Consider the following 70,934-nt stretch of genomic DNA (forward strand, 5'->3'; position numbering starts at 1 on the left):
AAGCCCTGGGATTACAGGCGTGAGCGACTGCACCAAACCATTTTTGTACATTTTAATTCCCATTCCCTCCAGCTACCATGAAGCCCTGCTGTCCTTCCCCACCCAACTCTGACTTCAGCCACACGGAATCTGCCCCTCCAGAAAACCTCTCTGAGAACTGTAATCATGTGCTCCACCTGCACTGGGCTTTTCTTTTCCAAATTATTGTCAGATTTCCATTCCTCAGGCCACCCATCCCTTTCCCCTATCACACTGGCTCCTGTACTTTCAGCTACAGTAAGAGTTCAGCTTCCCCACTGCTACTTCTATGGGATCCCAGTGGTCTTCGAAGGCTTCCTTCTGTTTTCATATGGCTGCATTTGAACTATTCGCCAACAGAGGTACAAGGTCTACCTGAGCACCCCTGCCAGCATCCATACATTCACTTGTGGAAACCTATGTATTCTACTCTGTGCTGTGCACTGGGGACCCAGGATCTAGCCAACATATCCCTCACCAAGTTTACAGCCTGAATTGCCAGGGGAATTACTGGAGGCAAGACTAGGATTTAAAAACAAAAAACAGGCCAGGCATGGTGACTCATGTCTGTAATCTTAGAACTTTGAGAGGCAGACAGGGGCGGATCACTTGAGGTCAGGAGTTCGAAATCACCCTGGCCAACATGGCAAAACCAGATCGCTACTAAAAATACAAAAATTAGCCAAGCGTGGTGGCATGCGCCTGTAATCCCAGCTACCCAGAAGGCTGAGGTCCAAGAATGGCTTGAACCCGGGAGGCAGAGTTTGCACTGAGCCGAGATCGTGCCACTGCACTCCAGCCTGGGCGACAGAGCCAGACTCTGTCTCAAAGAAATAAAAAAAATAAAAATAAAAACAAAAAACAAAAAGAAAGTCTACATTCCCTCTGGGCATCATCCCTCATCTGTCTGTAACCTCTAAACAGTTTTCCCAACTGGGTAAGATGTCCCTTTTCTGCCCACAAACCTGAGAGTAAATTCAAAAGCTGGGACATCCAGAGAAGGAAGCCCTAGGAACATCCAGAGGAGATTAAAAAGAAATGTTAACCCAGAAAGAAAGGAAAATTTGAAAGTATAAATGGAAAAGATTCTGAATTAGAGCATTATTTTTCAAATACTTGACTGTGATCTAAAGTAAAATAATATTGTATATCATAACCAAGCACACAGACGAAAGTATTCACAAAACAGTATTTACTTTTATTATGTACAAGATACTCTGATGTTTTCTAATTTTTTATTTTGTTCTATTCCCTTTTTTTTTTTTTTTTTTTTTTTTTTTTTCTTTTCCCTTTTTTTTTTTTTTTTTTCTTTTGAGATGGAGTCTTGCTGCGACACCCAGGCTGGAGTGCAATGGCACAATCTCAGCTCACTGCAACCTCCGCCTCCCAAGTTCAAGCAATTCTCCTTCCTCAGCCTCCCAAGTAGCTGGGATTACAGGCAAGCGCCACCATACCTGGCTAATTTTTTTGTATTTTTAGTAGAGGTGGGTGTCAGGCCTCTGAGCCCAAGCCTGTATGTATTCATCCAGATGGCCTGAAGTAACATAAGAATCACAAAAGAAGTGAAAGTGACCTGTTCCTGCCTTAACTGATGGTATTACCTTGTGAAATTCCTTCTCCTGGCTCATCCTGGTTCAAAAGCTCCCCCACTGAGCACCTTGTGACCCCCATCCCTGCCAGCCAGAGAACAACCCCCTTTGACTGTAATTTTCCACTACCCACCCAAATCCTATAAAACGGCCCCACACCTATCTTCCTTCCCTGACTCTCTTTTCGGACTTAACCCGCCTGCACCCAGGTGATTAAAAAGCTTTATTGCTCACACAAAGCTTTTTGGTGGTCTCCTCACAAGGACATGCGTGAAAGCGGGGTTTCACCATATTGGCCAGGCTGGTCTCGAACTCCTGACCTCAAGAGATTCACTTACCTTGGCCTCCCAAAGTGCTGGGATTACAGAAGTGAGTCACCATGCCCAGCTGTTCTATTCTGTTTCATTCCATATTTTTTTCATTGAAAAAAAAAGGTCACAACCCACTAAATTGATTTCATAAATCAATAATGGGTCAAGGCCAGCAGATTGAAAAATATGAGACTATAGGCATTTGAATTGTTTATCCAAGCTGATCTGCACTCTCCACATACAATACAAACTGCGGTGGACCCTGCTGCCAATGAAGTATGCGATGCTAAGGGGGAGACATAGCTGGCTGTCCTCCCACATCCATTCTCCCCTCCTTCCTATGTGGTGGCTCAACTAGAGTTTCCCAGCTTCCTTTGTGGCGAGATGGGACCATGTGACTAAGTTTCACCAATAAAATGTAAGTGGAAAAGACTGTGTGACTCTGCACTACTTGGTTAAAAAAAAATAAGAAAATCCCTTGCTCCAGACTTCTTCCCTTTCTCCTTCCTGTCCAGAACCTAATATGACAACAACCTGACTTTGACCACGCAGAGGAGGAGAATGGCCTACAGCAGAGGCCAGAAAACTACTGTCCGTGAAACAAATATGGGCCGGGCGCAGTGGCTCATGCCTGTAATCCCAGCACGTTGGGAGGCAGAGGCGAGTGGATCACCTGAGATCAGGAGCACAAAATCAGCCTGGCCAACACGGTGAAACCCCATCTCTACTAAAAACACAAAAATTAGCCAGGCATGGTGTTGCATGCCTATAATCCCAGCTACTCAGGAGGCTGAGGCAGGAGGATCACTTGAACCTGGGAGGCAGATGTTGCAGTGCAGTGAGACAAGATCATGCCATTGCACTCCAGCCTGGGTGGCACAGCGAGACCCTGTCTCAAAAAAAAAAAAAAAAAAGAAAGAAAGAAAGAAATGTGGCCCACCACCTGTTTGGGCAAATAAAGTTTTATTGGAACAAAGCCAAGTACATTTTTTTATATATCATCTATGGCTGTTTGGGGGCTACAGTGGTATATTTGAGCAGTTGCAACAGAAACAGTAGGTTCTACAAAGCCAAAATTATTTGCTGTCTGGTTCTTGATCACGAAGGTTTGCCAGTCCCTGCCCTAAAGGGTGCAGAGCCACCTGCCAGCAGCGTTCCTGGGTGAGTCCCTGGAGCAGAGAATCCACTCTTTCATGGACTGTTATGTGAGAGGAAAATCAACTTCTATCTTGCTTAAGCCTCCACATTTTGGAGACTCTTTGTCACAGCAGTTTATCTTTGCCAGATCTAATACACCTTCCAATCCTGTCAACCTCCAGCTGCACAATCGTCCCAAGCTAGAGCTGTCACTGTCCTCTCAACACCCCAGGACAGCACTTAGTCCATTGTACTGAACCGACTTGTTCCTGGATCTGCCTCCACGTAGATGACTATGCTCATCAAAAATAGAGACTCACATAAAAAAAGAAACAACAGATACCAGGGCCTACCTGAGGGTGGTGGGTGGGAGGAGGGAGAGGATCAAAAAACTACCGATCAGATACTACGCTCATTACCCTGGTGACAAAAAAATCTCCACACCAACACCCCCGTGACACTCGGCTTACTCATACTCACATAACAAACCTGCACACACACCCCCTGAAGCCAAAACAAAAGTTGGAAAGAAAAATAAAATAGAAACTCTGCATACTCACTTCTGTATCCCGGGACTTAGCAAAATGCCTGTCACACAGCAGTCCCCCAAAGAGCTGGGTCCCTGAGACGGGCGTGAAGGAAGTTTCCCATCTAGGCCTCCAAGGCTTCAGATCACTGCCCCATATTTCTGTGGCCCCCTTATCTTTACGTCAACCTTATTTTGTCTTTTGATCCATTGCTGAGAAATTTAGTATGACTTAAGAATTTCCACTAACTCGCAGATGAGGCTATTCCAAATCTTGAGTAAGTTCCAGCTTTCTTGGCACAGGTTCTAAAATGGCACGAGAACTTGATCTTTCTGGCTGGTCCCACTGTGTAAACTGTAGCTTCCCTATATACTGTCTTTTCCTTTGGCCATTCAGAATTGATTTTCTCATCACATTTCAAAGTGTGGCATTCTTTCTACTGCCCTCCAAGTTCTATTCCGAGGAATAGATTCAGGTCTCAATATGTCTGTGGAGTAGAACCCATAAACCTGTCATGAATGTCATGTCTATCCAGTCTACTATAGACTCAATATACCAGTGGAGACAACTTGCCTTGGGTTTTCTTTGATTCCTTCCCATTTTAGTGGCACATAGGTGAGTGAATTATCCAAATCACACAACTAACAACCAGCAAGAACTCTATGCCAGACAACTAAAGGATAGGGCTCCTCTAAGGCCTGTCGATTCAATTAAAAATTAGGCTTAAAAGAATTTTTGCCTGGGGACCCATATGTACATTCACACAATCTTCCAAGGCGGATAAATTAATGTTTTGACTTACAGCGTTTGAGACTGACAGGTATCGATCATAGCTGATGAGGACAATGTTGTATACAGATGCTGTACATAAAAGATAGTCAGTAGTGAGCCAAAATACACAGATTTCCTTTCCAAAATCCCATTCGAACAGCATGTGAGGGATGTACAGAGGAATGGAGATCACACCTGCACAAGGAAAACATAAGTGTAAAAAAATAGCACACATCAATGAACACAAATGGGCATGTTTTAATGGCTACACAACACCATGACATATCTGAATTCACTACAAATGCTTTGGTTGTAATTTAAAAATTCATGGTACTTCATCAAGCAGCTCAGGACTGATTTTCTACACACTCCTTAAATGCCATTTTTATAAGAGGGGTCATGAACGTTGCACAGCGGGCCCTCCTTATCCGTGAATTCTACATCTGTGGATTCAACCAACCACGGACAGAAAATATTAGGAAAAAAAGTGCATCTGTACCGGACACATATAGACTTTGACTAATAGTAATGACTTCTGGTCATTATTCTCTAAACAATACGGTATAACAACTATTTACATAGCATTCACATTGTCTTTGGTATTATACATAATCTACTGATGATTTAAAGTATACGGGAAGGGCCAGGAGGGGTAGCTCATGCCTGTAATCCCAGCACTTTGAGAGACCAAGGTGGGCAGATCACTTGAGGGCGGGAGTTCGAAACTGGCCTGGGCAACATGGTGAAACCCCATCTCTATTATTAAAAATAATAATAAATAATAAAGCATATGGGGGGATGTGCATATGTTATATGGAAATACTACAGCATTTTATATCAGGGACTTCGGCTTTCTTGGATTCTGCTATCTAAGGGGAGTCCTGGAACAAACCCCCACAGATACCAAGGGGTGACTGTACTTTCAATGGCTCCTTTCCACTTTCCAAATTAAGTACAGGTCTTGTATTTCTAGCCATAGGCAGCACAAATCATCTTTACTTTTTTCATGCTCTAACCCAAACAGGATGGACCACCCTTCTCCCAAACATGTGGCACATTTTCACATCTCTTTTTTCTCTGCCAACATCATTCTTTCTTCCTAAAATGTCCACCTGTCTTCTACTAAAAAGTCAATTCAAGCCAGGCATGGTGGCCCACACCTGTAGTCCCAGCCCTTTGGGAGGCTGAGGTGGGTGGATCACCTGAGGTCAGGAGTTCAAGACCAGCCTGCCCAACATGGTGAAATCTCATCTCTACTAAAAATACAAAAATTAGCTGGGCGTGGGGGCACACGCCTGTAATCCCAGCCATTCTGGAGGCTGAGGCAGTAGAATCACTTGAACCCGGGAGGTGGAGGTTGCAGTCAACTGAGATTGTGCCACTGCACTCCATCCTGGGTGACAGAGAAAGACCCTGTCTCAAAAAAGTAAAAATAAAAAATAAGTAAAAAGTCAATTCACTTCCTTCTTATTTTTCACTGAGGCCAAAAAGTGACCTCCTCCATGTCGTCTTTCTTGGAGCTTCCTCAGTAGAAGTGACCCCTCTGTCCTCTGCACTTTCCTGGTTCTTTGCTCATCTTTCCCTCTCTCATGCATTAACCACATTCTACTTTTATATCATAGTCATCTTTTTTGTCTGTCTCTCCTGAGGATGAGGGCCGCATCACAAATCAATGTTCGTATTTCCTGCAACCTCTAGAGTTGGCCAATGACTTGTACATTTCACTTAAATTAATAACAGCTAATATGTTTTATACAATTACCATGTGGTAGACCCTGTGCTGTGTGCATTGCAAATGTTACCTCATTTCATCTTCATAGAAAGTTTGTGAGGAAGGGACCATGCTGAGTTAACAGTTAAAGAACCTGAAGCTCAGAAAAGAGAAAATTAGACCAAGGTCCACTCAACTAGCAAGTGGAGAAGATTGCTTGTGAAACCAGGGATTGTGATATCAGGACCTCTGACTTTACCTACAACTCTTCGCTGTGTGAACAAATAGATAAGCTCTATCACAGTGATTCAGCCCAGCACAGAAACTGCTTAACGGAAAAGTGACGAAATGAGGTTCCCTTTCCTTTAGCTTTTAGGGGTTTTTAATTGCATTCGCATTTCAGACAAGTGTGATTAGTTGCTAAGAATATGATCTATTAAGTGGAAGCTCAGATGAAATCTTACTTTGTTGAGTCACTTCAAATGTATCAGATACTTCCAGGAATTCCCATTTTTTTATGAGAACTAAATTAGTCTATTATTAAGAATAGTAAAGATAAAGGAAAAGGGAAGGAAGAAGGAAAGCCTGCATTCTCCAAAAACAAGACCACATGAGGCTATAACGGCATGGTTTCAGAACCAGTGGAAGGTAGTGCTAAACCCTAGTATTCTGTCCCTAGGTTACATACAAAAATGAAAGACGAGACACCGTAGAGATGAAGAGTTGCGTGGTCAGTTCTTATATGTAGTTCAAATAACCTGTTTGTTTCATGTTTCAATTATATTTTTAAAGATAAGCAAACTTCCTTAGGGTGTCTTTCATCTCCAGGGGGTGTGTGTGTATGTCTATGGTATAAAATAGGTCACTGGCTGAGAGTGGTGGCTCATGCCTATAATCCCAGCACCTTGGAAGGCTGAGGCAGGTAGATCACTTGAGCCCAGGAGTTGGAGACCAGCCTGGGCAACATGGCAAAATCCTATTTCTAAAAAAAAAAAAAAAAAAATACAAAAATTAGCTGGACATGGTGGCACATGCCTGTAGTTCCAGCTAACCAGGAGGTTGAGGCAGGAGGATCACTTGAGCCAGGGAGGTCAAGGCTGGAGTGAGCCATGATCATACCACTGCACTCCAGTCTGGGTGACAGAGTGAGACCCTGCCTCAAAATAAATAAATAAATAAAATAATGTAGGTCACCAGGTCCACTTGAGGTAAATCAAAGTATCCCCCAAACAGACATTTATTGTATTTCAGCCCACGGTTGTGGCTTCCAATGTTCCCAACATGAGTATTTTCAACACTGGAACTCATTTCTTCCACAGAATGAGAAAGAAGAAAGATACTAGTAACGCATTCTAGTCACCACTGACTAAGAGTTCAGGGCAGGGGGTGGGAGGTAAATACTCTTTGTCACACACTTTCTCATTTACACAAAAGAGGAAGAGTGTGTTCGAAAGCCTAGGAGCTGCTGGAAACAGTGGTTAGCTGAAGACAGGCTCCAGGATATTTCTTTGGTTTTCGTAACCCCCGCTGTGCTGTCACCCGGCATTCTAGGTAACGCTTCCGTACTTGTGTCATGCTCAGTTCCTCTGTCTTGTTGAGCAACAGAGATGTCTGTGGCTCATTCCGAACGAGATGCAAAGAAACTGAATCTGAACTATTTCTCTCATATACCTACTCCGAAGTGTCTCTACACCTTCGATTCGGGAATTGTGTTTTTGGGTGAAATGGAGCTGATAAGTAAACAAGAGCCAGTTTCTTGAAAAGATTAAGATAAAAGTAAAAGAAAACAAATATATGCCCCACCTCCCAGTCCCACTCCTACTTCTCACCCCTCAGTCACTCCACCCCAGCCCCTCTGGCCTCCAGTGCACCACTCACCCTTCTGCCTCAGATCCTGCGCACCTGCTGTTCCTTGGCGTGAAATGCTTTTCCCCAAGGGCGCCTTCTGTTTGCTCAAATGTCTTTCTTTTTTGTTTTGTTTGTTTGTTGACACAGTCTGGCTTTGTTATCAAAGCCAGAGTGCAATAGCATGATCTCGACTCACTGTAACCTCCACCTCCTGGGTTCAAGTGATTCTCCTGCCTCAGCCTCCTGAGTAACTGGGATTACAGGCATGTGCCACCATACCCGGCTAATTTTTGTGTTTTTAGTAGAGATGGAGTTTCACCATATTGACCAGGCTGGTCTCGAACTCCTGTCCTCAACTGATCTGCCTGCCTCAGCCTCCCAAAGTGCTGGGATTACAGGTGTGAGCCACTGCGCCCAGCCTTCAAATGTGTCTTTCTAAGTAAATTCTAGCTCCAGGGTTTAAAATTGCAGCCCCACTCCCAGCACACTCCCTTTCCCTCCTCTCTGCGTTTTGTTTTTTTTTTTTTCCAGTAGCAATTATCAGCCTCTAAAATACTATATAATTTGACTCAGTTATTTTTCTTGCTTATTGTCTGTCTCCATGCCCCTGCATCCATTAGAAATAGAATCATCATGAGGGCAGGGATTTTCACCTGTATTTTTACTGCTTTATCCCCAGCACCTCGAAAGTGCCTGCTTCAAAAGAAATAATTGGTGGATGAACAAATAGATGAGGATGAAGAAGCCCAGTTTGCTTTAAAATTGCCACCCATTTGACATCATCCCTTCTTTCTAAACCAGCTAAGAAGCTACATCGTCCATGAGAAAAGGCAATCAAAAGATGGGAGGAGCTAAAATCCCCAAGTAAATCCTCTGGGACACCAGAGGAATGTGTGGATGATGGTGAGTGCACAGAGGGTGTTATGGCCTGAATGTGTATGTGCCCTCCCCAAACTCACATGTTGGAGCTCTAACCCCCAATGTGGCTTTATTGGAACTAAGACCTTTAAGAACAAAATTAAGGGTAAAAGAGTTCATAAGAGTGAGGCCCTGATCCAATAGTGTCCTTATAAGAAGAGACAACAGAGAGTTCACTCTCTCTCTCTGTGCACACTCAGAGAAAGGCCTCGTGAGGACGCAGGTAGATGGCAGCCGTCTGCAAGCCAGAAAGAGAGCCCTCATCAGAAACCAAAATTGGCCAGAATCTTGATCTGGAATGTCCCCGGCTCCAGAAGGATGAGAAAATAAATGTCAGTTTTTTAAGCCACCCAGTCTAGGGTATTTTGTTACAGCAGCCTGAGCAGATGAATACAGAAGGCCAGGAAAGCGTCCTGAACTCGGGCATACAGGTATCAAGATAAACTTTGCCATCCTGAACACTTGGTTCAGGCTCTGATAGCAGCAACCACGCTTATCTGCTGAAGATCCTGTCCAGCCATCTGACACATGGTCATGCAGGCCACAAATGCCAGCGCAACATGGGGATGAGAAGAAAGTACCCACAAATGGAAAGACTGGTCACATGGCAAAACTTTTATAGATATTGATGTAGATATAGATAGTATGTGTTTCCCAGACTAGTGTACAGATGATGTATATTTATATAACATCCGGTATAGCTAGTACTAGAAGTTTTCCTCAGTAAATCTTTGCTTTCAACAGTAAATTCAGCCTGAGACGCTAGCAACTCAGGTGCCACAAATTTAGATTATCCGCAGAGGGCCAATTCTGAAACCTGGGGGAAGAGGGCATTCAGCCAGCAAAACCACAGTTCTAAGCACATGTGAGGGTCTAATCTGCCCTGCCATTGTCACACGGCTCTGGAGCTCTGGATCTCATGACCCCAAATGTTAAGAATCAATGGCTTACAGCTGCAGAAAACCTCTCACGCGTTCTACCCTGCACGCTCACCGCCTCCACGCCTTCTTCCCGGCTCAGAGACAAAAGGTTTTCTTCCCAGCATGGCAAAGGAGAAAGAACAGCATTGGCAGCAAACTTGAATCCTATTACAGAATGCTCCCGGGGCTGTGTCATGGTGAGCCCTGCGTTAAATATGCAGACCTCAGCATGAAGCTGGCAGGGAGCAGGGGAGATGTGAGGGATGAGGCCGGCAGGCAGATGAATGGAGACTCTGACCTGCACCCAACTCCTTTAATCAGGAGCAAAAGAAATGATCAGAATTATTTCTTCACCCACCAGCTGATGGAGGAGACCACCAGGACTGCTGAATAACTACATCTGCAGAGCTATTTTCCAAAGACGAGCTCAAGCCCTTGAGGGTGGGACTGCCATGATGCCGGCCTTGGGCCAGACATGGAGACACTTTTACCTAGAACCATCTTTATTCAAAAGCTTCAGGCCCCAGGTTCTCTCAGCTGTCTCACCCATCCCACCCTAAAACTGGGGCAGTTGGGACCTCACTCCCTTTGGGTTAGTAAAAACACTTCATCTATTTTAAGTGCTGACTGTCATCTAAAAGTCAGGATCCTGTGAAGAAGGAAGAAGTGAAGGATACATGTATTTACAGTGGAACCTTCTCTATGTTCACATAAATAAACTCGTATATTTGTACATGTTTATGGGAGCACAGAGAATGATGTGGAAGGATCTACATCAAGCAGCAAATGTTGGTTACCTGAAGGGACAGAATTGAGGAAACAAATGGGGAGATAGTGCATTTTTTCAATACTTCTTTATGGGTTAGCTGCCTTTATCTGTCATTTCTATGCCATGACTCCTAAATCAATCTCCCAAACTAGAATTTTTCTCCAGAACTTTCAATGCAACATCAGAACCAGAGCCGCCCTGCCCACATACTTCCTGTGTCTTTGAAGAGCTCCATACTGTTCTTAGTCTCAGAAACCCCATCTCTAACTCAGCTTTCCCTTTTCCTGTCCGATGCCTCCCTCCCCTGCTTCCACCCTGCCTTAGCCGCTCTGCCTGCTGTCCCCAGCCATCCTAGCTCGGGTCCTAACTACATGATTTCTGCCTAGATTGTTGCAGGATGGTCTCTGAAACCATGCCACCCCACACTCCAGTTTCCCCACTTCCTTTAACTTTTAACTTTTTTTTTTTTTTTTTTGAGACGGAGTTTCGCTCTGTCGCCCAGGCTGGAGTGCAGTGGCCGGATCTCAGCTCACTGCAAGCTCCGCCTCCCAGGTTCACGCCATTCTCCTGCCTCAGCCTCCCGAGTAGCTGGGACCACAGGCGCCCGTCACCGCACCCGGCTAGTTTTTTGTATTTTTAGTAGAGACGGGGTTTCACCGTGTTAGCCAGGATGGTCTCGATCTCCTGACCTCGTGATCCGCCCACCTCGGCCTCCCAAAGTGCTGGGATTACAGGCTTGAGCCACCGCGCCCGGCCGAGTTTCCCCACTTCCTATGGCTCTTCCAATGCCTCTAAAGTAAAGCTTTGATCTGTTCAACCACTCACCTGTTTTAAAATCCTTAAATCTCCACAAGGCCTGCCAAATAAACTCCACTCCACACTCACGCTGGTATTTAAAGGCCCTCACTTTATAGATTTCAGCTTCATCTCTACGGCTCCCCTGCACCCATCTGCACACCAGCCAGCTCAAGCTCACCCTTAGGAAGATAAGCGCAATGATTTTCTACCAGCATGCCTTTGCTCATTCTTGGAGCAAAGAATCCTTCGCCCTATCTCTGACTACGGAAATTCTATCCATCCTTCAAAGTTCATGTTAAATGCCTTTATTCGCTAACTAAACGTGCTTTATGCCTCCTCCAAGTGACCATAGCACTTGTTAGGTCTTGGTGGGGTCTCGGGTTACTCTATACTGCTATAGTCATTTCTGAACGTCTCTTGTCCACTCTTCTCATCAAAACCTTACTGGAAGAGACTAACCTAATCTTCTATAGATCCCTTGATTACCTAATAGTGCTTGCATGCCTAGCAGTATTATACAGGCTAGATACTATACTAACATTTGTGACCTAGGTCGGCGTTGACCCATAGCTGCAGAAAAATTAAAATAAAAAAAAGGAACTAACATTTCTTGAGTGACCACTGTATTCCAGGGAATGAACTAAGTATTTTATGTGTTTATTTCATTTTAACTAAATGTAAGCTTTATGCAGTTATAAACAAAAATAATCTGAATATGCCAGATTAAATTATACTAGAAACTCTTATAAAACATAATCATCAGCTGACATTTCTGTACATCTACTTATCATGATAAGCATTGTTTAAAAATAATCATCAGGCAGTGAAAAATTATAAAGTGCATGTTTTCAAAGAAAGTTGGTTTGATTTCTATGGTCTCTTAACGATGATATAATGCTGTAATATCATATTACATGCAAGGTACTTTACGGTTGGGTATATTTTACAAAATTCTATGCCACATCATTAAATTAATACTATTAAACATATTATTAAATCTGAAATGCTATTTTCTGATTGTACTGGTTACTAGCATATACATAATTTCTTATTACTCCAACATTGTGATACCGAGAAAACCATATTTACTTGAAGAGGAATACTTATAAGTCTAAACATACGAGGAAAATAGCACCAGAAACAAGTAACTCTTACATTAAAATTTTGGAGCTGTTCTGGACTTATCTTTATTCTATAAAAAGAAAATAAACTGTTTTCAGCTGAAAATTCCCCTGCCACACGGATTTACATATGTATAACATTCCCTTACAGTGCCATATAGCCCCCTTCCAAACTTTAATACTTAAACTTTTTGGGTTTATTTTTCCCCCACCATATACAGTCCCCTGAAATAACAAAAGTTTATTTTAAGGTTTTAGAGATAAATTAAAATCAGAAAAGATTATCTTAAATAAAGACATATAACTTACCCACAAAGAAGTCAGAGATGGCCAAGTTAAGAAAAAAATAACTACTTCGATGTCTAAGGTTTTTGTCCACTACAAAAGCTAAAATGACCACAGCATTTCCTAGCATTATGGCAAAAGCTAGTAAGGACATAAAAAACGCTAAAGTAATACGAGTGCTTAGTGATAAGTTAATTGTGCTGTTAGTATCTGGCATCACATCAAATGATGAAGAAGGTCAAATTAGCAAATTAATCCAGCCAGACAATTCTGACAAGTATGTTTCTAATCGGATACCTAAAATATGTAGTCTTCTACTCAAAACGACAGTTTTAATCTAATACTGATCTCATAGAACTTCCTGATTCTTGATAAAGTAAGCTTGTGGTAACAGTTTCCCTTTAACTGACACTGAAAAACTATTTCCAAAAACCAGTGAAATGTTTTACCTTAAACATTTTACTGTGATTCATCCATCTCCCATTATTAGAATAAAATTATATAATCTATAAAATGTAATCATCATATAGGTAATAAATTGGGCCCACACAAGGTTCATTTTTGTCATTGTTGTTGTTGTTTGGAGATGGAGTCTTGCTCTGTTGTCCAGGCTGGAGGCCACTGGTGTGATCTCGGCTCATTGCAACCTCCGTCTCCCAGGTTCAGGCAATTCTCCTGCCTCAGCCTCCCAAGTAGCTGGGATTACAGGCACTCATCACCATGCCCAGCTAATTTTTATATTTCTTGTAGAGACGGGGTTTCACCATGTTGACCAGGCTGGTCTTGAACCCATGACCTAAAGTGATCCACCCACCTCGGCCTCCCAAAGTGCTGGGATTATAGGCATGAGCCACCACACCCAGCCATTTTTAAAACTCATGTAGATTCAGTTAAATATTCTCATCTGGCCATGATGGAGTAATTGGGGCTGAATTTCATGGTCCCATCTGAAACAGCCAAAAAATTAGACGATGGTTTTCAAGGCAGTTGTCATTAACAAGGAAGGACAGTGATCCCTGAGGGAAGGCATGAGGCCTGCAGTTGCCCCAGCTTACTGCCTTGAGAGTTCCCAGGGCATGAGCAGAGGGGAAATCCAGGCAGAGCCCAGGAGACTCCCTGGAATGAGGAAATGGAGCTGAGAGTACAGGAGTACCAGAGAGGGTCTGAACTGCAAAGCCGCACTGAGCAGAACTCCAGAGATCTGCAGAGGACCCCCTTCAAGTATTCACCAGAGTGCTGATTAGCACAATGTGGAGGAACCGCTTTTAGGCAAGAAAAAGAACCACTCGAAAATATTACAGGCAATAGTACCCAATGCTCACAGAGGACTGGTTATAGTGCCTGCTCTTATTAGCCAAATGGAAAAAGTTCCTAATTCATGGGACGTTGGGTAGTATACTCAGAAGGGTCTTGCCTCAGCAGTTAGGAATAATTAGCCCTATACTAAATATTTCTTGGGTTCTTCCTAGCAAATCTGAAAAGCAAAACCTGAAAGTTTGAAACTATTTCCAAGTAGCTTATTTGCAACCCTGAACACAGCTCAAGAATATTTATATAACATAAAAATATCCAGTACCCAACAATGTAAAACTTACAATGTCTTAAATCCAATTAAAAATTATCTGACATGCCAAGAAGAAGGAAAATGTGATCCATAATAAGGTGAAAAACATCAATCAATTGAAGTCAACTCAGAAATGACACAGATATTAGAATTAACAGACAAGAACATTAAAATAGTCAGATGGAATATGGAAAAAGGAAAATGGAATATAGCTGTATTCCATGTTTTCAAAAAGATATGTAAAGATATAGAAGATTTTTAAATCAAACATCTAGAAATAGAAACTAGAATGTCTGGACTAAACATACATTGGAAAGGATTCATGGCAGAATTGCAGAAGATAAGATTAGTGAACTTAAACATGTAATGATATAATCCATCTACAATGAAACACAGAGATAAAAGAGATTTTTTTTAAATTAACAGTGTATCACTAAGCTAGAAGACAACTTAGGTGACCTAATATATGTCTAATAGGAGTCCCAGAAGGAAAGGAGAAAGGAAACGACAGAAAAAAATTTGAAGCATCAGTGGTTAAAACCTTTCAAAATGGGATGAGAACTGTAAACCAAGAAGCTCAATGAATCCCAAACACAAGAAACAGAAAGAAAACTACAGAAAGCACATCAAATAAAATTGATCAAAACCAGTGTGAAAAAGAAAAGTTTAAGAACAGCAGGGGTTGAGGGAGGACACATAACATAAAATAAGAAAGGTATGGGTGTCAGCATGTTTCTTATCAGAAGCAACAGAAGCAGAAAAACAGTGGCTGCAATATCTCTCTAGTGTTGAAAGAAAAAAAAACTCAACCTAGAATTCAATATTTAGCAAAAAAAAAAAAAAGTTTCAAAAACAAAGACAAAATAAAGGGTTTTTAGATATATGAGAGCCGAAATAATTCACCATCAGCAAACTTGCTCTACAAGAAATGTTAAAGGAAGTTCTTCAAGCAGAAGGAAAATGATGCCAAATGCAAAAATGACTCTATGAAAAGGAAGGAAGAGTAACAGAAATGGAGATTTTCTTGCTGGCCCTCCTAATAGAACCTAAGTTGCTACAGGGCAGAGAATGCACTTTGTTTCATTTTGTTTTGTTTCTTTTTTGTTTAAGTATGTGCATAAATCATAAATTGATAACTGATTAATGTTTACAAGTTGAGCATAACCATGTAACTACCACCCATACCCTTTTCCAATTACTTAGCCCTCATGGATAAGCATTATCTGGACATTTAAAAACATAAGTTAATTTTGCACACTTTTATTTTATAAATGTAATTGTACATTCAAAAATTATATAAAATATTTCTTCATGTATATTCATTCTACATGATCCACAATTGATTAAATTATTTAAAAATCTTTACATTCTGCTCTATTATAATTTATTAATGCCATTTGCTTGTAAATTGATTAAAATGAAGATAAAAAGTAATTAATTGTTGTATTAGTCTGTTTTTATACTGCTATAAAGACATATCCAAGACTGGATAATTTATAAAGAAAAGAGGTTTAATTGACCCCCAGTTTCGCATGGCAGGGAGGCCTCAGGAAACTACAATCATGGTGGAAGGGGAAGCAGGCATGTCTTACATGGCAGCAGACAAGAGAGAGCATGTGAGCACACAGTATGGGTATGGGGGAGCTGCCCCCATAATCCAATTACTTCCCTCCCTCGACACATGAGGATTACAATTCAAGATGAGATTTGGGTGGGGACATAGCCAAACCATATTAATTACATTTTCCCTTTCTTAATAATTTCACTGGGGGAAAAAAAACTATTCTTTCTCATGCGCCAATCATAACCTGAGCCAGAAGCTCCTTTACTGGATAATTCCAACTAATATGTATTCATTAGATATCCACTTCAAAAGCAAGACCAGAACCAGATTTTTTTAAAAGGCAAATACCTGAGTTCAGAACCTACATCTTTTTCTGTTTAAAATTCACTGCCAGAAAGATGCAGTTTCCCACAGGAGAAAGACTCTGAGGAAGCAAGGGGCAAACTGAGATTCTCCCAACCCCTCCCATTCCCCTACCTCAGACATGAGAGAAACAGAATTTTGGAAAACTTCTTTTTTTTTTCTTTTTTGAGACACAGGCTCATTCTGTCACCCAGACTGGGGTGTGCAGTGGCACAATCTCAGCTCACTGCAACCTCCACCTCCCGGGTTCAAGCGATTCTCCTGCCTCAGCCTCCTGAGTAGCTGGGATTACAGGTGTGTGTCACCACGCCCGGATAATTTTTGTATTTTTTGGTAGAGACAGGGTTTCACCGTGTTGGCCAGGCTGGTCTCAAATTCCTGGCCTCAATTGATCTGCCTGCCTCAGCCTCTCAAAGTGTTGTGCTGGGATTACAGGTGTGAGCCACAATGCCCAGCCAATTTCTACCTTTTTAACTGATCTAAACTGAAGATTAGTTAGATCTTAGTAAAGTGAACTGATGGCACTCAGTTCACTGCTCACATAGGCAATGACATGCAAAATAACATTGTATTCAATGGACTTATATTTATCACTTTCAAAGTCATGGGTTAATAGGACATTGAAATGGATAACTAAAATACCTGTTTAAGAAGGTGGGCATAACAAAGAATCAAATGGCTAGTCTATAAGCCTGCAGCTTTGTGTTTTGCAACTGAAGGTGAGGGGAACTAAAGGTGAAGTTCCATTAGGTAAATAATTATATCTGTTGGTAGAATTAGGGAGAAAGAGATAAAGAATGAAACAGTATTTGCATATGATCTTCCCTACTTCACCTCTATTTTCCTTTTCAACAATGGATCTGGTAGTCCTTGCAACCGGGGCTACCATTAAGAATCCCAAAATCCACATCAGGCATGGTGGCTCACGCCTGTAATCCCAGCACGTTGTGAGGCCAAAGCAGGCGGATCACGAGGTCAGGAGATTGAGACCATCCTGGCTAACATGGTGAAACTCCGTCTCTACTAAAAATACAAAATTAGCCAGGCATGGTGGCATGCACCTGTAATCCCAGCTACTTGGGAGGCTGAGGCAGGAGAACCGCTTGAACCCGGGAGGCGGAGGTTGCAGTGAGTTGAGATTGCACTACTGCACTCCAGCCTGGGTGACATAGCGAGACTCCATTTCAAAAAAAAAAAAAAGAATCCCAAAATCGTATAATATTCCAAAACAAGGTCATATATACATATGTGTGTGTGTATGTGTATATATATATGTGTGTGTATATATATAAATTTGAACCTAAATGCAAAAATTCCAAAGAGGTCGATGGCATGGATTATCTGTTCCCTGCACTTTGCCAGGGTGGGGCTGACTATGCAAATGTTTTGTTTCTTTGTGGAAGGACAGTATCCTTTCTTCGTATGTATCCAGTGTGATCCCCTACTCTTGGGAATGACCCCAAAAGGAAACCCTGGAATATCTCATTTTGCTACCAAAAATATGGGCTAGTCCAGTGACAACAAGTGGGACCTGCTTTAGGGGGAAAGGTTTGGATTTAAATTAATGATACAAGGAAGAAAGGTGAAATTGTTGCTGAGGGAAGGGTAGTTAATAAGTGGATATTACAAAAGGGAAAATCTAATATAATTTTGGTGCCTTGAGAGACTCTCAGAGCAAAAGAATAATATTCTCTTTTAACTTCTACCCAGTGCCCCTTGCAGTATTCAGTTTTCCAAAACCTCTTTCTGAAGAGTCAAGAAGTAAGCAGTACAGTAGCCAACTCAATGAATGTAACACACACTTCTGAGAGTGGTCTTCGTCCGCAAAATGGATGAGCAGATAGCAGCTCTGACTATAACTATCTGGAACAATACAAATATGGCTATGTCCTTTCGTTTCCATTTCACAGGATAGAGCTATGGTCGAAAACCTGAATTGGGAAGCAAACTATGGAATACGCATCCAGTTGAATCTGGAAAACACCGATTACCACTAGTCTAAATGAACATTGTGCAACCATTGATTGAGAAAGTTTAAAGAAGGTACTGGGATATGATGGAAGACGTTCATCTTCAGCATGTCCCATCTGTCAAAACATTATGTACAAAAATAGCTCTTGTTCCTGTTATTGGGGGTGGAAAGCCATAAAGAGATGGAGGAACAATTGAGATACTTGGATCGCTGAGAAAGGAAAATAATTCAATCTAATTTGCAGGCTCAAGTACTAAGAACGAAAAGTCAGGAATTCTATGTGGATGGGTATGGGAAGCATTATGGTATAGCCAAATCAAAGTCCATTTGGAGGCCGGGCACGGTGACTCACGCCTGTAATCCCGGCACTTTGGGAGGCTGAGTCGGGTGGATCACTTGAGGTCTGGGGTTCGAGGCCAGCCTGGCCAACATAGTGAAAGCCAATCTCTACTGAAAATACAAAAATTAGCCAGGCTTGGTGACACATGCCTGTAATCTCAACTACTCATGTGGCTGAGGCATGAGAATCACTTGAACCCGGGAGGTGGAGGTTGCAGTGAGCCAAGATCATGCCACTGCACTCTAGCCTGGGTGGCAGAGTGAGACTCCCTCTCAAAAACAAAACATCCATTTAGCAGTGAGTACCACTCATATGGCTTTAGTTTGAGGGAGCCAACATTGTAGGATCCAAGTTTATTTCCTAATTATAAGAAAGAAGTTAGTACTCAACATCAACAGTGGGTCTGGTGGATCAAACTGCACTGACCTGCTTAATATAAGGGAGACTTCTGAGAATTCAGAGCTAGGCTGAGAGGAATTCATGAAGAGGAATTCCCTTTCAATGAGGAAAGATATTTTGAAGAGAAAAAAAAAAAAAGACTTCTTGTATAAACAGAAAAACTGCAAGACATCCTCCTCCAGGAGGAAAGACAAGGATGGCAACTGAAATGACGACACAACGCTGATGGTACGGGTCTTGCATTAGAGTGCACAGTAAGACCATATGCCCAGACCAAGTGATGGGAATGGGCTTGCATGTCACACAGCTGGGTTACAAGGTATCTGCATTCAAATGGAGTCTGAGCTATCCCAGACCCGGAGGCCTGGGATTCTCACAGCAGAAGCACAGGATACACACTTAGAGGAGGCTGATGTGTTTCCCAGTCTAAGACATTGGTAATTGGAGAATACAACATACTGAGGTGCTCCTTAACAACTTTAGTGCCGCAAGTGATAGTGTAACTTGTGGGTATTGGACACATTTTAAACAGGACTAGACGACTTCCAATAGGGAATAAATAGGCCCTGTTGGGGACATGTCTCCTCCTGGGAAACCGCTATCCACCAAACCATATGGCCAGAGAAATGGAATTTATAAGAGGTTTGGAATCCTAAAACAACAGAGACATGGCCTCTAAGCTCCACTCCCATGAGAAAAGGCAGATTTGTTGGGAGAGACAAAATAATACATCATTATGTCTGATTTATATTATGCCATGTATTAGAGTACTACAATATAGAAATCACAGGTAAATTTAATATTGTAGAGGCTAATAAAACTTACACTAATACTGAGGTGGTTGATCAAATGTATTGTGAGATTGAATTAAAACCCCCTCACAACACTATCGCTATGGAATAAAATTGGCCTGAAGAAGATTTAGACTTGATGAATTATTTTTAGGACTCTCAATCACTCATAGACGCATACCTGAGAGAACAGACAGCTACAAATCAGAGAGGCAAAAGAATTATAAAGTTAGTCCAAAATATGAGCAAGTTTGTTCCATTTTGTGCTAGTAAGTTATTGAACTGTTCAGTTGTCTAAATCCATACCAGATCTTTACTAGGTATCATAGATGTTTGGAATTAGGTAAATTTGATTATCCACGTGATTATGTGATGCTGTAATGCAAGTAATTGCTCTCAATCCAAGACTTATCACTTCGTCTTAAAAAGGCCTTGAAGATTGATGGTGGCGGCAGTGAAACATGCTGCAAAGGCTCATTCCAGAAGGCTGAGTTGTTTTGCTAAAGTACCTGCAGACACTGACCCCTGGCCAAGACATGAAATGTACCGATTAATAACATTGGTTTGTAACATGGGTCTGAGGAGTTTTGGGCCAGTTTGTTCTAGCTTTTAGCATTGCTGACTGGTACCAGTGAGACTGATGATTTGCACCTGGTCTTCATGAGCCCCAAGAGGCTCTGTCATTAGGGCTGATGATATAGGAAGAATATGCCTATGTGACCAGCAAGGTATAAGAAACCCCAACTGAGGCTCCATTTTATGCTCCCTGGATTCAGGGTGTTTCACGCACATGTCAGTGGTTTCCGGACCAACAGAGGACATACATATGTGTGGCCCTTACAAGAAGAGGATACTGGAGGTCAGGCCTCGGTTCTTCAGACCCCTCTGCTGGTAAAGCAGCCTTTGACTGAGACAAATTTCCTAACTTTAATGCTGGTGCTAATCTAATGGCCAACACCATTTAGTAAGTCTCTAGGGAGTTCCAAATTTTCCCACATTTTTCTGTCTTCTTCTGAGCCTTCCAAAGTGTTCCAACCTCTGACTGTTACCCAGTTCCAAAGTCGCTTCCACATTTTCAGTTATCTTTTCAGCAATGCCCCACTCTACTGGTACCAATTTACTGTATTAGTCCATTTTCACATTGCTAATAAAGACATACCCGAGACTGGGCAATTTACTAAAGAAAGATTTAACTGGATTTACAGTTCCACATGGCTGGGGAAGCTTCAGAATGATGGTGGAAGGTAAGGAGGAGCAAGTCATGTCTTACATGGATGGCAGGAGGCAAAGAGAGAGAGAGCTTGTGCAGAGGAGCTCATCTTTTTAAAGCAGATGTCATGAGATCATCAGATCTCATTAGACTTATTCACATCATGAGAACAGCACAGGAAAGACTTCCCTCCATGATTGGATTACTCCCACCATGTTCCTCCCACAACACATGGGAATTCAAGATGAGATTTGGGTGGGGACACAGCCAAACCGTATCAGCCTCTCTTTAATAGTCTTGATTAAAAGGGCTTAATCATGACCTTTTGAACATTAAAGTCCATGATTATGTCGTATGATGAACTCCCCTAAGAAGATTACTGATAATAGACAGTTGATGGGGTTTCATTATATGTATTTACTTTTATTTACAGAATTTGAGGGCCAAGCATGATGACTCATGCCTATAATCCCGGTACTTTGGGAGTCTGAGTCGAGAGGACTGCTTGAGCCCAGGAGTTCAAGACCAGCCTGGGAAACAAAAGGAGATCCCCATCTCTACAAAAATTTTAAAAATTAGCCAGGCTAATGGTAGTGCATACCTGTGGTCCCAGCTACTCAGGAGGCTGAGGTAGGAAGATTACTCACTGAACTCCAGACTAGGCAATAGACAGAGACCCGCTCTCTCAAATAATTATAATAATAATAATAATAATAATACCATAAGTATTTTAAAATAATAGTTAGAAACATTAGGTGTGACAGAGAAGGAAGGTGGTGGGGGGCGCTGCCACACAAGTTAGAAAAATAGAAAAAGATTTGACACTTAGGCATAAGATTCAATACAGGTCAGTAAATTCAAACAGAGATCTAGAATGCTCTGCAGCTACACCAGTTCTATTTTCACACAAAGTAAGAGATAATGAAATCTGACCCAAAATGATTTCTCATTATTCTTTTTCCTGAATGCTATCTACCTGGCAGCCAACTTCCATCAAGAAAATTCCCCATAACCTAAGGCCACAAGGCAAGATCCCCATGGCTCTCTGGTTGCTTTCTTTTCCCACATGAAATGACAAAAAGTAGTGATTACCACACACAGTACAGAGAACCAATCCCTGATCACTTTCTGGGCTGAGTCACTCAGTACCCCTTCATAATCTTACCCACAATGGTTGCAGTCATCATGTTTACTTTTGCACCTTATCTGACACTACAGACAAAGTCAGCAATGTATTTATCAGCCTTTCTTTCCTTCCCTCTTCACAGCAAATGCTCTCTAGAGCCTCTGGATTTAGATGCTGAAATTATAAAATTACATAAAACAACTGCTGTGCTGCTTTTGTAACAGCAAAAGCAACCTTGAAAGTTGACCAGGCCCGGCATGGTGGCTCACGCCTGTCATCCCAGCACTTTGGGAGGCCGAGGCAGGCGAATCACAAAGTCAGGAGTTCCAGACCAGCCTGGCCAACATGGTAATTTTGTAAAAATACAAAAATTAGCTGGGTGTGGTGGCGGGCACCTGTAGTCCCAGTTACTTGGGAGGCTGAGGCAGGAGAATTGCTTGAACCCAGGAGGCAGAGGTTGCAGTGGACTGAGACTGCGCCATTGCATTCCAGCCTGGGCAAGAGAGCAAGGCTCTGTCTCAAAAAAAAAAAGAAAGTTGACTAAGCATAAACACTGGCTATTTTTGAAAAAAACTTTGTAATTGTGGAAGAAGGTTAAAAAAAAAAAATCCTAGTGCCTCTTGTTAGTAAATTATTAATGAGTGAGACAAAGAAGAGTGACGGTTGAGGAGAGTGGCAAATGAGTTCCCCTCATTCAGGTTTCCTTAGAAAGATTAGAAATAATTTTCCTGCTATCAGAAAAAATCGTAAAAACCCAATTTTAAGTCATGGCTGTCTATATATGTGTGTATTTGATAACATAATTTTTTTTGAGACAGAGTCTTGCTCTGTCACCAGGCTGGAATTCAGTGGTGTGATCTTGGCTCACTGCAACCTCCACCTCTGGGTTTCAAGAAATTCTCATGCCTCAGCCTCCCAAGTAGCTGGGATTACAGGCATGCATCACCACACCCAGCTAATTTTTGTACTTTCTTAGTAGAGACAGGATTTCGCCATGTTGGCCAGGCTGGTCTCAAACTCCTGGGCTCCAGTGATCTACCTGCCTTGACCTCCCTATTACGTTTTGGTTTGTTTGGTTGGTTTTTTTTTGAGACAGAATCTTACTCTGTTGCCCAGACTGGAGTGCAGTGGAGCAATCTGGGCCCACTGCAACCTCCACCTCCCGGGTTCAAGGGATTCTCCCACCTCAGTCTCCCAAATAGGTGGGATTACGGGTGCCTGCCACCTCACCTGGTTAATTTTTTTGTATTTTTAGTAGAGACGGGTTTCACCATGTTGGCCAGGCTGGTCTTAAACTCCTGACCTCAAGTGATCTGCCCACCTCAGCCTCCCAAAGTGCTGGGATTACAGGTGTGAGCCACTGTGCCCAGCCCCTAAAACACACATTTTTAAAAACTGCAAGTACTATACTGTACATAAGCCTTCCAGCTGTATAAATGCAGTATATGTATATATGTACATATATTCATGTGTATACTGCATTTATATATATAAAACAGGATGTCCATAAGGATTCTGAAAAAATTGTTAAAACCTATAATGACCAGCAGTTGTGGCTCATACCTGTAGTTCCCAGCACTTTGGGGAGGCAGAGGTATGTGGATAGCTTGAGCCAGGAGTCCAAGACCAACCTGGGCAACATAGCAAAACCCCGTCTCTACAAAAAAAATACAAACAGTAGCCCCCCAGTAACATATGCAACTATAAATGCATGTACTTGTCTCGTTTTCAAAATATTGAAATAAAATGAGTAACTTCCCAACATGATTTTTAAAAATAAATTCTTCATTGGAATGTAAATTTAATCATTTTTTTCTCTTACATGTGAAATTGTAAAACTAAACGCTTATATAAGCTGTTTTAGATGATTTCAACAAGGAAACTTCTCAGAAATTCATGTTTCAAATATCAGATATATAATTTCAGTATGCTTTTCAGTATGTTTTGGGGATTGATTTATAATTTAATTAAAAAGGTATTTTATGGGATGCATGCTGCAAATTATTTTGGAACATATGACACAAGACATTTCACATCTATGTTTTATAAAACCATTGTCCAAGATGGTGACAATCAAATATATCTTTGAGTTTTAACTTTTCACATATAATTCAAATACAATGAAATTCACTCTTTTCAAGTGTACAATTCAGCAGTTTTTAGTATATTCATGTATAAGTTTTTATGTGGTCATGTTTTCTTAACTATATACTGAAAAGTGGAATTGCTGGGTCAAATGGCAATTGTATGTTTAACTTTTTGAGGAATGCCAAACTGTTTTCTGAAGCAGCTGCACTGTTTTATTCTCACATAAAAGGCAGTGTTACAAGGGTTCCAATTTCTTCACATCGCTGCTAACATTGGTTATTTTGTTTATTGTTATGATTATAATACCCATGCTAGTGGGTGTGAAGTGGCATCTCACCATGGTTTTGATTTGGATTTCCCTAATAAATAACTTTTCATGAGTTTGTTGGCTATGAAATAGGAGCACCAAGAAACCCCCATAAATTAAAGCAAGAAAGTTTGACAGATATATTTATAAACGAGTTATTACCACATAGATCTATACCAATGGCTCACCCTGTTATCCTATCTATTGCCAGATTCTAATTTTGCCTCCTAAACATTTTTTAAATCTATCAACATATTTTCAACTCCATTGCCATTATCCTAGTCTAAACTAGGATAATGTTGCTATAACATTCACATACAAGTTTTTATGTGGACATGCTTTCAATTCTCTTGACTATATAAGGAAGAGTGGAATTGCTGTATTTCTGCAATAGCCTCTTATCCACTTTCGTTACTTTTCAATCCATTCTCTACCTAGCAGCCAGAGGTAACTTTCTAAAATACAAATCTGATTGTGTCACTCTTCTGTGAGGTCACAGTGAGCAGACATTGTGCCACTGCACTCCAGCCTGGGTGACAGAGTGAGACTGTCTCAAAAAAATAAAAAGAAATTGAGTAGCTGTGACAAACCATACAGCTCACAAAGCCAAAAATATTTATATCTGGATGTTTACAGAAAACATTTGTCAATCCCTGGTTTATGCTTCTTGACTACATCCAGAGTTCCGTCTTGTTTCTCCCTAAGTAGTCTCTCAGTACCAACCCATGGCCTACTTAGATATGCGTGCTAAGTCTTACATCCTCAATAACTTCCCAGTCCTACGGGATGATTTGTTCTGTCCTGCTGTCTGCCTAGCAGGACAATAGGAAAGACAAATGCAAAGATGACATTTGCAAACAAGGGTCATCAATGAGAGCCACCTAATTCTTCATAAGCTCTGCACAACTTGGTACAGAAGAGAGATAACTTGCCCAAGCTTGCAAGGCTAGTAAAAAGCAGACACAGGATTCAAACCCAAGTCAGATTTCAGAGACCTGGCTCTTAACTATTATACTATATTGTCTCCCTACAGGAGGCTATGAACTTGGTAACCCCAATGTCAACTTAGAATTCTAGGTACTGGCTGGGCGTGATGGCTCACGCTTGTAATCCCAGCACTTTGGGAGGCCGAGGAGGGTAGATCATCTGAGGTCAAGAGTTTGAGACCAGCCTGGCCAGCGTGATGAATCCCCGTCTCTACTAAAAACACAAAAATTAGCCGGGCATGGTGGCATGCCGCTGTAATCCCAGCTACTTGGGAGGTTGAGGTGGGAGAATTTTTGAATCCAGTAGGCAAAGGCTACAGTGAGCCAAGATGGTGCCACTGCACTCCAGCCTGGGTGACAGGGTGAGACCTCGTCTTAAAAAAGAATTCTAGGTACTGTTAAAATCCTCAGAAATAGCTTCTCTCAAATACAAGGTATGACTTTATCAAATCCTTATCATATACTAAGCACCACGTCATATACTTAATCCCCATAACTAACCTAGACAGGGAGGAATTATAACCCACATTTTTACAAATTAGAAAATTAAGGGCAGGCTGGGCACGGTGGCTCACGCCTGTAATCCCAGCACTTTGGGAGGCCAAGGTGGGTAGATCACCTGAGGTCAAGACTTTGAGACCAGCCCAACAAGATGAAACCCCATCTCTACTAAAAACACAAAAATTAGCTGGGTGTGATGGCAGGCGCCTGTAGTCCCAGCTACTCAAGAATTGCTTGAACCTGGGAGGCAGAGGTTGCAGTGAACCGAAATTGTGCTACTGCACTCCAGCCTGGGCAACAGAGAGACAGACTCCATCTCAAAAAAAAAAAAGGAAATTAAGGGCAAAAAGAAAGCTGAAGTTCCCTGATAAATCCACAGACAAGTATACCAGTGGGATGGTGATAAGGTGTTGAAATTTACAGACTAGGTCCTAAGACATGCAAAACTGTAATCTTCTCTGTCTGTATTTGAACCAAACTTGATAACAAACACTCATCTTTCTATTGCTGGGAGAAAAAAATGTTAGTTTCAGATTACTCAGTCACTTCAGGTACAAAATGTAACCAAATATATTCAATTTTATTAGTCATCAGGGAAATACAAATTAAAACCACAAAGTGATGCCATTACACACCACACAGCATGACGAAAATGAAAATGGTAATGCCAAATGTACATGTGTGGCAACTAGAACTCTCATTCATTTACTGGCAGACGTGTAAACTGGTATGATGATTTTGGAAAACTGCTTGGCAGAATGAGGGATGTCCTGGAGCCGGCTTGTACTAGCTCACAGAAGCAACTGTTAAATTTTTAGCTATTTTGTAAGCCAACTGAATTCACTTTGGCAGCTTGAAACTGGAGAGAATGGGGGTATTTACACATGGAAACTTGTCAAACATTACAAATCAGCACCTAGCCTAGCACACACCTGCGCAGAATATACCAAAGCTCCACATACACATATCCTAATGCCCAGCAAATTCATTCCTGGGTATAAACCCTATAGAAATGTGTACATATGTTCACCAACAGCCATGTACAGAAATGTTGATAGCAGCACTAATTGTAATAGCTTCAAACTGGAAACCCAAATATCCATAAATAGAATTGGTAAACAAATTGTCACATTCATTTGATGGAATACCATGCAGTGATGAGAATGAAAGAATTAGGCCAGGCACAGGCTGGTGTCACACTTGTAATCCCAGTGCTCTGGCAGCCTGAGGCAGAAGGATTGCCTGATGATTGGGGCTAAAGTAAGAAGGATTGGGGCTAAAGTAAACTATGATCGTGCCACTGCACGCCAGCGTGGGTGACAGAGTGACTCTCCAACTCTTAAAAAAACAAAAAACGAATGAAAGAACTTTTGCTACACACAACCACCCAGATGAGTTTCACAAACAAAATGTTAGAAAAGGAGTCAAAACAAGGGTACTATATAATTCCACTTACTTAACGGGCAAAACAGACCAAACTCATCTCTGGTATCAGAAATTAGGGAAGTGGTTACTTGGCAGGGAGGAGAGCAGATAATGACCAGTAGAGACACAAGGGGATTGTGAGGTGTTGGTGTTGTCCTTTGTCAATCTACGTGCTGACTATGTAGTTGTGTTTAGTTTGTGAATATTTATCAGTAAAAAATTCAATCTGGCCAGGCATGGTGGTTCACGCCTGTAATCCCAGCACTTTGGAAGGCCAAGACAGGCAAATTACTTGAGCTCAGGAGATAAGAGACCAGCCTGGGCAACACAGTGAAACCCCATCTCTACAAAACATAGAAAAATTCACCTGGTGTGGTAGCGTGCACCTGTAGTTCCAGTTACTCGGGATGTTGAGGTGGGAGGATCACTTGAGCAAGGGACGTCAAGGCTGCAGTGGGCCATGATCAGGCCACCGCACTCTAGCCTGGGCAACAGAGCAAGACCCTGTCTCAAAAAAAAAGTTCAATTTAAAAAAACTAGTCACTTCCATAACTGGACATCCATAAGCAAAAAACAAAACAAAACAAAAAAACTTTGACTTTAATCTCACACCTTATGTAAAAACTAAAATGGAAAATAGATCTAAATGAAAAACATAAAATGATACAACTTTAAAAACAGAAGAAAATCTAGATCTAAGGTTAGGAAAAGCCCTTAGACGTTGGATCAAAAAGAAAGATCCAAAAAAGAGGAAAAAAAAGATAATTAGATCACATCAAAATTAACAACTTTACTCTGCAAAATACACTAAGAGAATGAAAAGACAAGCCACAGACTGGGAGAAAATATTTGGAAATCATTTATCTGACAAAGGAATTGTAATCAAACTATATTTCCTGGTTTTGAAATTTTACTATAGTTATGTTACTGTTAGGGGAGGCTCGGTGATGGGTACACAGGACCTACTATTTTTATAACTTCTTGTGAGGCTACAATTATTTCAAGGCAAAAGGTTATTTTATTTTATTTTATTTTATTTTATTTTATTTTATTTTTGAGATGGAGTTTCGCTCTTGTTGCCAGGCTGGAAATGGCATGATCTTGGCTCACTGCAACCTCCGCCTCCCGGGTTCAAGTGATTCTCCTGCCTTAGCCCCACTGGAGTAACTGGGATTACAGGTGCCCAACACCACATCCAGCTAATTTTTTTTGTATTTTTAGTAGAAACAGGTTTGACCGTGTTGGTCAGGCTGGTCTCGACCTCCTGACCTCAAGTGATCAGCCTGCCTCAGCCACCCAAAGTGCTGGGATTACAGGCGTGAGACACTGCCTGGCCAAAAAGGTTATTTTTTTAGAAAGGATCTTGGGAGTTATCAAGCAAACTGCCTATTTTTTCCCATCTTTGGCTAGTATTAAGTATATTCCAACACAGTATTAATGGAGCAATCACTGATAACACTTTCCTGGAGGACAATCTGACTCAAATAATCAAAAGCTATTAAAATGTACAAACCTTGACCAAGAAATTCCATATCTAGGAGCTTTTCCTAAAGAAATAATAAAATATATATACAAAAATCTGCAAATGATGTAGGTTTTCACAGTTGTTTATAGCAGTGAAAAGTTAAAGAAAACGTAAAAATTGGAAATAAGTGGAGGACTAGTTAGTATAATAGGAAATACTGAGAAGACAGAATACAATGCAGCCATAAGAAATGTAAGCCATAGAAGAATATTTATTGACATGGAAAATGTTAACAATATACTTCTATATGAAATATGTAGGCTACAAAACAGTATATACAGTTTAATACCATTTTTATAGAAAGAAAAATAGCCATATAAAATCATGCATAAGAAAAAAATAATGTAAGGATGTACATATCAAATATTAATAATAATGCCTATCTCTGGATAGTGGAATCAGAGGTGATTATGTAATTTTCCCAAAAAATTTTCCTGTCCTCCAAACAGTATATGCTTCATGCTATTATTTCTTGGTTGTAATTAGTTTGATATAATTCTCTTCAGAAAGGCTCTGTTTCATCATATATACCTCAAAGCATACTTTTGATGCAGCTTCCGCAATTCCCATCTAAAAAGTAGTTAATACTTGCTTTCATATTCTGGCATACGCAAACTATTTGTAATTAATACACTATAAAATATGTCAAAGCAGGCCAGGCATGGTGGCTCACACCTATAATTCCAACACCTTGGCAGGAAGATCGCTTGAGGCCAGGAGTTCAAGACAGCCTGGGCAACACAGTAAGACCCTATCTTTACAAAAAATTTTAAAAATTAGCCAGGTGTGGTAGCACATGCCTGTAATCCCAGCTACTTGGAAGGCTGGAAGGTCAAGGCTGCAGTGAGCCATGATCATGCCACTGCACTCCAGCCTCAGATCTAGACAGAGCAAGATCTCATCTCTAAAAAAAAAATTTTAAATAAAGCAAAATATGCCATAGCATAGATCTGATTGTAGAAAATTATCATACGAAGAACTGAAAAATCTCCTAATCAAGACAAAAATTTTAAATAGAGGAAAAAAAATACTACCTATCATTAGTTCAAGTTTCCATTAAGAGTGGAGTGTGAAATAGCTCTGAGTTCAGAACTGGAGAATTTTGCATCTCTCCCTCTTACCAGTCAATTGACTTTAGGTAAAGAATACTAGAGTTTTTTAGTTAGTAAAATATAGTTCACAATTCTGTATAAAGGAGCAAAAATAACTTTCTCATTGTTTTCTATCTCCCTTCATAGGTCTGACATGTTGAAATTGTGAAATTATTTAATGTTAATAGTTTTTAACTTCTTTAATTACGTAAAACAATTAACTTTTTAAAGTATTTTAACAGTTAAAACACAAAACATACTTTTCATGGAACCTGAGGTTTAAGTGTTCCAAACACAAAAAGGTCATTCTCTGATGACTCTTGATAACATACAACATAAAATATAGTTACAACAAATATAATTTAGAATTTATATTTCAGAATCCATCCTGGTGTAAAGTTATTTAGTATAACCTTACTAAAAATACCAACAGTAAGGATGTTGAATCTTTTAAAGGTAAAACATCAGAGAAAAGAGAAAAAGACCTGTTTGTCCAATTCTCTGTGCTTTCCATGCTCTAGCACCATCCCAAAGTTGCCTCCTAACTTCTGTTCCCTCCCTGGGAAGGGAAGTCCAGGCAAATCTGTGATCAGTTAATAACTTTTAACAACTGTTTGCCATTCCATCTGAAAGCGAGCAGTTAATCACTTATTGTCATATCTCAAAGGTAAATCTCATTGTCTAAATGCCTAGAGGTAACTGGAAGATGAAAGAAACATAAAAGTTTGATGAATAGAGGGAAAAAAATGGGTGGGAGGGTTGTTTCTGTTTTTCCAGTGAAAAGGTTTGCTCCTTCTCTCTGCAAAATCTTGGAACTGAGAAAGCTGTCTGGAGTGCAGATGGGAAGCATGCATCAAACTGATGTAACTACACAACACACTCCGCCCTATACCAGGGTCATTCTGCCCCCTCTATCCCACTCTACAAACGTCCCATTCACCACAGCCTAGCTTCTACCATAGTTCTAATTCCTCAGTGAAGATCACAAGAAAGGTACTTCCAGGTTGTTATAAGAAAAGAGAATGTTACACCAACACATCTCTGGAGTGGAAGGAGACTACTGACACTCCATATTTATTGCTTATATTACAAGAATTAAACAAAAAAAGCAGAGACTAGAAAATCACTTTCTGAAATTTCACAATCACCAATTTGCAACAGAAATTGAGGCATAATATTTATGCTAACAAATATGTTGGATGAATTATCACCTCAGCACATAACTGCAGATGGATACTCCTGGATTTTCACTTAATCCATTACTCAATGATGAACACTATAAAATGAAAGGTGACATACTTATGAACTAAAATCACAAGAAGAAACTCTCCAAGATCAATCATAAATGAGCTCCTATTCCAGTACGCCATAAAGAGCAGTAAAAGGCAATATTCATTTAACAGTACAAGAATCTCGATGACAAGAAATCAGGTATTTATATTCCTCTAGAGACACTTCTTCTCCACCTAACAAAGGCACTTGACATGCACTGAAATGGACAGTTAATTCAGGTACTGCCCTGGGCAACTGTTACCTTCCTAAAATTAGATGAAGTGGTGATTAAGTTCAAATTAGTTCTCCCAAATAAGCCTGAAACACACATGAACAGATCATAAGTTCTCTATTTTTGGCAGACGATATAACCAAAGAAGAAAAGCTAATGTTGGTATCCATGCTGAATTGGCTGACTTGAGCAGTCAAGGATACCCTCTCTGCACAATATACTCCTTGATGACTACGGAATGTATATATAATTATAGGCAAATTAACCTTTCCTATAGTTTCAGGTATTAATGTTCATTCTTCTTCTTGTCTTTTCTTACTTTTTTGTTCTTTCCCAAAGACTTAGATGACTCCTCCTGAAAAAGACACAAATCAGTGCAGCATCTCTCCATTTACATAAAGACTAAAACTTAAATCTAATCACTTAGAAAATATTTATACATATATATTCTACATATATTCATACATATATGTATGTATGTATATATGTTATAGTGAGGGTATAATCACTTTCATATGTGTCATTTCTGTGTTTTACAGGGTACTTTCACTTATAGGCTAATTTTAAATAATCAAGAATAATCAAGGGAACCTTATTTATCTAGTAGATTTATGTTTGAATAATTTCAGTATTATTTCATCTATTGTCCCACTTTCCCAAGCAAGGCAGTAAAATTTAAATAAGGCAGATATGAACATACCTAAAATATGAAACAAAATAAACTCAAAGTATAAAGGAAGAGGGTCAGGCACAGTGGCTCATGCCTGTAATCCCAGCACTTTGGAAGGCTGAGATGGGAGGATCACGAGGTCAGGAGATCGAGACCATCCTGGCTAACATGGTGAAACTCCATCTCTACTGCAAACACAAAAAAATTAGCCAGGCGTGGTGGCGGGAGCCTGTAGTCCCAGCTACTCAGGAGGCTGAGGCAGGAGAATGGCGTCAACCCAGGAGGCAGAGCTTGCAGTGAGCTGAGATCGTGCCACTATACTCCAGCCTGGGCGACACAGCGAGACTCCATCTCAAAAAAAAAAAAAAAAAGGAAAAAGGAAGAAAGCATCTAAAGGTATGCCGGTGGAGGGGGAGATGTTTTACACTAACGGAGAATTTCAGAATTTTATAGATGTTTAAAGAACATCTAGTCTGATATGATATCAGCTACAACCACTCTGGGGCTCAATTTTAGGGGTGGAACCTAGTTGGTCTTAAAAGGTTTTTCTAATTATAAAATTTTATGAACCTATGAAATCAAGGTGCGAAGGGATGAAGTGATCTGTCCAAAGTCACATGACTGGCCAGACACACTGTTTAGAGTCTAGGTCTCCAAGTTCTTAGTCCAAAGGTTTTATCAATTCACCACCCACATTCTGATTCACTCTTTTCTGTCTTTTAAAAAAATTCCCAGGCAGTGATAAGAAATTCTCTAGATATAGTATGAGGAGCCACTTACAGGTGAATTTGTGTAGTTCTTTTCCACTAGTATGTTTCTGGCACAGTTGTTGATATGTTTAAAGCGATCTGGTCCTAGCAGAATCCCTCCATACCAGCGTGATACTACCACCATGACATTCTTCACATTCAAAATCTGTTATTTTTTGGAAGCATAATTAGATACACAGACAGACATGTACAAATATGAGTTTTTAAAAAGGAGAAAGAAATAACCCATATATAAAATTGCACATAAAATTTCCCAGTGACTTTAATAGTAGAGTCAGATGAGTAGGCGCTGAGTGAGATTACTAACAATTCAGGCAGTGAAATGAAAGAACAGAAGGGAATCTGGAAAACCACCACTTGTGTGTTTCACAAACGTCCTCAAATTCCCAAATTTGGGGCAACTGGACAGAGTGAAGGGGAGACCATGCAGGTATGATTCTAGTTCCTGGTGACTTCAACCAGAACAGCTAAATTTAGGCAGCATTTTACCACTAGGCCAAATAACAACAACAACAAACACCCTGCTTCTGAACAAAGCTACAGGGGCTGCACGAGGCATCAATCCCTGGTGCTACTAGTAAGGTTTTCATCAGTTGAGATCTAGATCAGTTTCACTCTGTCACCAGGCTAGAGTGCAGTGGGGCAATCTTGGCTCACTGCAACCTCTGCCTCCTGGGCTCAAGTGATCCTCCCACCTCAGCCTCCCAAGTAGCTGGGACCTACAGGTGCATGCACCACCATGCCGGCTAATTTTTGTGTTTTTTTGGTAGAGACAGGGTTTCACCATGTTGCCCAGGCTGGTTTCGAACTCCTGGGCTCAAGTGATCTCCCCGCCTCGGCTTCCCAAAGTGCTAGGATTACAGGCGTAAGCCACCATGCCTGGCTGTCTTCATCAGTTTGACATCTGTCAAATGCTGCCCTTAATGTGAAGCCGGCCAGTTTACAGGCCTGCCTCACAGACACAGTTCCTATTCAAGGGAAAGGCCTTGTTAGAAAATAAACCTTCACATACAAGAGCAGAAAAAACCAAGTAACTACCTTAGGAAAAAAACAATCCAATCTTAAAATTAATAAACAATAAATGGTCACCAGACAGATGAAGAAAATCCAGCAGCATGAAAGAGAAAGGACAAGATAAACAAACTAAAATGGACCAGGAAAAATTTTTTTAGGAGTGAGAACATCTTAAAAAAGAAACTCTAATTAATATAATCGGAGAAATTTTAGAAGATATTGGAGCCATAAAACAGAACAGGATATTCTTAAAAAGGAAAAACAGAAAGCAAGAAAGAACTCTTAAAAATTAAATATATGGTTGCTAAAAAAAATTTTAAATTCAACAGAACTTTTGGACAACAGTCAAGAAAATGTCTCAGAATATAAAGACAATGAGATGGACAACTTAATTAAAAAAAAAAAAAAATTCTTGATCTATCCAGAGGTTCCAATATCCAACAGGAGTTCCATAAAGAAAGAATAGAAAAAATAAAGAGAAGGAAATTGTCAAAAAAACAAAGAGTTTTCCCAAAGTTGAAGACAATCTTCTATTGTCTATGTCTTGAAAGCATAGCACTTCTTATTAATTATTTGCTTTCTGTCCCACATCCACTGGTTAAAATTTTCATTCGATCAATATTTTAACATCAACTACTAATTAAATCAAATATATCTTATATTACATAGTTCAACGGACTTAGCTATTACTAAATGGAGCTCTGTTTCATTGAGAAATTTTATGGCTTGTACAGAACAGGACTGATAGTTTAACTTACACCTACCTCCATGAGATGAAGAAGACGCCCACCAGCCGCTGTTTCCCCGTCATCCTCACAATCCTGTAAGAAGGTCTGTTTATCCTCACAGTATATTCTGCAAATACATGTAACAGCGTTACACTTTGAACCTAAAATATTATCATAAAAGTTATTCCTCAATATTTGCGATCATGTTGATTACTTCCAAAATTGGCATATTCATTTTTTTAAATCCTTCTTGAAATATGTATTATATTAGATATATTTTCACTGATGGCTTACTATCCAGTATGTTTGCCTTTTTATATACTTGGGAAAGCCAGGAATCAAAGGCATCTCCTTTATATCAGAAATGTTGCTATTATGTGAATTTATACCTGTCACATTCCCCTTACTTCATTTAATCTTGAAGCTACCGAGAGCAATCATTGAAAAACATTTATTGAGAATATACTGTATAGAAGCAACAGGTACTATGACATATTATAAAAGAAGTAAGTGGCATGCATCTTTCTTCAAAGAGCCTTAAGATGTAGTGAAACAAAAAGCATATAAAAAAAGATGAAGGCAACAAAACCAACATAAGGTAATATTTTATACTTTCATCTTATTGCAGCCATCAAGTATTTCTCTATTTTCTTCTAAGAATGCAAAGATTTAAATTTTCCTCTGGATGGTTACTAATTATTAGAGACAAATCACGGTATTTTTATCCATTTAAACTATCTAGAAAGCTATATTTGAAATAATAATGTAGGCCTACAATACAGTAAAATAAGCTTGGCAAATAAGTGCCAGAGATTAAAAAAAAAAAAAAAAAAATAGTGTCAGTTACAGCATGCCATCTGGTGGATTGCTTAGGGCCCTACAATGGTATCATGTGGAACTGGGCAAATGTTGTAAAGACATCTTCCCAGTGCTGGCCATAAAAAGCTGTAAACTTTTAATGTAAATACTAAAAGCTATAAAAGCCCATCTACACACCTAAGTCAATTATGTTACCTTACAGCCATCACATTCATTCATTCACTCATCCTTCCTTCCCTCCATCCATCCGATGACTCAATATTTACTGACCACCTACTATGAACATTAAAGTTAAAATACTAGGAGTGCCTTTTTTCTTTTTTCACATAGCTTAGGTACAAGATTGTTGAAGCTGTAGCCACAGCCATGGAGGAGTCAAATAAAGAAACCAAATGATATTGGATTATCAAATTTAGCTTTATCACTTAACTATGAGATCCTGAAAAGCTAACCTTTCTACAGTGGTAGAATTGCTAACTAATCAGAGTTAATTTACATAAAGTTTTGACACAGAGTAGGCACTCAAAAAACATGTAGAATAAATGAATATTACAATTTTTACAGCCCATTCTAATCACTGAGAGTAGTCTAATTCCTCATTTTCCTACTGAAGGTCATAACTGATTAAGAAAACATTAAAATTCTGTCCAGTGATACTCTATTAAGAGGGGAATTACATAAGAAATAATTGTTTGTAAGTAAGTTTTGGCACTTAAAGAGATGTGAAATTAGTAATATTAAGAACTCACCTACTCAAAATGATGAGTTTTTGAGTTTCAATTTCAGATAGCCTAGATTCTACATATAGTCTCAATCACATTTTAAATTTATACCAAGTCCCTATGTCCTGATTTATTTTAGGCCTAAACTATGTTCTTTTAAAGTCTTACAAATTTTTCAAATGCCCTTCATCTCTTCACTTACAAGTCAGCAAAGATGCATATAAAAACCTGCATTCTCAAAGCCGAAACTCATGTCGTAAAAGAAATACTCTTACTTCACTGCTTATGGGAGCATAAATTGGTTTTAAAAACCTTTGGGCTCACACCTGTAAATCCTAACACTTTGGGAGGCCGAGGTGGGCAGAACACTTGAACTCAGGAGTTTGAGGCCAGCCTGGGCAACATGGCGGAACTCTGTCTCTACAAAAAATATAAAAATTATGCCGGGCATGGTGGCTTGCGCCTATAGTCCCAGCTAACTTTGGAGGCTGAGGTGGGAGGATTGCTTGAGCCAAGATTGCACCTCTGTGCTCCAGCCTGTGCAGCAGAGGGAGACCCTGTCTCAAAAACCAAACCAAAACACAACGAAACCTTTGCAAGAAATTTGGCTATATATCAAGAGTTTCAAAATTGCTCACACTTTTTGAAAATTCTACTTCTAAGAATTCTTTCTTCCTTTTATTATATTCCCATTTCATTTCAAAAAAGAATCTCAAGCAACCAGAACCTATCCTGAGAAAATAACCTAAAAAGTATACAGAGATGTTCCCTGGACCACTCTTTATAATCGTGAAAAATATGAAAAACTAAAAGGAAATGAATGGTTAAATAAACTGTAGTATGGCACCTCAAATATTAAACAGCCACTAAACAGTATTTATCAAGCAGTTATAACAACACGAAAAAGTGCTTCTGTTTAATTAAGTAAAAAACAGGATACAAGGGTAAAGCATTGGGAAAAAATAAACTTTGCATAGAAAAAACAAAACAAAAACCAAAATATTGTCAGTTACATTTGATGGCAGAAAATGCCAGATTTTTCCCTTCAGTTCTTTTCTTTTCTGCAGTTTCCAAGTATTCTACATGTCTATTACTATTACAATGGAAAAAATACATAATAGTTATTATTTTCTAAAATCATGCATCATTTCCCTCTATTTTTTACAAATTGCATATACTAAAACTTGTGATGATTACTCACCTGTAGGCATAGATGTTGTGGGTGGCACTAGCTATTTTCTTATTCTCATACAATTTGGAAAGAACCATTTTCACCTTAAAAACAGCAATAACATAAATAAGTATGCTTTTCATATTTGCTCTGTAAATAAATGCTAGAAAAATATCTTAAAGTATGCTGTATTTAAAAAGCCACTCAAAGAGTCTACTATACTCTGAAAAAGTCATTTCCAAAGTTTCCTTCTCATTTTAGGGGCAGAAACTGGTACTCATAATTGATATAAAAATGACAGACCTGGTATTTTTGAGCACTAATTATCAACAAATATTTCGGTACTACTATGTCAAAGGGATAATTTGTTCCCCATGTAGGGAATTTTAAATGTATTATGTAAAACTTCTAAAAACTAGCTCTGAAATCTACCAAATGTATACATCCAATGTAGCAGGTGTACAATAATGGTATGTTCCAAATGTTATAAAACCACAGCTTTCTCTGGGAGTCAAGTAAGGTTCATAGAGGAGGTCACATGAGCCAGGTCTTACAAGTGGCAGTTCTTCTGTATCAGAAGGAAAGATGGGGCAGGAAGAAGACATTCCACACAGAGAACAGGGTTATATGCAAATACAGGGACTGGGTGACCAAATTTAGCAACTAAAAATACAGGACATCCAGTTAAATCTGAATTTTAGATAAACGACAAGTAATTTTTTTACTATAAGTACGTCCCATGCAATAATGTTAACCTGAAATTCAAATTTAACTAGGTATTCTGTATTTTATCTGGCAACCCTAGCAGGAACAAAAAAGAGAAAAGTTCAGGAAGCTTTACACAGCTTAACTTAGAGAATGAATGAGATGACAGAAGATGTGTCATGAATGATAAGCTAGGGCCATATTACAAAGGATCTGTGTAATAAGTTTAGATGTTCCCTTGTAGACATTGGAAATCAGCACACATTACATGTGCAAACGTGGATAAGAGAAAGAACAGTGATACATGGTCAGATTTTTCAGGAATGTTGTAACGTCAAGAAGTATGAAAGAAACACTGGTGGCAGGGAAGACTGAGGTAGAGTTGGGGACACCAATTTGGATCACAAATTGTGCAATCTTCTGTTTATCATTTTATAATCTTTCAGGTTCTCAAATTCTGATCAATAAAACAGACAATGACCTCTAAAATTGGTTTCAGCTCTCACAAATTATAATGCTGTAAATCTAAGTGACTATGATCAGAAACAGAAAGAGGATCCAGAATGAACAAATTCAGAATTAGAATGTCTCAGGAGGACCCTGGGAAGAAGATTTGACCAAGGGCCAGGGACAAAATAGGATTCCTGAGAGAAAAGACCAGAAGTCCGCACCAAAAGTTATAATCTTGACCACAGGTCAATGAAGAAAAGAACTTCCTCTTTCAGAGAGTGAAAGAGCCTGGTACGAAGAGCTGTATCCCTGAAGGCCGGGGCTTTAAAGAGCTTCAAGAGTAGAGTAGCTGCAAAGACCAAAGGAAGAGACTCATGCCTAAAACTTGCGGTAAATGAGACTTTTTAAAAAATGTAACTTTACAGGTAGTATTGAAATTGCCTCGTACATCAATAAGATAAGCTGAGGTACATTATAGAAGCAAGGAAGAAGAAAAGGATTCTGCTGAAAGGAGAATAAGAAAGACAAAGACCTAGGAATAGTTTATGGCTGAAACCGCTCCCATTTATATCCGTGGGTGGAAATAAGGTCACTTAAGATCAAGAAGCACAAAGGAAAGTAAGTCAGGTAGGGAGGACTGGGTTTAGCCAGTCTATCCACTGTCCCGGGGAATGGACTTAGTTTCACAGAACTCCCATTTGACAGGACAAATAATTCTTTTCGACAAGATATTAAGCATCACAATTTTCTATAACACAATGAGTATTTCTTATTTAAAGATTCATTAGAGAGTTAACCCTAATCAGAGTTTAGATACAATTTTGAAAGCAGTGACAGGCCTGGCTACGTGGCTTATGCCTGTGATCCCAATACTTTAGATTGGGAGGCTGAGGCAGGAGGGCTGACTGAGTCCAGATTGAGACCAGCCTGGGCAACAAGGAGAGATACCATCTCAAAAAAAAAAGAAAGAAAGCAGAGACAAACAGAAACAAAACAAACCTTCCGTGATTCACAGTAATTTGGGAGTAGAAAAATGAACAAATAATTTTTATCTTATATGAAAATAAAACATAAAAGTGAAAATAAGGGCATTACTGCAAAATCATTTACCTGATACTTTAGGAAATTATCAAAATGAGCTAGACAAAGGAACGTTACCTGTTTGGGACAAACTACTGGAGCCAAGTGTGCCTGAAAAGTACTTCTTCGGTCTGTAATAGGAATGCCATGATCAATCGGAGGCAATTCTTCTACTTCTACTTCTAGAAATGTAGAAGAAACTTTATTTTTTAAAAAGCCTTACATTCAAATACTGAAAAAAATGAAATGGGGGTGGGGGGAGCTGGGAAAGAAATGTAAATTACATGGCAAATCAACTAAAATAACTATTAATCATTATCTAACAACATTAAATATAAATTATAATTTTAAGTAAAAAGTTTCTAAGTATATTGTACATAAGATTAAAATATTTGATTTATAAATGATTTCCACCTGCCAAGGTTACCCAGGGAAAGCAGTGGGTTAGGACTAAAATCCTGTACTACTGCAGTCAGTAGTATAAGTTGGCACAATATCTAATATAATACATAATTTTTAAGAGTGGAAAGGGGTCCTGAAAACAAAGATTTATAGCTGCTAATATAAAACTTATTTATCAGTTTCACTGTAGTTAGACCTCTGAATCGGGAAAATATGAATTTATATTCTTTATATTGTGTAGCTATAATATAATGCCTTCTGCTAATATAACTGTTTATACTTCGTATGATGGAATTAAATACATCAATAATACATCTAATTGGTCAATTCCATAAAGAGTATCATGATTTCCAGTTATTACACCTCTTAACAAGTTTAAGAATCATGGCTGGGCGTGGTGGCTCACGCCTGTAATCCCAACACTTTGGGAGGCCGAGGGGTGGATCATCTGAGTTCAGGAGTTCGAGACCAGCCTGGCCAACATGGTGAAACTCCTGTCTCTACTAAAATATAAAAATTAGCCGGGCATGGTGACATGAGCCTGTAATCCCAGTTACTCGGGAGGCTGAGGCAGGAAAATTGCTTGAACCTGGGAGGCAGAGGTTGCAGTGAGCCAAGTTCGTGCCACTACACTCCAGCCTGGGCAGCAGAGAAAGACTCAGTCTCCAAAAAAAAATTAACCCTCAATTCTGTTGAGAGACTTAATCATCCTGGCTACTACTACCTGCCTCACTTAGGATGAAAAGTTATTCAAGACAAGAAAGTAGGTTTATGTAAGATGTTTTACACCTTCCCTCTGACACTGTCCTTTTCCTGAATTGATTTTTACCACTGTACTACCAGAGTAATAAGTCAAACACAGTATTAGGGTCAATATGAACTACTGACCGATTGATAGTATTTATTTATGAGTATGAGTTTTAACCTTTTTCTTTTCACGGTAGATCCTGTTTTCAAAAGAGATCATATGTCAAATCCACACAGAAATAAATGATTAAAATGGGAGCTACTTAGGTTGAAGCATAAATGAGAGCCCTGAATGCTCCCCACTCTTTCATTTCCTCTTTGTTCCTTTCTACTAGTCCTGGACACCATTCAAAAGCCCTAAAACTCAGAACACCTTTTAAAAGCTACCGTGTAATGACATAGGAAACCCCTCACCTTCAAACAGAATGAATATTCCCCTGGTCTCTTATGTTTTCCTAAGAGGCTTAGGGAAACTAACCATAACATTCAAAATTGTAAAATAGTAAAATGAAACATAGTATCACAGCAACTTATTTTTATGTTGACTACTACTCGATTATGAAACAAATTTGTTTAAACGAAACCAAGGCCAGGCATGGTGGCTCACGCCTATAATCCCAGCACTTTGGGAGCATGAGGTGGGCAGGTCATTTGAGGTCAGGAGTTCTAGACCAGCCTGGCCAACACGGTGAAATCCAATCTCTACTAAAAATACAAAAATTGGCCAGGCATGGTGGCATATGCCAGTAATCCCAACTACTTAGGAGGTTGAGGCAGGAGAATCACTTGAACCTGGAAGGCAAGGCTGCAGTGAGCTGAGATCGTGCCACTGCACTCCAGCTTGGGCGACAGAGCAAGACTCTATCTCAAAGAAAAAAAAAATACTGAACTCAAGCTGGGCACAATGGTGCATTCTTAGAGTCTCAGCTACTTGGAGGCTGAGGTGGAAGGATCACTGGAGCCCAGGAGTTCAAGGACAACTTGGGCAACACAGCAAGACCTCATCTCTCACAAAAAAAAACTCTTAAAGGCATTTTACCAGCTTTAATTTCAGGGGCTGCACTTTCAGTTAATATATTTGTACCTGTGAGCAGAGACTAAAATTTAATCCTGAGACATCAGGAAACAGCTAAGGATTTTAATACAGAAATATAAAAACATGATGTGAACAAAAACATTAATAACTTTACTTACTTTCAATTTCTTCGATCAGTAAATCAAAACTCTAGAAAGCAGGGGGAAAAGAGTAAATTTCCATTTATTTCTTACCATTCTGGTAAGATTTGGCAAACACCAAAATTGCCAACAGGCAGGAAAAAAATTAATCTTATCTGCAAATTAGTAACTCCTTCCTAAAATTTGAGAAAATTAGTAAATTTATCTATCACCTCAAAGAACAATACATAATACTACCAACCCACTCTCCACAAAAGAAATCAGTTAGTAACACTATACCTGTCCGAGTTTCACTGATATCAAAATCCAGTGCTTTAACCGAACTTTCTGGCTGACATGTTAAAATGAGATCATCTTCACATTCAACATCTTCCTCTTCAGTTTTCTTCTTTACATCTGGGCCTATGTGAATATGAGACACAATTACTCTACGATGCAGATAAGAAACGATGCTGTTTTAAAAAATCACTGGGTCTTGGGTTTTTGTTTTGTTTTTGTTTTTTTTTGAGATGGAGTCTCGCTCTGTCGCCCAGGCTAGAGTACAGTAGGGTGATCTCAGCTCACTGCAAGCTCCGCCTCCCGGGTTCACGCCATTCTCCTGCCTCAGTCTTCCGAGTAGCTGGAACTACAGGTGCCCGCCACCACGCCCAGCTAATTTTTTGTATTTTTAGTAGAGACGGGGTTTCACCGTGTTAGCCTCGATCTCCTGACCTCATGATCCACCTGCCTCGGCCTCCCAAAGAGCTGGGATTATAGGCGTGAGCCACCGTGCCGCGCCCAGGTCTTGGGTTCTAAACACCATTCTTCAATGGTAGGAACCAGCACTCAGCCCATAGGAGAACTGGTTGATTCCTGAGTTGGAGCAAGGAAATTATAAGATGAACCTGGAACGTTGTGTGGATCCACAAACTGGGAAATGCTCAAAAGGAGATGGGGCTTATAAAAAGAACACAGGAGCTAACCTGAAGGGGCCCTTAAAGGTCAAAGCTAGAACAATTTGAGCAACAACAACAAAAAAAATGATCTTATGGCATTTTAACCCATGGACTGAAATAATATACATGAGTCTATACTGATATAAATAATAAACAGATAAACAAATAAATACATAAATGGGGAGGACAGACATCCCTTCCTCATAATAGAATTCCAATTACTAAATGAAGAAGAAATGAAGAAAATAGAAAATCATCATCAGGCAAACACCACAGTAATAAATATTGTTGACAAGTTCCACGGATAGATGCTAAAATTAGTGGCTGAAAGTTTAAGGAGAAACAGGATATTAGCATAGCTTCAAAGTATCTCCCTCAAGCTACAAAGAGAAAGATAGTAATCGCAGTGGTTAATCTTACATGTCAACTTGGCTAGGCCACAGTACCCATATATTTGTTTACTTTTGTTTGACACAGTCTCATTCTGTCACCCAGGCTGGAGTATGGTGGTGCCATCTCAGCTCACTGCAACCTCCACCTCCCCGGGTTCAAGTGATTCTCCTGCCTCAACCTCCCAAGTAGCCACAATTACAGGCACGCACCACCATGCCCGGCTAATTTTTGTATTTTTAGTAGAGATGGGGTTTCACTATGTTTGGCCACGCTGGTCCTGAATTCCTGACCTTAAGTGATCCACCCACCTCGGCCTCCTAAAGTGCTGGGATTACAGGTGCAAGCCACTGTGCCCAGCCTCAGTACCCATATATTTGGTTAAACACTATTCTAGATTTTTCTCTGAAGGTATTTTTTGGATGAGATTAACAATTAACTCAGTTACTTTGAGTAAAGCAGACTTTCTTCCATATGGGCCTCATCCAATCAGCTGACGGCCTTAACATGAAAAGACTGACCTCCCCAGAGGTCTTTTCTTGGTAGAAATTTTTCTACCCAGGAAGAGGAAATTTTTCCTCTTTCCCCAGAAGAGAAAATTTTTCCAGCAGACCATCTTTGTTTTCAAACCATAACATTCACTCTTCCCTGGATCCCCAGCCTACCGGCCTATCCTGCAAATTTTGGACTTTCCACCTTCCACAACTGTATAAGCCAATTTCTTAAAATATATTTCTCTGTGTGTGTGTGTGTGTGTGTGTGTACATACACACATATATATACACGCATACATTCTACTGGTTCTGTTTCTCTGGAGAACCCTGACTACAGGATTTACAGTGGAGACATCTGGCAAACACCACCTTAACTGAGATATCAAGGTAAATATCACCAATAATGAGGCATATGATACAGCACACACAGTGGCTCACACCTGTAATCCCAGCACTTTGGGAGATTGAGGCGGGAGCATCACTTGAGCATAGGAGTTAGACCAGCCTAGGCAACCTCGTCTGTACAAAAAATTTTAAAAGTAGCTGGGAGTACACCACCACTCCCTGCTACTTTTAAAAGTTTTTGTACTCCCAGCTCTTTCTAAATTCTTTGTAGAGACAGGGTCTTCCTATGCTGGAGCTACACCCTGTATCCCAGCTCTATCCTCCAAGCCTGGGAGGAGAGCTTGAGCCCGGGAGGTGGAGGCCACAGTGAGCCATGTGTTCATGCCACCACACTCCAGCCTGGGTGACAGAGCAATACTCAGTCTCAAAAATTAAAATTAAAATTAAAAATAAGGCATATAGGCCAGGCACGGTGGCTCACGCCTATAATCTCAGCACTTTGGGAGGCCGAGGCGGGCGGATCACTTGAGGTCAGGAGTTCAAGATCAGCCTGGCCAGCATGGTGGAACTCCATCTCTACTAAAAACACACAAAAAATTAGCCAGGCATGGTGACAGGCACATGTGATCCCAGCTCCTCAGGAGGCTGAGGCAGGAGAATCACTTAAACCCAGGTGGTGGAGGCTGCAGTGAGCCAAGACTGTGCCACTGCACTCCAGCCTAGGTGACAGAGCGAAATTGTTTCAAAAAAAAAAAAAAAAAAAAGCATATGATATAAATTCCTTGATACGTTGCACTATGAAAGACGCAACAGCATTTTTTTAGTATTCTTGCCAAAAATGGCTAATCTCACTCCAATCGTGAGAAAACACTGGACAAACCCAAATTGAGGGGCATTCTACAAAATAACTATCAGTAGTCTTCGTTAAGTGTCAAGGTTATAAAAGTCAAGGAAACACTGAGTAACTGTGTACAGACTAAAGGAGAGTAAAGAGACACAACAATGGAATACAATGTAGAATCCTAGACAAGATCCTACAACAGCAGAAAGGATATTGGTAAGTTTGTAAAATCTGAATAAGCTCCTTAGTTAGTTAATAATACCACACCAGTGTCAGTTTTCTGCTCTTGATAACTGTATGATGGTTATATAGCATGTTAACAGGAAATCAGGGTAAAGGATATAAAAGAGCCCTTCATACCATTTTTGTAACTTTTCTGTACGTTTAAAATTAGTTCACAAGTTTTAAAAATTGTAAACAGCTGTGTATAATCAGTTCAAAATCAGAATTTCTATGCTGAAAAAAATATATAAATAATAAAGAATAAATCTGTACTGAAGATTAACAGTAAAATCGAAATGAATTACTTAACAAGTAAATGACTAGCAGAAGAGACTTCTCATGAGCTATTCTGATCACTAGCTCTTTTTCTTATTAGTTCTTCAGAATTGTTAAGCCTTCCACTTTATTATGAAGTCTACAAAAACAATTTTAAAGAAAAATAATCCAAACAAAAAATTTCTAAAAATTCAAAATCATGAATTATACAACACAAATCAGTAACTCCAAAAGTTAAGGAGTGGTGAAACTATATTATGGATACAGGAAAGGAAAAATATTATTTTATTTTATTTTTTTTAATTTTTTTTTTTTTTTTTTTTTTTTTTTTTTTTTTTTTTTTTTTTTTTAGAGACTGAGTCTCACTCTGTCACCCAGGCTGGAGTGCAGTGGGGCCATCTCAGCTCACTGTAACCTCCACCTCCCAGGTTCAAGCAATTCTCCTGCCTCAGTCTCCCGAGTAGCTGGGATTACAGGCACCTGTCACCAAGCCCAGCTAGTTTCTATATTTTTAGTAGAGATGGGGTTTTACCATGTTGGCCAGATTGGTCTCAAACTCCTGACCTCAAGTGATCTGCCTGCCTCAGCCTCCCAAAGTGGTAGGATTACAGACATGAGCCACTGTACCCAGAAAAAAAATGTCATTTTTAAGATCAATTATTAAAATTTCCTAAGAGTTAAGTGATACAAAAGTTTTCAGAGTCCTAATTTTTTACTATAATATATTCCATTTCTGTAATCCATCTCTAGAAAGGCAGATTGACAAATAACTTGTTTTTGGAATCCTGAGAATACTTTTCTCATAGATGCCCTGAAATGCTACAAAATCAGAACATGGATCATAAAAAGTTGAAGAAAATACTTGGAGAAAGATTGCTATACAGACAATACTTCATGTCATTTATCTCTTTTTTTTAATGTTTGTGGATACTTAACAGGTGTATATATTTATGGGGCACATGAGATATTTTGATACAGGCATGCAACGTGTCATAATCATACCATAGAGAACCGAGTGTCTATCCTTATCTCTCTGATTTTAATAGAAGCAGTAAAAATACTTGCACTCATAGAAAAATGGTAAAAGGGCTCTAAAAAAAGATATACTGCTATCAACTTTACACTGACTTTGCCAAAGGAGTCCTAAATAGTTTCCCGTAAATAGCTTTCTAAAAAATTAGTAAGTAAACTACCAGATTCTGTTTTTCTTTTCTTTTCTTCTTCTTTTTTTGGAGACAGGATCTCACCCTGCACCCAGGCTGGAGTGCAGTGGCATGATCATAGCTCACTGCAGCCTTGATCTTTCAGGCTCAAGCAATCCTCCCACCTCGACCTCCCAAAGTGCTGGGATTACAGTTCTTTTTTAATCCCTCTTTTTCTCATATTAAAAACAATTCTAGCAGTGTAACAAGAACATCCTATTTGGAAATAACATGTTAAATAGAGTTATTTCACCCTCTCAAAGGCCTTTGTGGTAAGTGAAACAAAGACTAGCAAGTGAAGTAAGAGGAAACACTGAAAACCTCCATGTTGTTCATATACTTAAATGATTCAATAGAAGATTAATAATAGAGCAAAATATAAATGTTCAGATGTTTTAAAATTAGTAGTAATGGCTGCCTAACAATGGGAATACTAAAAACCACTGAACTGTACACTTTAAAAGGGTAATTATGACATATAAATTATATCTCAATAAAAAATTCAACTGCAAAGTTAATTTCTATATCCTAATATTGGTCACTGTGCTTTCCAAAATTCTTTTTCTATAAACACTAGACTCATTTGAAATTAATATCTCAGCTGGATACAGCGGCCCATGCCTGTAATCCCAGCACTTTGGGAAGCCAAGGCAGGTGGATTATTTGAGGTCAGGAGTTCAAGACCAGCCTGGCCAACATGGTGAAACCCTGTCTCTCCTAAAAAGACAAAAATTAGCCAGGCATGTTGTTATACACCTGTAATCCCAGCTACTTGGGAGGCTGAGGGAGGAGAATTGCTTGAACCTGGGAAGCACAGGTTGCAGTGAGCCGAGATCGTACCACTGCACTCCAGCCTGGGTGATGAACTGAGACTCTGTCTCAAAAAAAAAGAAAGAAAGAAAGAAAGAAATATCTCATTTATGTAGTCTAATAATTCATGAGGAAAGTTACAAAGTTCACATTACCTTAACTATAGTCAAAGAGAACAGAAATTTTCGATCCAAGTTCTTTCACCATAAAATTCTACTTCTATAAAAGTATACAGGAGTCTTCTTTATCTGCAAGGGATATGTTCTAAGACCCTGCAGTGGATGCCTCGAAGCACAGATAGTACTGAGCCCTATATATGCTGTTTTTTCCTATATATACATATCTATGATAAAGTTTATTTTATAAATTAGTCACAGTAAGAGATTAACAACAATAATTAAAACCAAAATAGGCCAATTATAACAACATACTTTGAGGCCAGGCGCAGTGGCTGATGCCTGTAATCTCAGCCCTTTGGAAGGCTGAGGCAGGCAGATCATGAGGTCAGGAGATCGAGACCATCCTGCCTAACATGGTGAAATCCCGTCTCTACTAAAAATACAAAAAAAAAATTAGCCGGGCGTGGTGGCGGGCACCTGTAGTCCCAGCTACTGCGGAGGCTGAGGCAGGAGAATGATGTGAACCCGGGAGGCGGAGGTTGCAGTGAGCTGAGATCACGCCACTGCACTCCAGCCTGGGCAACAGAGCAAGACTCTGTCTCAAAAAAAAAAAAAAACCATATATATATATGTGTGTGTGTGTGTATATATATATATTGCACTGCACTTACCCTTCTTGTGATGATGTAAAATTATAAATGCCTATGTGATGAGATGAAGTGATAGAATGGCACAGCCCAAGATTTCATAATATTTTCAGAATGGCACACAATTTAAAACTTATGAATTATTTCTGGAAATTTCCATTTAATATTTTCAGACAACAGTTGACCACAGGTAACTGAAACCATGGAAAGTGAAATCTCAGATAAGGAGGAATACTATAATATGAAATCAAAGACGCTAAACCTTATAGAAAGAAATAACTATAATTACATAAGTAATGAAACTTTTCAGAGAAACTTGGATTTTATAATATACAAACCTTAAACCAGAATACAGATTTTCATATTAAATTTCAATTAGAGTATCTACATAAAAATGTAATTATAAGTTAAAAGACTATTGATAGTATTTTTCAATCCTACCTGGTTCTGTCATCTGAGATTTTTGTATTAGAACATCTCTTATTTTCTCCACCCACAGGTAAAGAATACTTTCACCGATATTCTGTCTAAACAAAATTCAGGGAAAACAAAATTTGTTATTTCAAAAATCATCTTCTCAAATTCAAGAAGATATTGACATTTACAATCAAAGACATTATAAACAATCTAACCATTTCTTTTTTAAAATAATTTATAAAAACCTGGGGTTTATCAACATTTGTGTCTGAGTATTTAATACAGGTTATAGCAACCTTAAAAATTCCAGTCGACTCCAAAATTAACATGGCTAACTTTAAAATAAGCAGAAGAGTGGTAACTAAAGAGGGGAATAAACATTTCCAAACTAGATGGATTAGAGAAATATAAATGTGACTTAGTTTCTGTAAGTGGATACAATCTTTCAGTATGATCATTGCTTGATTTTTTTAAACTTTTTAAAGAATTTCAAACCACTTATTTGGTACTCTTATCATTTAGTATACTTATCTCAACAACAAAGAATGCAAAGCATATGGGGAACTCCTTCAGGGAGTCAATTTACAAGACCTAAAAGACAATTCAACAATTTTATATTCATATCTTGTTTCTGACAAAACATTCTATTGCCTAATATTCTATTGCCTAAATAAATATTCTATTGCCTAAATTGATAAATTTTGGTTCCAAATGATATTTGGTTGTCCCGGGTAACTAAATCCATCTCAAAGGATCACTGAGAAAAAGAATGTGTCACGGGTTTTGAAGTCATGTCCATAGTTATGTTAAATGATGGCAACAGCAATAAAATAAAGGCCCAAGCGTCTGCTCTTTAGAGAAAGACACTAACTGTAGATAAGTATGGTATGTGTTTAAAGATATCACCACACTACTATACAGCAACACTTCACCTCTTTCCTCTAACAGTTTCCCTTGAAACCATTATCTCTCTTTATTACTACTCATCAGCACCCACCGAAACTTTCAAAACAAGCAGACAGAAAAAAACAATGTTTTCAAATAATTCTGTACCCTCAAATCCTCCCCATCACACCCCACATCACTACAATTCTTAGTACTAAAACTAAATACTTGTATTGGTTGATATAACAGTAAAGCTATTCACTAAAATGCACTAAGCTGTGTAAAGTTAAACTAATCATTTGATCTGAGTTTCCATCACCTAATTTTCAATATTACAAGCTGGAAGAGATGTTTTTTAAAATAAGAACAGTCCAGGGCCGGGTGTAGTGTGATCAAAGCACTCTGGGGGGCCAGGGTGGGCAGATCACCTAAGCTCAGGAGTTTGAGACCAGCCTGGGCAACATGGCAAAATCCCTTCTCTACAAAAAAAAATACAAAAATTAGCCAGATGTGGTGGTGCCTGTAATCCCAGCTACTCAGGAAGCTGAGGTGGGAGGATTGCTTGAGCCTGGGAGGTGGAGGTTGCAGTGAGTGGAGATCGTGCCACTGCACTCCAGCCTGGGCAACAGAAAAAGACTCCTTCTCAAAAACAAACAAAGAAAGAAAAACAAAAAACAGAAAACAAACAAAAAAAAACCAGCCAGATGTGGTTGCTCACACCTATACTCTCAGCACTGTAGGAAGATAGCTTAAAACCAAGAGTTTGAGACCAGCCTGGGCAACAAAGCGAGGCTCCGTTTCTGCAAGAAATTCAAAAACTTAGCCAGGCACAGTGATGGGTGCCCGTAATCCCAGCTACTTAGGAGGCTGAGGTGGAAGGATCACTTGAACCCGGAAGTTTGGAGGCTGAAGTGAGCTATGACTGTGACACTGCACTCCAGCCTGGGCAACACAGCAAGACTCAAAAAACTAAAAAAAAAAAATTTAAAGAATAAAAAAAAGATAGCTGTTAGTTTAATGCTGACAATATTATCCCCTTTCTACAGATGAGAAAACAGACACAAAGAGATGCCACTATTTTAAAAACTGACTCCAAAAGTCTGACTGAAACAGCCTTAACCTCAGCTAGACTAAACTTTATATGGGCCCATTCCTGACTCTAGGACCTTACCTCCCTTTTCTTAGAGCATTTTCTTTACAGAACTTGTCATTGTAAATTCCTTCTCTGTCTCTTTGAGATATATGTAAATCGTTTTATAGAAAACTTTAATTGGTTTTACAACCCAGGAAATGTCTTTCTCAAGGACCTGGGAACCATCCCTTTGAAACACATCATCGAAGAAGACACTGCCCTTATCGTCCAGTCTCTGTGGAAGTAGAGGCGGCTAACTTCAACGGGTACGTATTAGTAAACACACATGGCCCACTTACAAAGAGAAATATTTGCAGACTCAATAATGACTTAATATGCCCAACACACCCGATTAATGGTCCCACATAATATCTTTCAGTACTTTTGCACTAGCTCATCCTGGCCCTTAAAAACCCATCTGCCTTTTGTTTCAGAGGAGCTGAATTTACACTTAGTTCTGGCCTCTTTCCCTTATTGCAGGGGTCTTGAATACAGTCTTCCTTGTCTGTTTAACTTTATCCAATGTAATTTTTGATTCAAGAAGTCTCACTCACCAACATTAAAACCTAAGATTCCATGATGCATCAAAAGGTGAAGAGATGTAGAAAATTTCAAAAATTATCTTCTTGGATTCTAAATTAAATATTGCTATAATGGAAATTCACAAAATCAAATACTATAAAAAACTTGTAATCCTTTTCATTTTATCTTAAATAGTATCATATTCTAAGTATTTTAAATGTATTTACTTTTTGTTTTATCAAAATATTTTCATGTATTCAAAATATTCATATGCAAAATATTTAAATAAAAATTAAGGGCTGGGCACAATAGCTCATGCCTGTAATTTCAACATTTTGACATGCAGAGGCAGATAGATCACACAAGGCCAGGAATTTCAGATAAGTCTGGGCAAGGTAGTGAGACCCTTTCTTTACAAAAAAAAATACAAAAATTAGCCAGTGGTGGCACACCTATAAACCCAGACACTCGGGAGGCTAAGGCAGGAGGATCACTTGGGCCCAGGAGGTCAAGGTTGCAGTGAACTACGATCATGCCACTGCACTCCAGCCTAGGTAACAGAGAGAGACTCCATCTCAGGAAAAAAAAAAGTAGGTACAATAACCAAACTGACCTACATCTAATCAATCACCAAATCCTAGCTTATATATATATATATTTTTTTTTTTTTGAGACGGAGTTTTGCTCTTGTTGCCCAGGTTGCAGTGCAATGGCGCGATCTCAGCTCACTGCAACCTCTGCCTCCTGGGTTCAGGTGATTCTCCTGCCTCAGCCTCCCAAGTAGCTGGGATTATAGGCATGCGCCACCACGCCTGGATAATTTTGCATTTTTAGTAGAGATGGGGTTTCTCCATGTTGGTCAGGCTGGTCTCTCTCAAACCCCTGACCTCAGGTGATTCGCCTGCCTCAGGCTCCCAAAGTGCTGGGATTACAGGCATGAGCCACCGCGCCTGGCCAATATATTTTTAAGTATTTCTTTAACTGACCTTCTTCTCCATTCGTATTCTTGTTGCCTTAATAAAGGCCTCCACTATATCCCTCCTGAGTTACTGACTGCTCTTCTAAAGAGTCTCTTCTTCACAGACTTACTTTTTATTTATTTATTTTTGAGACAGTGTCTCACTCTATCATCCAGACTGGAGTGCAGTGACTTCACTTCGACCCCCTGGACTCCAGTGATCCTTCTACCTCAGCCTTCCAAGTAGCTGGGATTACAGGCACACCCCATCATATCCGGTTAATTTTTATTTTTTAAATTTCTATAGAGATGGGGAAGGTCTCACAATGCTGCCCAGGCTGGTCTCAAACTTCTAGCTTCAAGCAATCCTCCCACACTGGCTTCCGAAAATGCTGGGATTACAAACAAAAGCTACCACACTTGGCTCATGTTTAATTTTTTAAAACCTGTATTTTTCCCTTGCTGCCCTCTGCTGGAATTATATGGAAAATATGATTAAAAGTTGTCACAAAGGTCAGGCGCAGTGGCTCATGCCTGTAATCCCAGCACTTTGGGAGGCCGAGGCAGGTGGATCATTTGAGGTCAGAAGTTCAAGACCAGCCTGGCCAAAATGCTGAAACCCCATCTCTATTAAAAATACAAAAATTAGCCAGGTGTACAGGCGCTCACCTGTAATCTCAGCTACTCAGGAGGCTGAGGCACGAAAATTGCTTGAACCTGGGAGGCAGAGGTTGTAGTAAGCTGAAATCGCGCCACTGCGCTCCAGCCTGGGCAATAGAGCGAGACTCAGTCTCAGAAAAAAAAAAAAAAAGTTGTCACATAAAAGTTTTAAAAATAAATCCAGGTGTGATTGTATGTGCCTGTAGTCCCAGCTACTTGGGAGGCTGAAGCAGGAGGATCACTTGAGGCTTGAGCCCAGGAGTTCAAGGCTAGCTTGGGCAATACAGTGAGGCCCTATTTTAAAAAAAAAAAAAAAGTTTTACAAGTAAGACGTGTATTTCTATTTAGACTACATGTGTGAAAATAATAACCACTGGACCAAGGTTATTCGAGCACGTTTAATAAACAAGACACCATATCCCACCATTAGAACAAACTATAATTTCTGACACTTCCTAAGTCTCAAATAGCTCAAGTGAACTAGTTAAAGAGAAAAGGAAAGTTGTGTCCTGTGGGAAGGTATCTTTTAGTAAAAGGAGGATGTTTGGGATAGGGGATAGGCAGGTGAAGAGCCACTTCTGAGTGTATGACATTGTACACGGGTAAGAAAAAACGCTAACTGATGAATGTGATTAACATGATGGAAGTTAAGTGTGGAAAGATTTCCAAGGAGGAAGTGGTCAATATCACCAAAAGTTAGGTAAGAGCTGAAAAATGGCCACTACATGAACAATTCTGGTGTTAATGGTGAACAAATCCACAGTATACTGATCTTATTCTATTCGGGGGCTGGGGGTAGTGGGCAGATAAATTGGCAAATAAGAGAGGATTATAGAAAGAAGTTTGTTGGGGGCACAAAAGTTGGAGTGGCCAATAATGTTAGGGAGAGATCTCAGAAAACATTTAATTAAGGAAATACTTATACTTCCGCCAAGGATGATGGAATCACTAAATGGGGACCCAAGAAAGACCATACTTGCTCTAGGCAGGAATAAGTAGAATGGATTCCACAACAACTTACCATTTTCTAATTAAATATTTTGGAAGGAAAAGAAACCTGGCCTGGATCCCAGGGACACAAAGAGGGACTGTCACTGTACCAAATGGAGTGGCCACCTAGAACATATAATACAATCCTTACTAGATCCTGGATTACAGTAAAACTGATATTCCAGAACATTATTTATTTTACTAAATTATTTCATTAAAATTAATCTAAATCATAGTTATATCTTCTCTAGACAACTGCATTAGCCCCCTAACTGATGTCCCACATCTACTCTTGCTACCTTCCAAACACTACTTCAAACAGAAATAGAATGATCTTATTTATTTATTTATTTATTTATTTATTTATTTATTTATTTATTTTTGAGACAGAGTTTTTGCTCTCATTGCCCAGGCTAGAGTGCAGTGGCGCAACCTCGGCTCACTGCAACCTCCGCCTTCCAGTTTCAAGCGATTCTCCTGCCTCAGCCTCCCAAGTAGCTGGGATTACAGGCGCCCGCCACCATGCCCAACTAATGTTTTTGTATTTTTAGTAGAGACGGGGTTTCACCGTGTTGGTCAGGCTGGTCTCGAACCGCTGACCTCATGATCCACCTGCCTCAGCCACTCAAAGTGCTGGGTTTACAGGTGTGAGCCACCACACTGGCCCTAGAATGATCTTTTTTAAATGAAAATATTATCATGGCCAGACACAGTGGCTTAAACCTGTGTCTCTGCACCTTGGGAGGCCAAGGCAGAATTGCTTGAGGCCAGGAGTTTGAGACCACCTGGACAACAAACCAAGGCTCCATCTCTACAAAAAAATAATTTTTAAAAAAATTAGCTGAAGGCAGAGCATGGTGACTCGTGCCTGTAATCCTAGCACTTTGGGAGGCCAAGGTGGGTGGATCATTTGAGGTCAGGAGTTCGAGACCAGCCTGGCCAACATGGTGAAATCCTGCCTCTACTAAAAATACAAACATTGGCTGTGCGTGATGGCAGGCGCCAATAGTCCCAGTTACTCGGGAGGCTGAGACTGAAGAATTGCTTGAACTCAAGAGGCAGAGGTTGCAGTGAGCAGAGATCACACCACTGCACTCCAGCCTGGGCAACAGAGCAAGACTCCATCTCAAAAAAAATTTTTTTTTAATTATTTAATTAAAAAAAATTAAAATTAGCTGGGCATGGTGGCACGTATCTATAGTCCCAGCTACTCGGGAGGCTGAGGTGGGAGAAATCGCTTGAACCTCGGAGGTCAAGACTGCAGTGAGTCACTATTGTGCCACTACACTCCAGCCTGGGCAAGAGAGCAAGAACCTGTCTCAAAAAAACAGAGAAAATCTTATCACGGCACCCTACTACCTAAAACCCTTCTCTACTTCCAACTATTCTTAGTATAAAGACAGAATCTTTAACATAACCTACAAAACTCTGGAGGACCTGTCTTGTCTACCTCTCCAGGTCCTTTTCCTACCATATTCCCTCCATCTCATCCTGTCTCTTACCACTGCATATCACCATCACTGTTTCCTACAACGTGCCAAGCTCCCTGACATCAAGCCTTGTGCTGTGGCCTCTCACTGGAATTATCATTCCCTAATTAACTCTGCTTTTAAGTCAAACAAGCCATCCCTCACCTCCTAGACTATGTCAGGTCTTGTTTCAAATTCAATTAGTTTGGCATATCTTCCTTTCATAGAACTTACCACAGCTATTGTTATATTCATTTTTACAATGTTATAAGTAATACCTCTCCCCCACCGGAAATTCTAACTGCCATGATAAAGGGCAGTTCTGTTCATGCTAGCCATACCTGCACCCAGGATTTAGTACAGTGCCTGCCATGTAATATTTATTGAATGAAGGAATGAACGAAAAATATAGCCCATCAAGAGATTCTGAGTCTTATGGCCTAATACAAGGGAAATTACCACTCAAGGTACATAACATTTAATACATAATTACACTTAGGATTCTGTTACCAATTTCATTCTACATAGCCTATGAAAATACCAAATCAAGAGCAGTATCTCTGAATTTACTTTCACAGTTGGCTAAGTGTTTTTTTTTAATTAAGATCCTTTTAGCAAATAATTTTTTTTAATTTATTGAGCTTGAGATGGGGGTCTCACTGTATTGCCCAGGCTAGTCTTGAACTCCTGGGTTCAAGCAATCCTCCCACCTCAACCTCCTGAATTGCTGGGATTACAAGCCTATGCCATCGTACCCAGCTTGGCTAAGTGTTTTTTATAGTTATTAGCTCTAAATGTTGCTGTATTTTTGTATCTAAGTAGAAGCTATCAAATGTATATATAAAATTATATAACTAACCTTTCAAGGTCTCTTCAAGTGAATTCTTTTTGTTAAAGCAGAAGTAGCTTTAAAAAGTTTAGAAAGGTTCTAACAAAGGGTTCACAGGTTCAACAAAAGCCCACAATACAATCACTAACAGAATTATTTTTTAAAAATTACCTGTCACTTACATATATATTTCCTCGAGGCTATTTGATAAATCCGCGCGTTCTTGCCCTTTAAGCCAAGGAGCACTAAGATTAAATAAAACAATTAAGAAGATTATTCAAGAATTATGTTTATATCTCAAATTACTGATTACATCACAAACAAATTTTTTTTGGCTTTAAAAAATTATTTTCATAAAACGGTCTTATATTTGTATAAATCTATATAGTCACAAAATGCTAGCCTTCCCAAGAAACCATGACAAAACCCACACCAAAATTACTCTGTTTTAATGGTTTAAAAATTGGCCAGGCGCGGTGGCTCATGCTTATAATCCCACCACTTTGGGAGGCCGAGGCGGGCGAATCACGAGGTCAGGAGATCAAGACCATCCTGGCTAACATGGCAAAACTCCATCTCTACCAAAAATACAAAAATTAGCTAGGCACAGTAGTGGGCACCTCTAGTCCCAGCTACTCAGGAGGCTGAGGCAGGAGAATGGCATGAACCCGGGAGGTGGAGCTTGCATGAGCCAAGCACGCCTCTGCACTCCAGCCTGGGAGACAGAGCAGGACTCCATCTCAAAAAAAAAAAAAAAAAAAAATTTCTGAAAAGGATATTTATGTTTACAAGCATTCTATATCTATCATTTGCAATAAATAAAAATAAAAATTTACAGAACCATTATTAACAGTAAACATTAATGCTATGGTTTTAAAATATGTGCACAAAAAAACCAATAGGTAAAAATTCTAGTAATTGAGTTTTTTTTTTTTTTTTAAGGCTAATTAAGTGAAGCAGTGGGAGTGAAGAAACAAAGTAATCTAACCAGTTGTGATCAATTACTGGTTATAAATCAATTACTGGTCTACAATCAGACCAGCCTAGTAATTGAGTTTATGCAATTCTGTTCCCAAGGGTTTATACATATTACTGGGTGGCGGGGCCAAGGTAGATGAAATATCACTTGCATCAACAGGTCATGACTCATAAAAGATTAAGCTTGGGCTTCTAAGAAGATGGTTCGTCAACATCAATGGGGAAAGGGGCAGGGAGAAACACCAGAAGCATCATAAGTAACTCCTGGAAGGCACGCAGTCTTACATGTACATCAAGGAACTGTGGTTATGTCAGGAGAACTAGGTTTGGAGAAACTCTAACGGCCAAGGTTTCTAGATTACTAGGCTCAAGAGGAAGGTTTCCTTCCTCATCTCTAAAGACAATTCTGCAGCTACTTCACCTCTACGAACCTTGTGATTCCCTTTCATATAAAGTGGCATATTCCACTGTTTTACAGAATTTAATTTTTATTTAAATGCTCTATACCAAACCCAAAAGGTATTTTTAATTTCTATATACATTTTAATAAGAAAGATATTTCCCGTAAATGCAAAGTACAGTATAAACATCTTTCAAAATATAATCTTTTTATAACAATATAAATGTAGAAATACAGCTTACTTCAACTGGTAGATAGGTGGAGCTGTACCTGGGTATTCATTTGGCAGCATCACCTACAATGCAGGTTCAAAAACATCTGTTTACACTTCATCAAGGTTCAAAAGTAACCATATTTACAAAGCTAGCAACCGGACAAAAAGGGCAAGGAGGACAGAGGTGAAAGGAAAAGGAAAACTGAAATATGGACATTATACCCTGACCCGAAGTGGATGGAGTGGCATTATAATATTTTCTGGGCACTTTTCAGTATTTCAAAAGAAATACTACAAAAATCCTAGGAAACACTATTAACTATATGAAACAGCTAACATACAATAGAGAACCATACACATACTTCTTTTCAAATCAGTATTATAAAAACAAACACTGGCAAAAACTGTTTTGCCTCCTTTATGCTGAAAGTACATACAAGCAGTCATCAAAGATTAAGCACTAAGAAAAGCCATAGCTGACCTTTTCATTTATTTTATCCTAATTACAACTGATAATTGATCATTGATTCTCAATTAATAAAGAAATGAGTGTCTCCTCTACCAGTCATCTACATTATTAACCTCTCCTTCCTTTTAAATGTTAGGTATCTTTCCAGGTTTGGACCCTTTCCTGTTAGACGAAGAGAATAATGAAGGGAAGAAAAACTACAGTCTCTCAAGGGTACATTAACACTTTTAAATGATTAAAAGCACTGGATTAGAAAGATTGAAACTATCAATCAATGTATGATTTCAAAGTGATCTGAGATGTAACTGCCCACGTGTTTCACCATTGACAAAAGCCAACAACAATTTAGAAAACAACACAAATAATCACTAGAATACAGAAGTCAACCATATAGTTAATACTGTAACTGAAAGATGGCTGCAGGGAAGGGGGAAAAAGTACCTGCAAGCAAAGCGTCCATTTGGGGTCATCTATATCGTCGCTAATTCTAATACAAAATATTTTGGCACAGTCGTCAATGACACACCATTCCTCGCCATAAATGGCTGCCATTGCTTCAATTTCCTCATTCTGAAAGAAATTGATGTTTTAAAAAGTCAACAAATGTACATATCTTAAAATCCTATTCTTACTACTTTATAAGGTATTCGCATTCAACATTACCAGCATAGATAAAAGATTCCTAGACGAGCCTTACCAGGCCAAATGTTTCTTAAGAGCAGGTCACCGTGTTCTACTCTCTGGGTGGTTGCTAGGCGCTACTCCAATGACTGGAGCCAGGCTTGCTACTGCGTTACTGTGCTTTTGGCCACTACTGAGCCAAAATTTAATATATATGCACTCCCATACTTTGTAATGACCATTCACACATGAAAAGATAAACCTATCTTCTCTGTTCCACCTTCTCTTTTTTAACAGGTAATCTCCACCCCTGACTCCCACCCCCAATAGCTCTGCCCCACATTATCTGTGTACTCCTCCTGGGTGTCTCACTGGTTCTTTCGAATGAAATTTTGTGTGGTGGGGAGGTGGGGAGGGGATACACAAGGACTGGATGGGTGGGTGGGTGGTAATCAAACCCTTAAAACATTTCATAAATTATTCTTTGGGCTTGGGGTTAAAACAGAAAAATAACTGGAGGACCTAAAGGGAAAAGATGGGAAGCAAAGCATCCATTCGACTTCGCAGCATTTCATTTTGTACTCACAGCCCTGTAGGAAAAGACATATGATCGCCCACGTGAACAAGGCACAGGGAAAGCTCGATGCCAAGGACCAGAAGGAGTGAGATTCGGTGGGCTCTCGGGGACGTGCAGGGTCTGGGCTATTGCCCATTTTGCAAAGGGGGAAACCCGAATTCTTAAGTGATTTGTCCAAGATGACCCGGCGGCGGCAGGGTGGGGAGCGAAACCCTGGTTTTTGCCTTCGGCCCAGAGCTGCTTAGTCGCGTGTTAATGGTTGACGAGGACACCGTCCGAGACAGGCCCAGCCCGCGACCGCCGAGGAGCTGCCGGCCTAAGAGCGCTCGCCGAGGGGAAGCGCCGGAAAAATGGAACGCGGTGGAGCAAATGGCGTGGCCGGTGCTGGCGGAACCCGGAGCTGCCCCGGGCGGAGTGCCCCTCGGCTGAGGAGGACTGGGGTGGCCAGGCGAGCCCGAGCCGAGCCTGGAGAGTCGGCACCCCGCCGGGGCCTCACCTGCCTCTGGTCGCTCCCTGCGTCCCCCTCAGCCATGTGGCCCAGGGACCGGCCCTGCAACCGCCGCCTGCCAGGTCCGGAGCGCGGGGGCGGGGCGCTGCGGCTGCGAGCGGAGAGCTGGCTGCGGTGCGGCCGGACCCGGAACCGCAACCCTGCCACGCCGCGCAGCCGGAATCTGCTTCCGGGTTGCGGGCCGAAAGATGCAAGGGGCTCCGGGCTCCCGGGTTTGTTGTGGGGTTCTCCGTTGGGGCCTCGCTCCCGCTTTTCCACTCTCCCGTAGGGCAAAGACACAGGGAAAGCCGGCCCTCCCGAGTTGCTGCGGGAGGCTTTCTTGGCTCTGTCTCCTGGGAATGTGCCGGGGCGGGGGGCTTTTGCTTGCCCATTGCGGCCCTGGCGCCATCGGAACGCCAGGAGACTTTGGGGAGTCATTTACCGCCGCGTCCCGGGAAGGGACTCAAACCTCAGTCCACAGCCCCAGACTCGTCTTTACATTCCCAGGCAAAGGTTTTGTGTGTTTGTTTTTAACATGTTTCAAGTTTTGTCGGATTTTGGCAAAGTTAGGTCTGATTCACCAAAACTGGAGAACAGAGAAGGCTGGCGGTAATTTTGAAAGCGTGAGGAGAAACCTTATTCTCCCATTCACTGTTGTATTGCGATCGTTTTCTTTAGTCTCCTTGAATATTGTGGGGGCAACTTTTGTGCGAGATAGTAGTAATGCCAGTCAACTAGAGCATTGATTCATTTTCCCAAAAAATGAATCAGTTTGCCATTACTCCCTCGCCGATAACACACGTTCCATGACATTCTAATACATTGGTTATGAATTATATCAACCACCTTATTCAAGACACCTCAATCGGGCAGTTATTCTCTTGATTGCAAGGCATCCTTGCTTGCTTCACTTTTCTTCACACATAATACACAAAAACTCAAAATACTACATCTTTCTTCTTTAATCATGGTTATTTTTCTGGCCCCCTTTAAAACTGTTCTCTTAAGGTAAATCATGGTACAGAAAAATAAAACTCTTCGCAGAGTTAGGAGTTCAACAGCTGTAGAGAATTCCACTTACAATGAGTATAAGCCTTGTGGATTTATTAATTCAACAGACATTTATTAGGCTCTTACCGTGCTAAACATGGGAGATGCAAAATCATATGTCATACATTGCCTTTAAGGGGCTAAGATGTGAAGGGAACAAAAGTAAACCTGAACCAGAAGTACAGTAATGAATCTCTTAAAGATTGGATAAGTTCTGAGAAATTTACCCTTAGGCGGTTTCGTCGTGACAGTGTGAACTTCATAGAGTAATATACTTACACACACTTGGATGGTGTAGCCTACTACTTATCTGGGCTATGTATCACCTGTTGCTCCTAAGCTACAAATCTGTACAGCATGTTACTGTACCGAATAGGCAGTTGTAACACATGGTATTTATGTATCTAAACAAAGAAAAGGTACAGTACAAATATGGTAGTACAAATGCCGTAAGGTATGGTAGTACAAATACCATATTACAAATACGGTATTGGACATGCAAGTGGTGTTATGAGACCACTGTCATATATTTGGTCCATCAGCATAAGTCACTGTAACCTCCTGGGCTCAAGCAATCTTCCTGCCTCAGTTCCTCTAGTAGCTAAGACTATAGGCATGTGCCACCATACCCAGCTATTTATTTTTATAATGTAGAGTTGGGGGTCTCACTGTTGCTCAGACTGGTCCCAAACGCCTAGCCTCAAATGATCTGCCATCCTCAATCTCCCAAAGCCCTAAGTTTACAGGTGTGAGCCACCACACCCATCCCTGAACTCTTCACTGACTTTTTCATATTTCTTACAGCTTCTATGCAAACATAATGGTTTTCACACTTTTTAAAAAGGCCGTGGAACCTTTTCTTCAATGAAAGTTCATGTAAAACAAATTTGTTCTGGCTGAAATGAAAATAGGACTGATTGTTCTGGCTGAAGTGGAAATAGGACTGAAGTCCCAAGTACTCAGCAGTACTCCCTCCCTCCCCGCAGCCCCACTAAAACTTTAAAACCCAAGTTTGAAAAACGCCACGTTAAAACTTAACCTTCTAAACAAAGCACAATATATTCAATTAGTTACACATAGTACCTCTATTCTAACCACATATCATAGCAACCCAGACCATCTTCTACAGATTACACCCATGATTTTCTATTATTAATTCCTAGTTCCTCAAAGCTATAACCTTTTAAGTCTTCTTTTGAGCTCAAATTCTAAATGGAAATGACTCTTTCTGCCAAAGGGAACAGAAAAAAAACCCTCCCCATTTCTCTGGCCTGCATTAGCATGTAGCCAATACAGAGAACCCTGAATAAGGCCCCAAACTTGGACATGCAAGGAGCCCTTTGAAAAGAAAAGAAGTAATTTAAAGTAACAAGTGTAGTAGTCAACCTACATTTTGAAGAATGTGCTGGAAAAATGCAAGATGGTATAGACAATTCAGTTGCAAAAGACTACTTGGTGTAAACCTTGAGCAGTTTCCTAAGCAGAGACTGAGAATACTCTGCAAATAAAAACACAGTCCTGGATCCAAGACGGGGTCTCTCAGACAGATTCCAGTGATGTACACATCCTTTTACTCAAATGGTTACTGGCTGTCTCCCTTAAACTCAGTATGTTCACAACTGAACTCAATCACTTTTTCCTAAACTTACTCCTTTTTCTATATTCCTCAGTTCAATAATTGGCAACCCTTGGACCCTTGCATCCATAATTGTCCAAGATGAAAACTGGAAGACATACTATACTATACTCTTCATTCCTTACCTCCATACCCAGGCAGCAAGTTCTGATGACTCTGATTTCTTGATAGCCCTTGTATTCCTCATATACTCCTTCCTAATCTTACTGATTGCATCTGGACCTTCTTCAAGTTACCCTCCTCTCTCGCCTCTGCCAAAGTAATCAAACTGTGTAAGTCTGTTCATGTCTCCTCCCTTGAAATCCTTTAGTTGCTCCCCCTTGCTTTCGTGATAACACTTAAACGCCTTAACTCACAAGATATGTTCCTGGTCATCTCTCTAATTTCATCTCTCGTTGTTTCAGCCATAACAGCTTAATCTACTTAAGCATTCTTTGAAGAAAGAAATCCATTGCTTCTGGAAAGTATGAAACTGCTGTTTTATGCAGTAGACACAATATAGGGAATTGAGCCAAGATATGCAAAGGGGTCAGGATGGTAACTGCACAAATCTTCAGGCAATCAGGAGGAGATGCACATCCCCAAATCCCTGAGAACTCACACCTAGAAGATAAATTTATGATAACTGGCTGCACCAAACTTTCTATGTAGGGTGGATTTTGGAGCCCAATATTGATAGGAGGGGCTTGAAACGTTTTGCTTAAGATTAAGAAACATACTGTCCATGCCAGATAATTGGAGGGGGAAAAGGAGATGATTGACATCATAGAGGGTCAAAGCCCTCTCTTGGCACCAAAAACGAATGCACATGTGCAGGTGATACAGAGATAATCATAAAGGGATTGTACAAGTAGTATGACAAGAAGGGCTTGACAGCTGTGATTTTACACAAGGAGGAATGAGTTATTTGAATGGCAAAAATCTAACCTAGAATTGTGTATATCTGTTTTCCACAGAATTGCCTGGCACATCAGGGGTGAGGCATTAAACCTGCGAAGAGTTCTCAATAACCCATTTAGATAGCCTGAATAAGACGCTTTCAAGTATTCTCTAGGCCCTTGCTACTTAAAGTGAGGTCTGTGGACCGACAGCATGTTATCCAAGGGCTTGTTAGAAATACAGAAACTTAGGCCCCACTTCAGACCTACTGAATCTGCATTTTAATGAGATTCCCAGGTGATTTGTATGCACATTAAATTTTGAGACTCTTGTGTGATGACCGAGAAAAAGCACCTCTTCAATCTTAGCGGGAAGAGTAATTGACTGAGGGCTCCAGCTACTGGGCTCAGAGATCTATTGCTATGCTTGCACTGAAACCACGTTTTTCGTGGGCAGCTCTCAGGCAAGAGTATGGCACAGTTACTCAGTAGGCCTACTTTTGGGAGACAGGATTCCTCCGATGGGGTGCTTGGGCTCCATACCTTGCTGAACTTTCCTTAGAAAAATGCCACACAACCTTCCTCTACTTCTTTTTATTTTTTATTTCTTAGAGACAGGATCTCACTCTGTCACCTGGGCTGGAGTGCAGTGGTGGGAATCATAGCTCACTGAGGCCTCGATTTCCAGGGCTCAATCAATTCTCCCACCTCAGCACCCCAAGTAGCTGGGACTACAGGCACACACTGCCACACCAGGCTAATTTTTAAGTTTGTTTTAGAGTCAAGGTCTCACTGTGTTGCCCAGGCTGGTCTCAAACTCCTGGGCTCAAGGGATCTGCCTGCCTCAGCCTCCTAAAGTGCTGAGATTATAGGTGGGAGCCACTGTGCCTGACCTTGTCAGTCTTATTATCTCTATTTTAACATTAATGCTGGTCATGACACCTAACCTGCAAAAGGCATGTGGTATAATGAGGCATGTCTGACCTCCCTTCCCATCGTGGCCAGGAATTCAGTTTTTCAGTTTTTTTCTAGAGTCCCCTTGGCCAAGAGGGAGTTCATTCAGTCACTAAAAGGGCTCAGGATTTTATTTTAATTTCTAAGACCCTTCCCTTCTTTCTATTCCAGCTGCTCACCTTAGTTCAGGCCGTATCACCTCACCCCTATACTACTGCAGGGACATCTTAGCTCCTTTTCCTGACTCCAGACTTTTCCCTTCCACCCATCCTGCCTTCAGCTAACAGAGCTCTCTCGTTAAAGCATCCACTGTTCAAAAGCCTCTTCATCTGCATTCCCAACCTCAGGAAATGGCTCCTCTACTTGCCAGTTGCATGGACCAGACACATGGCAGCCATCCTTTATCTTCCTTGTCCCTCATCCCTCTCATGCAACCATCACCAAGTTCCTTCTGTCCCATCACATAAGTGTCCCCTGGATCTGTCTACTGATACTTTGCACCATCCCCATAGTTCCCACAAAAATTCAAGCCGCTGTTATCTATTCACGGAGTCCCCTGCAACAGCCTCCTTGCTGGTATTCTTGCTTCCAACATTACCATCTTTGAATCCATTCTCCACATCGCCACAAGCTTTATCCCTATGATGAAAATCCAGTACTGTGACTCTCCTGCTTGAAACTCTTTGGGCTTTTAACTCCACGGCCCTGAGAATGAATCTCAAACTTTATGACACAGTATAGGGTCCTTTGAGATATGGCTCCTGCTTCTCTCTCCAGTCTCATCTTTTCACCCCAGCTGTCTCTAGCACCTTAGGTTCTAACCTCACTGAACTACACTCCTGATAATAAGGCACATTATTGCTTGCCTACTACAGTCCTTCTTGCATGTCACTCCCTGTATGTGGGATGTTCTCTCCTCCCACGTCTCACCTATTTCTATATACATCTTTTTAAACTCAGCTTCCTTAATGCCAGTTACTAAGTCTTCATCCTTTTATCCCCAGCTTGCAGTACAGTGCCTAGCACCTTGTGGCCCTCCATCCAGAGAAGGTAAATACATTGTGGTCTTATAGATAGTTAAGAGACAGAGAACTGGGATTTGATCCAACTTTCTGATTCTAAATTTTGTGTACATTCCATTTCCCTATACTGCCTTCTTATGAAACATCTTAGACATAAAGCCCCAGTTCATTTCATTCATTTAACGATGATTTCTTGATTTCTGAATATGTGCCATGCACTATGTTAGATAAAGGGAATAAACTGGTAAGCAAGGCATTCCTGCTAAAAGGCCAATCTACTTCTAGATTAAAGATGAAAGATAGCTAAATCGAGAGTCATTTGCAGACCATGTGATGATCATAGGAGTAAGTACAAAGTAATAGGACAGCATGTAGGAAGGGCCGCTAACCCAGCCATATGGAGTCAGGAAGGCCTTTGGAGAGAAGTGATTTTTTTTTTTTTTTTTTTTTTTTTGAGATGGAGTCTTGCTCTGGCACCCAGGCTGGAGTGCAGTGGCACAATCGGCTCACTGCAACCTCTGCCTCCTGGTTTCAAGCCATTCTCCTGCCTCAGCCTCCCCAGTAGCTGGGATTACAGGCATGCATCACCATGCCCAGCTAATTTTTGTATTTTAGTAGAGACGGGGTTTCACCATATTGGCCAGGCTGGTCTCGAACTCCTGACCTCGTGATCCGCCTGCCTCGGCCTCCCAAAGTCCTGGGATTACAGGCGTGAGCCACCGCACCCGGTGAGAAGTGATTTTTAAGCTCAGACTGCATGAAGCATAAATATCAGGAAGACGAAGAAACTGGGGAAGCATTCAAAGCACCAGAGAACAACATGGAGAAAGGCTCTAAGCATCAGAGACCACGTCAACACTGGGAACTGAAAGTTGTTCATAATTGCTGCAGCGTGAAATACCATGGTGATAGTGATTAGAGGTGAGTCTGGACATACGCATGGCTTTATGATGCTAAGGGGTTTAGACTATGTCCCAAAAGATGTAGAGCTGAAGCTGGGAGTGGACTGGTGGTGCTCCTGTGGTCCCAGCTACTAGGAGACTAAGGCTGGAGGATCCCCTGAGCCAAGGAGTTAGAGGCTGTAGTGCGCACCATGATCGCATGTGTGAATAGCCACTGCACTCCACCCTGGGAGACATAGCAAGATACTGTCTCTACCAAAAAAAAAAAAAAAACTGAGTTGAATTTTCAGCAAGGAAATTAATAGATCAGATTTAAATTTTGGAAATATCCTATGACTACAAAGTAAAGAATAGATTGGGGTTGTCGGGGCAGGGAGAAAGCCAGGATGGGGAGGATAGAGAAAGAGAGTGCTTACCTCCAAGAAAAAGAATATAAAAAGGAAACAAGAGGTTGGGGGGAAGAAGAGAAATTGAGCTTTTGGTTGAGATTCATTAATTGATGTGCGAGTCAGAGGCTTGGGAGTGACACTGGGACCCCAGTTAGAGACTTGGGAGACAGGAGTGTATAGAAAGTTATTGTAGCCATGGGAGTATACGTGCTCTCCTAAGAAGAGTGCAAGGGGAAGTAGAGTTTCAGGCAGAATGTTCAACAATTAAGAGATAAAGCCAAGAACTAGGAGCTCAGGAAAACTAACAGAAGAGCATCTCAGAAGGAGGGAGTGACAGAGTCTCACTCTGTCACCCAGGCTGGAATGCAGTAGCATGATCATGGCTCACTGCACCACCTGGGCTAAAATGATCCTCCCATCTCAACTTTCTGGATAGCTGGGATTACAGGTGTGTGCTACCACGCTGGGCTAATTTTTGTTTATTTTTCTGTAGAGATGAGCTCTTACTGTGTTGCCCAGGCTGGTCTTGAACTCCCTGGGCTCAAGTGATCCTCCTGCCTTGGCCTCCCAAATTATTGGGATTACAGGAATGAGCCACTGTGTCTGGCAGCAAGGACAGTTTCAATGGAGTTGTGGGGCAAGAAGTTAGAGTGGAGAGGAAATAGAGAGAGCCAGTGTAGACCACTCTTTCAAGTAGTTAACTCTGAAGGAGGAATGAAAAAAAGGGTACCATCTGGCAGGAGAGTTTTTAAAGATGGTAGACACTAGAGAACATTCATGTAGCAGGTACATTTTGAGAGCACTTGAAGATCTAGGAGAGAGCAAGTTGATGGAGTGAGGTTGCTGGAGAGGTAAAGGGAGGAATTATATGAACATCTGTGGAAGCTCCAATCTTAGGAAGGATCCCTCTTTCATTTTAACAGAAAAAGGAAATGAGGAAATTATATAGGTGCTGGAAGGTTTGTTGGTTTGGTGGTAAGTTTGGAAGGCCTTCATCTAATGGCTTTTGTTTTCTTGGTAAAGTAGGAGGTGAAGTCACAAGTCACCTGTTGAGACTGTGGAAGGGAACTATGGGAAAGGGATTTAATGAGAGTGAAGAAAGTTATCTGAAGGGCAGGAAATAAAGCACAGCTTTAACTCCTTTTCTTCTGACTTGATTCCTCTTTCTCCCTAAACCATCTCCTGCATGATATGAAATGAAGCCATGTCATCTCCACGCAGATGATCACAAATTTATATATGTAGTCCAGAATTTACATCTGAACTACCTACCTGTCATCCACTCTTGGGTATTGCAAAGGCTCCTTCAACTACCTGTCCCTCTAGCTTTGTCTTGGGACTGACTAGGGAAGGATAAAGGATAGAAGATTGTTGGGCCTTCCTGAGAATCCAGCCAGTGTTTTGTTTCATGCATTTTCTGTGTGGTCTATCATGTGCAAGGTCCTCCTCTACCTTTTGTGTCCACGCTTCTCTATCTTGGTCAGTTTTGCTCATACTATTTCATTTGCATAACATGTTCTCTAATCATTTCCATATGTTCAAATCCTATCCATCTTAAGCATTTAACTTTTGTCTTAGTCTGTTCTCTGCTTCTATCACAGAATATCACAAACTGGGTAACATATAGAATAGAAATGTATTTGCCTCTCAGTTCTGGAGGCTGAGAAGTCCAAGAGCATAGCATTGCATCTGGTTAGGGCTGGGTCATCCAATGGTGGAAGGGTACCACATGGAGAGGAGGTGCAAGCATGAGATAGAGGAGGATTGGAGGCTGAACTTGATCCTTTTATCAGGAACCCACTCCCATGATAACTAACTCACTTCCCAAATACAGCAATAATCGATTCATGAGGGTGGAGCTATCATGACCTAATCACCTCTTAAAGGTCCCACCTCTTAATACTGTTACAGTGGAAATTAGGTTTTAAATACATGAACTTTTAGGGGACACATTCAAACCATTGCAACTTTAAAACCCACCTTTTCTGTAAAGCACTCACTGTTCATCCCCTACTGAAAACAAAACAAAGTCAAAAAATTTTCTTCCTCTTATTTCTCCTTTATCTGTACTTTTCTCATGGTTATTATTATTTTTTAATTTATTCATATACCTGCTGATTTACAAGTCTTATTTCATCTCATCTGTGTTACTAGATTAAGTCCTTGAAGAGAAGGACTGTTATTGGATTTATCTTTTATCTCTCACCAAGCCTAAAACAGTGTCTGGCATATATATCCACTCACAAAATCATCTCATTTACTAAGTTAATATGTATATATTTACTGACTTATGAATAAATGAACTAATCAATGATGAATAACAAATTATCTGTTCTGGTAAGTCTTTTTTTTTTTTTTTTTTTTTTAAATGAGGGCTCACTCTGCCTCTCAGGCTGGAGTGCAGTGGCGCAATCACAGCTCACTACAACCTTGTTCTCCTCAGGCTCAGGTGATCCTCCCACTTAGATGGGGTTTCTCCATGTTGCCCAGGCTGTCTGTTAAGTCTTTATGTGTCATTATCCCAATCTTCTTTCCGATGGTAATGCTATACAACATCATGGATATTTGTGGATGATTCAAAAATCTGTTTCTAAAACAGCCCTGAGCTCTTGCTTAAAGTATAATGTACTATGTTAAGGGTACTCGTTTCCCATTTCCTGGTGTTTCCTATACAAAGCCAAGGCTAAGTGTAAATACCACGACTTCTTTTTTTTTTTTTTTTAATACTTTAAGTTCTAGGGTACATGTGCACAATGTGCAGGTTTGTTACATATGTATACATGTGCCATGTTGGTGTGCTGCACCCATTAACTCGTCATTTACATTAGGTATATCTCCTAATGCTATGCCTCCCCCCACCCCCTCCCCACAATAGGACCCGGTGTGTGATGTTCCCCTTCCTGTGTCCAAGTGATCTCATTGTTCAATTTCCACCTATGAGTGAGAACATGTGGTATTTGGTTTTCAGTTCTTGTGATAGTTTGCTGAGAATGATGGTTTCCAGCTGCATCCATGTCCCTACAAAGGACACAGACTCATCCTTTTTTATGACTGCATAGTATTCCATGGTGTATATGTGCCACATTTTCTTAATCCAGTCTGTTACTGTGGACATTTGGGTTGATTCCAAGTCTTTGCTATTGTGAATAGTGCTGCAATAATCATACGTGTGCATGTATCTTTAGAGCAGCATGACTTATAATCCTTTGGGTATATACCCAGTAATGGGAAGGCGGGGTCAAAGGGTATTTCTCGTTCTAGATCCTTGAGGAATCACCACACTGTTTTCCACAATGGTTGAACTAGTTTACAGTCCTACCAACAGTGTAACAGTGTTCCTATTTCTCCACATCCTCCCTAGCACCTGTTGTTTCCTGATTTTTTAATAATTGCCATTCTAACTGTTGTGAGATGGTATCTCATTGTGGTTTTGATTTGCATTTCTCTGATGGTTAGTGATGATGAGCATTTTTTCATGTGTCTGTTGGCTGTATGAATGTCTTCTTCTGAGAAATGTCTGTTCATATACTTTGCCCACTTTTTGATAGGGTGGTTTGTTTTTTCTTGTAAATTTGATTGAGTTCTTTGTAGGTTCTGGATATTAGCCCTTTGTCAGATGAGAAGATTGCAAAAATTTTCTCCCATTCTGTAGGTTGCCTGTTCACTCTGATGGTAGTTTCTTTTGCTGTGCAGAAGCTCTTTAGTTTAATTAGATCCTATTTGTCAATTTTGGCTTTTGTTGCCGTTGCTTTTGATGTTTCAGACATGAAGTCCTTGCCCATGCCTATGTCCTGAATGGTGTTACCTAGGTTTTCTTCTAGGATTTTTATGGGTTTAGGTCTAACATTTAAGTCCCTAATCCATGTTGAGTTAATTTTCGTATAAGGAGTAAGGAAAGGATCCAGTTTCAGCTTTCTACTTATGGCTAGCCAATTTCCCCAGCACCATTTATTATATAGGGAATCCTTTCCCCATTTCTTGTTTTTGTCAGGTTTGTCAAAGATCAGATGGCTGTAGATGTGTGGTATCATTTCTGAGGGCTCCGTTCTGTTCCATTGGTCTGTATCTCTGTTTTGGTACCAGTACCATGCTGTTTTGGTTACTGTAGCCTTGTAGTGTAGTTTGAAGTCAGGTGGCGTGATGCCTCTAGCTTTGTTCTTTTGGCTTAGGATTGTCTTGGCCATGTGGGGTCTTTTTTGGTTCCATATGAACTTTAAAGCAGTTTTTTTCCAATTCTGTGAAGAAAGTCATTGGTAGCTTAATGGGGATGGCATTGAATCT

The 70,934-nt window shown here is 40.2% G+C and overlaps 2 protein-coding genes across 6 annotated transcripts in view; both read right to left on the reverse strand.

Annotated features, from left to right (window-relative positions):
* The window catches only part of HRH4 (histamine receptor H4), a 20,144-nt gene extending 7,106 nt beyond the window's left edge, over window positions 1-13,038 (reverse strand). Inside the window, exons 1-2 of one of the 3 annotated variants that reach the window (XM_011988058.1) lie at window positions 12,748-13,038; window positions 4,385-4,548 (exon numbers count right to left, since the gene is read on the reverse strand). In XM_011988058.1, coding sequence (XP_011843448.1) covers window positions 4,385-4,548; window positions 12,748-12,940 — 357 coding nt within the window. In that variant the 5' untranslated portion in view covers window positions 12,941-13,038. The remainder of the gene's footprint in view (window positions 1-4,384; window positions 4,549-12,747) is intronic. The other 2 variants (XM_011988061.1, XM_011988059.1) reach the window with 2 other exon arrangements.
* Window positions 13,039-29,071: 16,033 nt separating this feature from the next.
* IMPACT (impact RWD domain protein) lies at window positions 29,072-59,979 on the reverse strand. Of its 3 annotated transcripts, XM_011988064.1 has the most exons (12): window positions 59,832-59,979; window positions 58,579-58,707; window positions 57,697-57,749; window positions 56,259-56,321; window positions 48,656-48,741; window positions 42,213-42,335; window positions 39,687-39,790; window positions 37,404-37,477; window positions 34,698-34,788; window positions 32,930-33,064; window positions 31,799-31,834; window positions 29,072-31,565 (listed from the first exon to the last, which is right to left on the reverse strand). In XM_011988064.1, exons 1-12 carry the CDS (start codon window positions 59,865-59,867, stop codon window positions 31,542-31,544), a joined length of 954 nt encoding a protein of 317 aa, XP_011843454.1. In that variant the 5' UTR covers window positions 59,868-59,979; the 3' UTR covers window positions 29,072-31,541. The 3 variants fall into 3 exon arrangements, with proteins under 3 accessions (XP_011843454.1, XP_011843453.1, XP_011843452.1); XM_011988063.1 differs by having other exon boundaries at window positions 29,072-31,834; window positions 39,687-39,784; XM_011988062.1 differs by having other exon boundaries at window positions 29,072-31,834.
* Between the last annotated feature and the right edge of the window lie 10,955 nt (window positions 59,980-70,934).

Source organism: Mandrillus leucophaeus, unplaced genomic scaffold, assembly GCF_000951045.1.
Source record: "Mandrillus leucophaeus isolate KB7577 unplaced genomic scaffold, Mleu.le_1.0 Scaffold322, whole genome shotgun sequence".
Classification (NCBI taxonomy): Eukaryota; Metazoa; Chordata; class Mammalia; order Primates; family Cercopithecidae; genus Mandrillus; species Mandrillus leucophaeus.

Coding starts and splice junctions, on each gene's coding strand:
- IMPACT (XM_011988062.1), bottom strand. CDS start 59,867: ATGGCTGAGGGGGACGCAGGGAGCGACCAGAGGCAG. Junction 37,478..39,686: donor CAGTAGTTTGTCCCAAACAG/GTAACGTTCCTT, acceptor GCTGTTTTTAAG/GTGAAAATGGTTCTTTCCAA. Junction 31,835..32,929: donor AGAACTACACAAATTCACCT/GTAAGTGGCTCC, acceptor TGTCTTTTTCAG/GAGGAGTCATCTAAGTCTTT.